Raw genomic sequence first — 72,089 nt, 5'->3', positions numbered from 1 at the left:
CAATGCACCTAACCAGCACGTCTTTCAAACTGTAGGAGGAAACTGGAGCACCCGGAGAAAACCCACGCAGACACAGGGAGAACATGCAGACTCCACACAGACAGTGACTCAAGCTGAGAATCGAACCCGGGTTCCTGGCGCTGTGAGGCAGCAGTGCTAACCACTGTGCCGCCCATAAGGCAAAGTATTGCAGATTATGGACAATTAATTGTGTGGACCATTTATTCTACTTATTTGCTATGCTGAATCATGTCTTCCAATGTGTATTGTTCATGCAACATCATGCTAAGCTTTGCTGTGTCATTCTAATAAGGAAAACATGGTCTTTATTTTCCCCCACAGCCATTTCTGCTTGTCTTGTAACTAACAGAAAAAAGCAGTAAATATACATGTAACCACTCAGTGTGGTTACTAACAGTTCTATGTTGACAGAAGCATCCATCCTAACTCTGCTATTAATATACGAATTGCTCCACAGAATTGCCTACTCGTCTCCGTGACAAAGGATGTACTTCGAGTTGTGCTCTTTCTCTGAACTTTTTCTCATCTTAAAATGGGATATATACTTAAAAAGGTAAAAAAAATCAGGGTTCAGTAGAAAAAAGGGAGAGGAAGGAGTGGTTTTAATTGGAGCACTCTTTCAAAGAACCAGCACAGGCAGAGTGGGCTGAATGGACTCACTCTATGCTGTCTGATTCTGGGACTCCATGATTGTGTAAAGGCTAGGTTTGTTGCCAACATCATACGTGCGCATTTGTACTGTTTTGCTCAGTGATGTTATTGCGAGTGAAGGCAGCGGCCAGGAGGAGAGCTTAAAATGTTTATGTAGCAAAGAATGAAACCTCTGCTGTGTTGCTTCTACTGTTCTTTAACCCTCTTCTACCATGTCTCCTAACACTGCTTTCCCATGAGTAAAATGCTGGGAACTAAAGACAAGTGAAGTTGGTGGAGAAATACAAGTGATGATATAAATGAGCATTTATGACAAAGGGCTTGTAGAGGGGATCCAATATGTCTCCTGAAAACAAGTCATGTTTGATAAACATGATTCACTTGATTATATGATACAAGGTAGAATGTTTTCTCAATTAAAAAGACGTGGCACAAAATCATAATGAACCAAAATAAATACTTGTCTTAACAAAATAAGTAATAATGAACACATTAGGAGTTTTATTCTTGCGATGAGTCATGAAATGAATGTAAAAAAGTATCCTGGATTCTAGAAATCTGAAAGAAAATTAGAAAATGCTGGAAGTATTCAGTAGTTTGTGTTTCCGACATCACAGGTTTTCTGCACATGCGCAGTCAGGTATTGGTGGCCATCTTGTGTGGTCGTATTGTGTTGGTAGGAGACAGTGTTAGGTAGCCCTACAAGCAACATGAAAAGCCACTGTACTGTGCTGCAGTGTCCTTGAGGATGTAACAGTATGAAAGAGAATTCTACTTGCACTCCTGTACCGCCGTAATAATGGCATGGTGGCATAGTGGTTCGCACTGCTGCCTCACAGTACCAGAGTCCAAAGTTCAATTCCGGCCTCGGGTCACTGTCTGTGTGGAGTTTTCAAATTCTCCCCGTGTCTGCGTGGGTTTCCTCCGGGTGCTCCGGTTTCCTCCCACAGTCCAAAGATGTGTGGGTTAGGTGGATTGGCCATGCTAAATTGCAGCTTAGTGTCAAGGAGGTTAGCAGGGTAAATACATGGGGTTTATGAGGCTATGGATAAGAATGTTGTCAGTGTAGGTTCAATGGGTCAAATGGCCTCCTTCTGCACTGTAGGGATTCTATGATTCTAAATTATGGCTATGTTAGATAATGGTAATGTTACAGGACTAGTGATCCAGGGCCATGAGGTTGAATCCCACCATGGCAGAGAAATGAGCACCTGGGAAATTAAAATCCAGTAATTGAATAAAAAGCTTGTTTCGGTAATAGTGACCATGAGGCTACCAGAGTGTCATAAACACCTCTGGTTCACCGATGTCCTTTATGGAAGGAAAGTGCTGTGCTTACCCAGTGACACGAGACACAAATTCAGGTGGTTGTTGCCCTCTGGAATGGCCTGACAAACCGTTCAGTTGCATCAAGCTGCTATGAAAATATATAATAACCAGATAGACTACCTAGCATCAACCTGAGCACTGGACACGACAAAGGCACACCCAACCGAGTTAATCCTGCAAATACCTTGTCACAAACATTTAGGTACTTGTGCTAAAGTTAGGTGAGCTATATCACGCATTAATCAGGCGGTGATTAGAATCGTGCGTTTCAACCAGCGTCATAGATTCCCCCATCGATATGCCTAAGTATATCCTTTCTCACAGACAGAATAGACTGACCACCAGTGGCAGCACAGTGGCCCTGGAAGTCATCAATTTTAATTCTGAACCCGTGTGGCATCATGTAAAGCATAGATAAGGAAGCCTCCTGCTGATTACTACCGAGCACCCTCTCTCAGCTGATGAACCAGTACGCTTCCACGTTGAATACCACTTGGTTGAAGTATTGAAGGTAGCAAGAGCACAGCATGCACTCTGGGTGCGGAACTTCAATATCCATCGTCAAGAGTGGTTCTGGAACACCATTACTGATTGAGTTGGCCAAATCCTGAAGGACACATCTGCCAGACCGGGGCCTGTGACAGGTGATGAAGGAAACAAGAAGAAAACCAACCTCCTCTAAAATCCCATCAATCCAACTGTCACAGACGTACCTAACCATGACAGCATTGGAATGAGTAGCCATCATACAGCGCTCATGGAGACAAAGACCTGTGTCAAGTGGATGATCCATCTTGCCCTCCTATAATGGCCCTCACCACTACAGAAACCAGCCTTCAGACCATTCAATTCATTCCATGTAACATAAAGAAATACCTAAATACAGCAAAGGCTATGGGATCCAGCAACATCCAGGCTGCAGTGCTGAAGACATATGTTCCAAAAGTAGTCATACCTCAAGTCAAGCTACTCTGTCGCAGCTTTTTTTGATTCATGCATGGGATATGGGCATCATTGGCTGGCCAGCATTTATTGCCTATCCCTAGCTGCCCTTGAACTGAGTGGCTTGCAAGGCCATTTCAGAGAGTCAACTTCATTGCTGTGGCTCTGGAGTCACATGTAGGCCAGACCAGGTAAGGACGGCGGATTTCCTCCCCTAAAAGACGTGAGTGAACCAGATGAGTTTTTCTGACAATCAACAATCGTCATCAGTAGATTCTAAATTCCAGATTTATTTTATTGAAGTCAAATTTCATCACCTGCTGTGGCTAGGATTTGAACCCAGGTCCCCAGAACATTAGCTGAATTTCTGGATTTCTAGCGATAATACCACTAGACCATTATCACAACATTGACCTCTACCCAATAAAATAGAAAGTGCACTGGTTAAAAAAAAAAGCAGATAAAATTCAACCTGGCCAAAAATCTCCTCCCACATCCCCACCAGTCTACTCTCAATCATCAGCAATGTTTGGAGTGTATTGTTGATAGTGCAGTCAAGCGGTATGAATAATCTGCTTATCGATGCTTGGTTTGGGTTCTCGCCAGTGCAGAAGGAGGCCATTTGGCCCATCAGGTCTGCACCAACCACAATCCCACCCAGGCCCTATTCCTGTGACCCCACATATTCACCCGTCTAATCCCCCTGACGCTAGGGTCAATTTAGCATAACCAATCCACCTAACCTGCGCATCTTCGGACTGTGGGGGGAAACCGGAGCACCCGGAGGAAACCCACACAAACACGGGGAGAACATGCAAACTCCACACAGACAGTGACCCGAGTTTGGAATTGAACCCGGGTCCCTGGCGTTGCGAGGCAGCAGTGCTAACCACTGTGCCACCATGCCACCCTCGGTTTCAGCTTCATTACATCCTTGGTCCACACATGGATAAAATAACTAAATTTCAGAAGTGACATGATGAGGGAGGGGCTGTCCTTGTCACTCAGGCAGCATTTGACTGAATGTCATTAAGGAGCCCAAGCAAAACAAAAATCAATGGGAATCAGAGGAAAACTCTCCAGTGGCTGTGCCATACCGAGCACGAATAAAGATGATTGTGGTCGTTAAAGGCTGTGTATTTCATCCCCAGGGTGTCGCTATAAGTGTTCCTCATGGCAGTGTTCAGGAACTGCAACCTGGCCAGGCTGTGGAAGAACAACATAGAGGGCGTGATGAAGACACAGCACCATCTCTTGATTGCACACTCAGAGTCAGCAGCTCAGATACGGGCATTGCACTTACTTTGGGGGACAGATTAATGGTGAGTGACGAGGCACAAATTAGTTTAGCCAAGGCAAGCGACAAGGACAACAACAGGTGTCAGATTGTCTGGGGGTGATGTTCCAATGGGTGGTGCAGTGGTAATATTGCTGGACCCGTAATCTAGAGGCCCAAGCTAATGCTGTTAGGACACACATTCAAATCCTACCATGGTAGCTGGCGATATTTCAATTCAATAAATAAATCCAGAATTGAAAGCTGGTTTCAATGATGCTGGCCATGAAACTATCAGATTATTGCAAAAAACCCACTTGGTTCACTAATACCCTTTAAGGAAGGAAATGTGCTGTGCTTAACTGGCCTGTCGCAATGTGGACCAGCTCCAATGAGGGAGAATCTAAACAACATCCTCTGTCTTTCAAAGGCGTTATCATCACTGAATCAGTGACTACCCTCACATAATGAAACAATTCATATCTGTATGCAGTAAGTCCTGGGCAACATTGAGACTTGAGCTGATAAGTACCAGGTACAAGAAGGCATGTAACTACCCTTCTTGACATTCAATGACATTTACCATCATCAAATCCCTCACCGTCAACGTCCTGGAAGTGACCAGGGGTTTAACTGAACCAGCATTACAAACACTGTGGCTACAAATGTAAGCACGAGCTCTGAATTCTGCAATGAATACCTCTATTCTTCATTCCCCAAATACTTGCCACCACCTAAAAGGTACATGGAGTATGATGGAATACTTTCTATTTGCCTGAATGACTTCAGCTCCAAACAGTAGTCAGGAAACTCCACACATCCAGAAGCAGCCCATTTATTAGTATACCTATTATCTTAAACACAGTTGCACAGTGGTTAGCACTGCTGCTTCACAGCTCCAGGGACCCGGGTTTGATTCCTGGCTTGGGTCGCTGTCTGTGTGGAGTTTGCACATTCTCCTCGTGTCTGCGTGGGTTTCCTCCGGGTGCTCCAGTTTCCTCCCACAGTCCAAAGATGTGCGGGTTAGGTTGATTGGCCATGCTAAAATTGCTCCTTAGTGTCCTGAGATGTGTAGATTAAAGGGATTAGCGGGTAAAATATATGAGAGTAGGGCCTGGGTGGGATTGTGGTCGGTGCAGACTCGATGGGCCAAATGGCCTCTTTCTGCACTATAGGGTTTCTATGATTCTATGATTCATTCCCTCCACTGGAGTGCTCAGTGGCAGCAATGTGCGCCATCTGCAAGATGCATTGCAGTATCTCACAAGGATCCTTCGACCACACCTTTTAAACCCACATCTTGACCACTGAGAAGGACAAGGGCAGCAGATGTGTGGGGACACCACCACCCACAATGTCCCTTCCAAACCACTCACTACTCTGACTTGGAATTAGTGTTCCCTTGCTGTTGCTGGGTCCAGATCCTGGAACGCACTCCATCATGGTCCTGTGGGTATATCAAGACCATATGGACTGCAATGGGTCACAAAGCTGGCTCACTACCTTCTCATGGATAATTGGAGATGAGCAATAAACTCTGATCTTGTCAGCGATGCTTGTGTCCTGAGAACAAATATTAAAAGGCATTTAGCTGGAAGAGGATGAAACATTATCCAAAAGCTCTGCTGCACCAAGCAAATGAATTCATCAACAGCAAATAATGGACTGCGGCCCAGGAAATATGTCTATCTTCCAGACATTATTATCCAGTCGTATTTGGTTCTGTAGCAGCCTCTGTCCTGTAGCTGATATTTTCATCATTTCTCGGGGGGATCAGTTCTATTTTGTGGAAGCCCACAAAAGCCCCCTGATGACTGTGCAGGAGAGGGTACCAGGGCCTAAAGGGCAGCCAGCCACGTGCCAGAGCTGGAAGTCATCTTGCAGGCCTTTTTTTAAGAAAGCTGCAAAGTTCGAAATCTCCAGCATTCGAACTTCTGTTGCCCCAGCACTAAAAGACATCCCAAAGTCTAGGGCAAAGAACCCCGCACTGTCACACAAGATAATTCCGCAGCATCAACAGGTTCAAACGAAGCATTTAGACTCGAAACATTGGCTCTGTTCTCCTCCCAGAGATACTGTCAGACTTGCTCGAGGTAGCACAGTGGTTAGCACTGCTGCCTCACAGCTCCAGGGACCTGGGTTCGATTCCCCGCTTGGGTTACTGTCAGTGTGGAGTTTGCACATTCTCCCCATGTCTCCGCAGGTTTCCTTCGGGTGCTCTGGTTTCTTCTGGAAGATGTGCAGGTTAGGTTGATTGGCCATGTTAAATTGCTCCTTAGTGTCCTGGGATGTGTATGTTAGAGGGATTAGCAGGATAAATATGTGGAATTTTGGGATTAGAGCCTGGGTGGGATTGTTGTTGGTGCAGACTCGATGGGCTGAATGGCCTCCTTCTGCACTGTAGGATTCTATGATTTCCAGCATTTTCTGTTGTTTCAGATTCCAGCATCTGCAGTATTTTGCCTTCATCTGACATGTCATAGTCCAGTCAGCACATCCCGTCCGGTGCTGGAGGATTGAGGTGGACTCAGAAATTCCGGGTACTGAATTTCCTGCCTTAAATTTCTACACAGGGAGAACATCTCCAAGATCAGGCAATGTGTCCTGTGACTGAATTGCCTGGAGGTCCAAAGGACACACTCTGTGAATCAAGGAAGCCCCATATGAACCATCAGCTTTCACTGGGCGGGTTACTGTAGGCACAAGAGATGCAGGTAAGTTTCACTGAATCCGGGAGGCAGAATTAAATTGTGTCGAATTGCATTTGAATGATATGCTGATAGGCAATTAAAAACCGCTAATGGGCGAGTTCCCATTTTGTGATTCTATAAAGTACCTGGATGAGAGCACGGCACATCATAACATTCAAAGCTATGGCCCAAGGAGAGGTATTGGCCTAATGGAATTATCACTTGACTACTAATCCAGAAACTCAGCTAATGTTCTGAGAACCCAGGTTCGAATCCTGCCCTGGCAGGTATTTGAATTCAATAATTTTTTAAAAATACCTGTAATTAAGAATCTACTGATGACCAATGTCGATTGTCGGAAAAACCCATCTGGTTCACTAATGTCCTTTAGGGAAGGAAATCTGCTGTCCTTACCCGGTCTGGCCTACATGTGACTCCAGAGCCACGGCAATGTGGTTGACTCTCAACTGCCCTCGGGCAACTAGGGATGGGCAATAAATGCTGGTCAGCCAGTGACACCCATGAATTAATTTTTTTTTAAATGCTGGCAGATGGGGTGAGGTGGGTGTTCAGGGTTTCTAATGTGTTAGTGCAGACCTGATGGCCCAAAGGGTCTCTTCTGTACTCAATGATTCTATAACGTTAACCACCCGTCACTGATTTAATTGCCTACAGCTCTCCCACAACTTGGAATCTGATGCACGGCTTCCCATGTAATTTTCTGTTCCCACCTGTCATTTTACCAACTCGAAGGGGTTCCACAGCCCAGTGAAACCAACTTTGATTACTTTAAATCGGGCATAGGGCACGCATTCCAGAACATTCGTGGGGGGAAGGAAACACAGTCCGCTACAAATATGTAACTGATTTTTTTTCCCCTTTTATAAATAAAAGGGGTCGCCAGTTCAAATTGGCTTAAGTCAACGTGCACTCACAGACTGCAGCACAAGATACTGCAGCATTGAATGAGTTTCCTGCACAAATTAAATTAGAGAACGCGGGAAGATGGAGTAAAAATATTATTCCACAGGCTGAACAAAGGAATGTAATTAAATAAATTCCTGCTAAACGTGGGGGTGGGAGTTTACTGTAGCTTGTCAAGGGTGGATATGCAAATAGATCAGATTTAAAATCTCTGACATATACAAACGCAAAGTCACCCAGACTCATCTCCTCAAGACTCAATTCTCCATTCTTAAATAGTATTTTGTATTTAATTATTATTGGTCATGCGACAGATTTGTTGGAAAACAGAACAAACTCTCTTAAGTAAAGGTAAAATATTGCAGATGCTAGAATCTGAAACAAAAACAGAAAATGCTGGAAAATCTGGCCAAGTCTGACAGCTTCTGTGGAGAGAGAATAGAGCCAACGTTTTGAATCAGGATGACCCTTCATCAGAGCTGAAGAAAATCTCTCTTAATCGATTTTCCAGATAAAACTCTAACTACGGCAGGAACAAGGAGAGCAGAACAATTGGTCCAGATGGTTTTGGTGAATTTATCTATGTCAGTAAGGGCAGGGGTCTAAACCTTTCATTTGTTGTGACAGAGAGTGACCTTGGACCTGATTTTAACTCTGTGTAAGTGGATTAATTTTGAATGCGTTAAAATTTCACCTTTTGATTCTCCTGGAAGTTTTGTTGTTTGTGTTAGAAATCCCAACAGTCCAAGGCTTGTATGTCTGGGAGGGAGAGGCGGGTCGGGGGTTATATAACATTTCTGTATGTATCTGCTGTCAGTGAAGACAGAGACAAGTATACTGATGCTGCGCCCCTTTATTTTTGAAAGTATGATTTTTCTACTTTAAACTGACTGAAAATTTTGCAATTTGAAATAAGACAGAACAAACTACTTAAAAATACAAGGCTACCTTCCAAGGTGAGGGTGAAAAACAAACAAATCACCCTCGGGGGAATGTGAAGAGAGGGTGACATTTTCTATAATTTAGAGACCCATCAAAACTCGTCACTGTCAAAGGAAGAGAAATTACAATGTTATGTGTTGGATATTGAAACAATGGCTGCCACACACAGACTCACCCAAAAGCACATGGAAATACACAATAGGTGAAGTATAAAAGGCCAGATTGCAGCCACTGCAGAGAGGTGTCAAGAAAGACTTCAACAGAGGAAACCGTCTGAAAGCTACTATCTCTATCTCCCTTTTGCAACAGGTGTATCACCCTGTATATTAGGGCAGCACGGTGGCACAGTGGTCAGCACTGCTGCCTTGCAACACCAGGGACCCAGGTTCAATTCCGGCCTCGGGTCACTGTCTGTGTGGAGTTTGCACCTTCTCCCCTTGTCTGCGTGGGTTTCCTCCGGATGATCTGGTTTCCTCCCAGATGTGCAGGTTAGGTAGATTGGCCATGATAAATTGACCCTAGTGTCAGGGGGATTAGCAGGGTAAATATGTGGGGTTAGGGGGATAAAGCTTGGGTGGGATTGTGGTTGGTACAGATTCGATGGGCCGGATGGTCTCCTTCTGTACTGTAGGGATTCTATGGATTCTATGATTCTACCCAAACTTTACTAAAAACCTACCAGCAAATCAGGATCCCATAATAGTTGCAACATCTTCTGCATCTGACCATATCCATGAAACCAACTCATCCAAATTGGCCACAATGTTTAAAAATCTATGCCTCTAAGACAACCCAAGGACACATAACCATATATTCTTTTAACTTTTTTATTGAACTCTAATGTCTGTCTTATCAATTACATTGTTAATTTTAAAGGGGGAAGGAGGGGTGGAGGAGGGGGGGCGGAGGAGGGAAAGGGGAGATGGGGGGGAAGGGGGAAAGGGATAGAGGACAGGGAGAGGGGAGATAGGAGGGGGAAGGGGGAAAGGGATAGGGGAGAGGGAGGGGGAGGAGGGGAAAAGGGAAGGGAGAAAGGGGAGAGGGGGAGGTTGTGGGGAAAGGAAGCAGAGGAGAGGAGGGAGGGGAATGAGGGAAGGGAGGAGGAGAGAGGAGGGATGGGGCAGGGGAGGGGTAAATGGGGAGGGGGAAGAGGGGAATGGGGGAGGGGGAAGTGGGGAGGGAGAGAGGACAGAGAGAAGGGGAGCAGGCAAGGGGGAATGAGTGGGGGGGAATGGGGGAAAGGGTAGGGGGTGAAGGGGAGGCGGGCGGACTGTGAACTAAGTCACTAAGCTCCCCCTCCATCAAAGAAAGCCTCTGTGCCTTAGTTTTAACTTCATCAACCTGCATGGATTCAGTTAACATCCAACTTCCCTTATTTCTGATACCTGTGTGTGAGATGGATTTTTATTATTTTTTCCCTCGAATTTCATGGTTAACTAATTTGCTCTTTCTTTGACTCAATAAAGCCGTGTTTGATTGGTTCCTTATTACTTACCGTTTACTTAGATAAATATGTTTGGATCTGGAAAAGGCAAATCCTCATGAGGAAGAAACCTAAGCCTTTGTTGTAGCCAATGAAGAAGGTTGAATAGAGGGGAGCAAGTTCATTTCTTCTCATCTGGGTGTAACTCAAGGCACCAACGACAATGAAAGGAAAGAAACACCTTGATGAACAGAGAGCGATGAGGAGGAGGAGATATGCACAGTGAGTTGTTACGAGCTGAGAGGCATTGACTGAAGGGATGGTGGGAGCAGATTCAAAATTAACTTTCAAAAGAGAATTGGATATGGGAACAGACAAATCTGAAAATTGGGTAACCTATGCATAGAGCCATCACAGACAGGATGAGCTGAATGGTCTCATTCTATGTTGTCTGATTCTATGATACAATCAAGTATTGTGTCATAGTGGTTAGCACTGCTTCCTCACAGTGCCAGGGGCCCGGATTCGATTCCCGGCTTAGGTGACTGTGCGGAGTCTGCACGTTCTCCCAGTGTCTGTATGGGTTTCCTCCGGGTGCTCCAGTTTCCTCCCACAGTCCGAAAGACATCCTGGCTAGGTGCATTGGCCATACTAAATTCTCCCTCAGTGTACCCGAACAGGTGTCGGAGTGTGGCAACTCAGGGAATTTCACAGTAACTTCATTGCAGTGTTAATGTAAGCCTACTTGGGCACTAATAAATAAACTTATTTTTTATCCTTTATCCAAAACCTCAGGGTCAATTGTCTTTCAGCATTCACGCAATTTCCCACATATAAACCTAAGCCTACTTACATGACAATGGCTGAAGCCGAGGCTAGCTATAGCCTAAAGTAAACAAAATGGTTGGAAATGTAAGATGTATCATTGATTAATGAATACGGGGTACCTGCAATAAGTTCCCACTCTTGACAGCATCTTTGATTTTGCATGTAGAGAAGGTTCACAATATAAACAGTGAAACAACTAGATTTCCCCTGCAAAATGTCATATGTGGTCAACTAGGTTCATGTTGGTTCAGGTTAGAGACTTCCCAGTGCTAAAGGTTGGGTGCAGTCAGCAGGGTTTGTGTCAGCTTAGGTCACGTCAGCTCATGTCACAGACTTCCTGTGCTAAATGACGTTTTTTGAAATATGTGCAGTTTTTGGATGTGTTTGGTCCTCAAATTTCATAGAATCATAGAAACCCTACAGTGCAGAAGGAGGCCATTCGGCCCATCGAGTCTGCACCGACCACAATCCCACCCAGGCCCTATTCCCACATATTTTACCCACTAATCCCTCTAACCTACACATCTCAGGACTCTAAGGGGCAATTTTTAACCTGGCCAATCAACCTAACCCGCACATCTTTGGACTGTGGGAGGAAACCGGAGCACCTGGAGGAAACCCAAGCAGACACAAGGAGAAGGTGCAAACTCCACACAGACAGTGACCCGAGCCGGGAATCGAACCCAGGACCTTGGAGCTGTGAAGCAGCAGTGCTAACCACTGTGCTACCGTGCCGTCCTTATTTTTTTCACCCAGAAAGTGATGAGCCTATGGAATTCTCTACTACAGAAAGCAGTTGAGGCCAAAACATTGTGGCCGGAATCTTATCACCATTCACACTGCTGGGATTTTCCCATTCCGCTGCAGTGAATAGAGATTGGGCTGGCTGCCAAATTCACTAACCTCGCTGCAGCGGGAGTGTGACATGAATGGCATTATAAGATCAAGAATGAGTCAGATATAGTTCTTGGGGCCAAAGGGATCAAAGGATGTGGGGACGTGGGGACGGGGAGGTGGGGGGGGGGGGGGGGGGGGGGGAATGAGAACTGATTTTGATGATCAGCCATGATCATACTGAATGGTAGAGCAGGCTCGAAGGGCCAACTGTTCTACTTATACTCCAATTTCCATGTTTCTAAGTTTCTAAACAGTGACAGAGTGTTTCTAGTGGTCAGTATGATGATAATGCAACTTTTTAAATTTATTCATGGGACATGGGCATCACTGGCTGGCCAGCATTTATTGCCCATTCCTAGTTGCCTGAAGGCAGTTGAGAGTCAACCACATTGCTGTGGCTCTGGAGTCACATTAGGCCAGACCAGGTAAGGTCGGCAGATTTCCTTCCCTAAAGTATATTAGTGAACCAGATGGGTTTTTCTGACAATCGGCAATGGTTTCACGGTCATCAGTAAATTCGTAATCCCAGATATTTTTTATTGAATTCAAATTTCATCACCTGCCGTGGCGGGATTCAAATCCGGGTCCTCAGAGCATTAGTTGAGTTTCTGGATTAGTAGTCTAGCAATAATGCCACTAGGCCATCGCCTCCCCATATTGTGCAACTCACCACTTCTGTGTGCGCACTGGTTAAACAAAATTAAATGTAAAGAAGCTGCACAGTGACAAAGTGGTTCGCACTGCTGCCTAACAGCGTGAGGGACCCGGGTTCAATTCCAGCCTGGGGTGACTGTGCGGAGTTTGCACGTTCTCCCTATGTCTGCGTGAGTTTCCTCCGGGTGCTCCAGTTTCCTCCCACAGTCCAAAGATGAGTGGGTTAAGTAGATTGGCCATGCTTAATGGCCCCTTCGTGTCAGGGGGAGTAGCAGGATAAATACGTGTGGTAACAGAAATCGGGTGGGAGTGTTGTTGGTGCAGGCTCGATGGGCCGAATGGCCTCCTTCTGCACTGGAGGGACTCTAAGATTCGAAGCTGGTCCGCAGTGTACCTCCTAATATAAACGAAGGAAAATGGTCTCAATTGCTGACCCAGGTCAAGGGAAAGTCGCCGTGAATCTCTGTGACTCAAATGCTGTAAAAAAAACAAACAACCTCAAGTGCAAAGGGTGCCAAAATGATTGACATATTCCGAGCGGACTCTTTCCGGAAAGATGTATGGTTTATATGTTTGGTCTATTCTAAACCACATAAGTATTAAAGTAGTTAGTACCATATACTTTCCTCCTCAAAACCACTCAAAATCTATCAGCACTCAGTCAATTAAAATGTTACATCAGCTAACCACAGCCTGTAGAGAAAACATTCTAGAGGCGTCTAGGAACACTCGCAGGACATTCGCTGTTCACTGTGTAACAAACCTTGCCAGCTACAAGTACACAACTGAGCACGACCAGTTTATGTTCAGTTAAAAGAAAAATTGTGGTCGGAAAAACAAAATTTGCGACACCAAATATTCCCAATCTAATCCCAGGGAAAAGCCAAGTTGGCTTCAACCTTTTTATTTATTTTTTTGTTCATTCACGGAATGTGAGTATTGTTCACGTCGCCCATCTCTAATTATCCTTGAGAAGGTGGTGATGAGCTTCCTTCTTGAACCACTGCAGTCCCTGTGGTGTAGGTGCACCCACATTGCTGTTAGGGAGGGAGTTCCAGATTTCTGACCCAGCGACAGTTAAGGAACAGCGACATAATTCCAAGTCAGGATGGTGAGTGACTTAGAGGGGAAAATGCAGGTGGTTGTGTTTCCATGTGTCTTCCATGATTGTCTTCCATGTCTCCTTCTAGATGGTAGCAGTCATAGGTTTGGAAGAAACTGCCAAAGGAGCCTTGGTCAGTTCCTGCAATGCGCCTTGTACTGCTACTGCTCCTGTAGGAGGTCTTGTGGTAGCGCTAAAACTGTCTGGACCAGAAGCCCCGGATTCAAGTCCAATGCCAGGAATTGTTGGCCACGGAAGGAATGCTTGTCATACAGTTCAACAGGCTGTCAATCAGCTTGGGAATCTTTCCACCACTTTCCCACTGTTCCCCAAAAGAGAAAAAGCATCATGGGTGTGAAGATACACTTGAATAAAGAACTGCCATTGTTCATCAGCGATGGAGAGAGTGAATGATGGTGAAATGTGTGCCAATGAAGCAGGCTGCTTTGGACCGGATGGTGTCGAGTTTCTTGAGTGTTGTTGAAGCTGTACTCATCCAGACAAGTGGAGAGTATTCCATCACACTTCTGACTTGTGTCCTGCAAATAGTGGATTTTAGGGACTTTAGTGAGGCTTTAGGGAATCAGGAGGTGAGTTACTTGCCGCCAGCGTCCTAACTCTTGGATCCAGTCTTGTAGCCACAGTGTTTATATGCTGAGCCCACTTCAGCTCTTGGTCACTGTTAACCCCCAAGTTGTTGATAGTGGAGGACATCCACTATCAATGGTGATGCCATTGAATGCCAAGGGGCGATGGTTAGATTTTCTCTTGTTTGAGCTGGTCATTACCTGGCACAATTACAGAAGTATTTTCTTTTGTCTGAATGGAACATCACGCTCCAATATAAATAACTGTGTTTGACGCACTTTGGGACATATGTAAGAAACCTATGGCTCTATATGAATGCAAGTCTTTCTTTTTGGGTTAGTTTTAATCTGCCCCACACTTTTAGCTTGTAACTGGATTGAAGCAACAGCTGTACAAATGGACAGGAAGACATTGAACTCAAGAATAGAATGTGTGTTAAGGTGGACGCTGAAAGATAAAAAGCTACTCGGTTAACAGGCAAAGGTAAGATTTCAGCCACACCACCATCGTGGCAGTCTGGGTGAGAGAGGCAATGCAAAGTATAGCCAGGCTGGGCAGATTGAGTAATGAAAACATTTCATTTTTTAAAATGTACATTATCTGCTAATGGAATAGAGTATAAAAGCAGGGAAATATGTTGCAGCTGTATGGGACATTGATCAGACCGCATTTGGAGTACAGCGCACAGTTTTGGTCTCCTTACATGAAAAAGGATGTAAATGCATTAGAGACAGTTCAGAGAAAGTTCACTAGATTGATTCCAGGGATGAAGGACTTGTCTTATGAAGAGAAATTAGCAATTTAGGCCGATACTCGCTGGAGTTTTGAAGAAGGGACGGCACGGTAGCATAGTGGTCAACACTGCTGCTTCACAGCTCCAGGGACCTGGGTTCGATTCCTGGCTCGGGTCACTGTCTGTGTGGAGTTTACACATTCTCCTCGTGTCTGCGTGGGTTTCCACTGGGTGCTCCGGTTTCCTCCCACAGTCCAAAGATGTGCGGGTTAGGTTGATTGGCCATGTTAAAATTGCCCCTTAGTGTCCTGCGATGCGTAGGTTAGAGGGATTAGCGGGTAAAATATGTAGGGATATGGGGGTAGGGCCTGGGTGGGATTGTGTTCGGTGCAGACTCGATGGGCTGAATGGCCTCTTTCTGCACTGTAGGGTTTCTATGATTCTATGAATGAGAGGAGATCTAATTGAGGTATATAAGATGCCAAAGGAGATTGACAGGGAAGACGTAGAGCAGTTCTTTCCCCTTATTGGACATTCTACAAGAGGCCATAGTTTTAGGCTAAGGAGTGGCAAGTTTAAAACACAGTTGAGGAGAAATTACTTCACTCAATGGGTCATAATCTGTGGAATTCTCTACCCCAGAGTGCAGTGGACACCAGAACACTAAACAAATTTAAGGAGGAGATAGATAGGTTTTAATTAGTAGTGGGATGAAGGGTTATGGGAAGTGGACAGGAAAGTGGACATGAGACCGAGATGGAAACAACCATCATCATATTGAATGGCAGAGCAGCTCGAGGTGTTGAATTGGCTACTCCTGTCCCTAGTTCTTATGTTCTTATGATATTAGTATTAACAGCAACAAATCCCATTATATAAATATCGGACTGTGTTCTGCCAGGCTCCTTGAAATCATCTCATAGAGGTCTACAAAATAATGAGGGGCATAGATCAGCTAGATAGTCAATATCTTTTCCCAATGGTAGAGGAGTCTAAAACTAGAGGGCATAGGTTTAAGGTGAGAGGGGAGAGATACAAAAGTGTTCAGAGGGGCAATTTTTTCACACAGAGGGTGGTGTCTGGAACAGCTGCCAGAGGTAGTAGTAGAGGCAGGTACAATTTTGTCTTTTAAAAAGCATTTAGACAGTTCCATGGGTACGATGGATATAGAAGGATATGGGCCAAATGCAGGCAATTGGGGTTAGCTTCGGGGTTTAAAGAAAAAAGGGTGGCATGGACAAGTTGGGTCGGAGGGCCTGTTTCCATGCTGTAAACCTCTATGATTCTATGACTCTATCTGTTTTCTGTCACTCTCCATAAATGGCTTGCAACCATCCTGAAAATTGTTCAAATGGGGATGAAGTGGTAGATGCAAACAGCACGTTTAGAATGGGCTTCCCACCGAGTATCATTCGTTCCATCATTGAGCCAGAAAAGTTTAGTTGAATGACATGAACACCCCCAGATATGAATTCATATTGTTTTAAAATTCCTTGGCAGTTCCATGAAAATTTATTCTGATATGTCAGGCCAGCGATCAGAGCTCTTAATCTCAGGAACATAACCATCTTATGGCAATTGTATTGCATTTATGGCCTGCTGGTTAGGAAGGAGAGAGGAAAACACTTTCCGTTGTGATGTGATGGAAAGCAATCAAAGCAGAGACTGATCAGAAACATTTACGGTAAAACAAAATTTGAATAGTTTGTCCCTAGGCTACAATTTGTTTCGAAGCAATTTGGTATAACTCGATACTGAAAGCTTTTCTTCAATATTAATTTAACAGAGGTATGATAGAAGTTAAATTCTCCACCCATTTCCTTTATTATCCTTGCACAATGACTTTCTGCCAGGTTCCTGGGGCTTTGTTATGATAAATAATAGATCATTTTGAGAGTACTGGTGCCTAATATTCTACACAGCAGCCTTCGAATATCATGAGGGGCTTAAACAGAGGCAGAGCCACAAGAAGTATTACATTTTCACTCTTAAATCAATTATGTTTAGGTCTAAATACCTTATTTAAAGAGTTAAAAAAAATAGTTGCCACACGTGTCAGTGGTTGGAACACAATCAATGAGAATTTGAACAGGACGGGGACAGTAAGTTGTCACGAACACATTGCCTATCCAAAGTCGTGATTCTTACTTAAGAGACTAACTTCAGGTAAGTACATTTGCCATATTGATTTCAAAGTATTTAGAACGACGACAACAAATGTGTTTACAAGCAGTGCTTTTCAGCATTAAAGAGAATCAGAGAGCCACAGTCCTGCTTACACCTAGAATTGCAAGGGTTCTGGGTGCTTCAGTTATAGAACATAGAACATTACAGTGCAGTACAGGCCCTTCGGCCCTCGATGTTGCGCCGACCAGTGAAACCAATCTAAAGCCCATCTAACCTACACAATTCCAATATCATCTATATGTTTATCCAATGACCATTTAAATGCCCTTAATGTTGGCGAGTCCACTACTGCTGCAGGCAGGGCATTCCACACCCTTACCACTCTCTGAGTGAAGAACCTACCTCTGACATCTGTCCTATATCTATCACCCCTCAATTTAAAGCTATGTCCCCTCGTGCTAGCTATCACTATCCGAGGAAAAAGGCTCTCACTATCCACCCTATCTAATCCTCTGATCATCTTGTATGCCTCTATTAAGTCACCTCTTAACCTTCTTCTCTCTAACGAAAACTACCGCAAGTCCCTCAGCCTTTCCTCATAAGACCTTCCCACCATACCAGGCAACATCCTAGTAAATCTCCTCTGCACTCTTTCCAATGCATCCACATCCTTCCTATAATGCGGTGACCAGAACTGTACGCAATACTCCAAGTGCGTACCAGAGTTTTGTACAGCTGCAACATGACCTCCTGGCTCCGAAACTCAATTCCTCTACCAATAAAAGCTAACACTCCATACGCCTTCTTAACAACCCTATCATCCTGGGTACCAACTTTCAGGGATCTATGCACATGGACACCGAGATCTCTCTGTTCATCCACACTACCAAGTATCTTACCATTAGCCCAGTACTCTGTAATCCTGTTACTCCTCACACTTTTCCGCATTGAACTCCATTTGTCACCTCTCAGCCCAGCACTGCAGCTTATCTATGTCCCTCCGTAACCTGCAACAACCTTCCACACTGTCCACAACTCCACCGACTTTAGTGTCATCCGCAAATTTACTAACCCATCCTTCTATGCCCTCATCCAGGTCATTTATAAAAATGACAAACAACAGATCCTTGCGGTACACCACTATTAACTGATCTCCAGGATGAACATTTCCCATCAACCATCACCCTCTGTCCTCTTACAGCTAGCCAATTCCTGATCCAAACCGCTAAATCACCCTCAATCCCATGCCTCCGTATCTTCTGCAATAGCTTACCGTGGGGAACCTTATCAATCGCTTTACTGAAGTTAGTTAGCTTTCATTGTCCTGTTGTTGAACAAAAGGTACACAAGTAGGCCCCACATGAAATAATTGGCTGATTGATAAAAAGATTCATAATAAAGAATTTTTTTATTCGTTCATGGGACGTGGTCGCCATTGTCTGGGCCAACATTTATTGTCCATCTCGAGGGTATTTAAGAGTCAACCACATTGCTGTGGATCTGAAGTCACATGTAGGACAGAGCAGCTAAGGACAGCATATTTCCTTCCCTAAAAAACATTAAGGAACCAGATGTTTTTTAAACGACAATAGTTTCATGGCCATCATTAGACTATTAATTCCAGATTTTTATTGATTCAAATTTCATTATCTGCCATAGAACATAGAACATAGAACTTTGCAGTGCAGTACAGGCCCTTCGGCCCTCGATGTTGCGCCGACCAGTGGAACCAATCTAAAGCCCCTCTAATCTACACTATTCCAATATCATCCATATGTTTATCCAATATCCATGGTGGGATTTGAACCTGGGTTCCAAGAATATTACCCTGAGTCTCTAGATTACTATTCCAGCGACAATGCCACTACACCACTGCCTCCCCCGAATTATCATTTCCAAACTCACCCTGACAAAAAAATTTCCTTAATGCATCAAGTCCTTGACAATATTTTTCATGTTCCAATTTGCTGGCTGATATCTTTCCTTCAACTAATATCACTAAAACCAACAATCTGGTTGTTATCACACTGTTGTGTGTGAGATCGTGCTGTGTGTAACTTAGCTGCTGCATTTTCCACATTAAAACTGTGATTACACCACAAAAGTACTTGATCAACTGTAAAAAAATACTAGTTGGAGGTCATGAAAGATGCTCTATAAACACAAGCCTTAAGTTTCTTTCTTTTGTAAAACTGATCTGTTTGATGAACGTTTTTGTTGATGCCAGCTGTCAGTTGTCTTTATACCACAGGACCACATAGTTGGGAAGAACTCGTAGAGTTATACATGCTGAGGGTAATTTGCAGGAGGCTTTGGAGAGGAAAATGTTACATGTTGACCAGGTTTTATTAGCCAAGACAAAAGTAATGAGATGCCACACTTCTGGGTTAAAGTTAAACATAAACTAGCATTGCTACCTCAAAGCGCCAGGGACCCGGCTTCAATTCTGGACTCGGGTGGAGTTTGCATGTTCTCCCCGTGTCTGCATGGGTTTCCTCCGGGTGCTCCTGTTTCCTCCCACAGTCCAAAGAAGCACAGGTTAGGTTGTTCGGCTGTGCTAAATTGCCTCTGAGTGTCAGAGGGATTAGCAGGGTAAATATGTAGGGTTACAGGGATAGAGCCTGGGTGGGATTGTTGTCGGTAGAGGCTCAATGGGCTTTATGGCCTCCTTCTGCACTGCAGGGATTCTATGTATTCTCTGTACAATGCAGGCTTATGAAGGAGAAGTTGCTTGTTCCAGATACAAGATGGAAGTTTCCCAACAGCCCGCCAATCCCTCTGTTTACATCACTACCATTCACATAACGTTATATCAGCACAGATACAACCACTTTAAAGACATAACAGAAAACAAATTTGAACATCGCACTATCCAAGTTACTAAAAGGTGATTTATTGAATTGACATTACATTCAATTAACAGGGCAAATAATTATGATCAAAATATCAGAAAGTTACATCTTGGGGGCGATTCTCCCAGCCCGCTACACTGCTCTAGCAGCACAGCGCAGTGGGAGACATCAGCGGATGCTGTTTCGCAGGCTTCCCGCTGGGCATCCGGGCCTCCATGCGTCTCTTGCTCCAAGATTTGTAGCGTCATCAGATCTTCACTGGAAATAGGTGCGGAGCTGATTTAAATATTTAAATTTGAATTTGCATCCAATTAGTGGGCCTGGGACTGAAGACTCTGGGCCCGCTAGCACCCCCGCCCCCCCTTTCCCCCCAACCAGGAGAGGTTCCCTCCAGCGGGGGTTACAACAGCGCCCCATTAATGGGGAACAGGTGGCCCAACCCCACTGCAGGGAAGAGATGCTATTAAGCTCCCCCCCCACCCCCTCCCTCAGGACATCAGAGGTAAGGGGGATGCCCCCTGGGCAGTGCCAACCTGGCAGTGCTAACCTGGCCCCCTGGCACTGCCCAAGGGGAAAACTAGCAATGCCTAAAGGGCACCATGGCACTGCCCAAAGGGCACCTTGGCACTGCCCACCAGACATCAGGTAGTGTCCAGGGATCAGAGCCGGGGGCGGGGGGGGGGGGGGGGGGGCCTACTGGGGGAGGGCCTATAGGGAGCCAAAAATGGGGGTGAGGGCTCCCGCTGTCATTCTGCACTTGGGATCACAGGCAGAGGGAGGGAGGACAGCAACTGGGGCTGGCCATCCGAGTGGGGAGGGTCAAGGCTGCCGGTGGTAGATTGGGGCTGCCGGCGGTCGGCATTGGGACTGCCGGAGGGCTAGGAAGGGGGTTGGGACTCTCCAGGGGTGACGGAAATCAGGATATCGGGGCTGGTTGGTGGGGAGGGGGGATCAGGAGATTGTAGGTGGCTGGTGGCGGGGGGGAGCGGGGGGGAGGGTATTGGGGCTTGCCTGCAAAGGTCCGGGAGGCCAGCAATAGGGGGTGGGGGGATTGGAGGTGCAGCGGGGTTGGCCAGCGGTTGGGCTGGCCAGCGATCAGAAGGCCGGCAATGTGGGGTCACTGCGCAAGCACCAATCTCTGTTACGACAGATCGGTGCATGCGCAGTGGCCCACTCAGCGCTATGCTGCCGGCCTCTCGGGCGGGAATAGGCCCCGCCCACAGATTTTCAGACGGAATCCGGCTAGGGCACTCAAGGTTCATTCTGAAAATCACACTGAAAAAAAACAGCAGGAGTTACCCCTGTTTTCACGCGAATTGGTGACTTCGAAGTTTGGGGGGAGAATCCCGGCCCTTGTGTTTTAGGAAAAGTCCTTTCCATGCTCCTGACAATACACGTAACAATAATCATGTAGAACATAGTTTGCCATCGGTTTGTAGGCCTGCTCAGTTGCATAATGCATCTGCCCAGTAAGATGGTAATGATATCTTGGTTATAATACTGTCCTAGTACCAGCACCTGTTATTGTGCGGTAAGAGTTTGTAAAACGGAACACAATGTGATCCTTGTCCTGTTGATGAAACCACAGTGGATATCTGTAAAGAAATAAATACCCATAATAAAATCTCCCCTGGCAACGAAGGTTTATTTATGTGGTACGGCACATGGAAACATTTATGTTCCCTTCAGACGGAGGAATGTACTCAGTCTGTTTTAAATTTGTGATCCTTTTTGCACATGTAAAATTATATTCAAGATGGTATATATTCTGATAGATACAGATTATTGAAAACAGTGTTTTAAAAGCAGGGTTTAGATGTTTTACTGAAGGAAGATGTTTCAATCAACTTTCATCAGTGTTAAAGAATATTTGATACCAGTTACTAACTGTGACATTATGATGCCAATTTCAGCATTATCCCATGTAGCGTAACAGGAAGGTGGAAGAAATTGAAACTCTCTGAATAATTTGTTACGGAATACTTTTTTCCCCAAATTTTGTCAAGGAAACATTTTCCTTTTTCCATTCTCTAATCCCTCACTGGATGCTAATTTTAAGTATTATACCCTTCTGTTATTGATTAGCATGTGTAGTGTTGCAAGCAGTCAGGTGACAACAGAGATGAGGGTTTAAGAGACACAAAGTAAGCAGTCAAAAGATCAAGTCAAATCAATAAATAATTTATGGATTCACACTCGTGAAGACATGCAGCCAAACTCATGGTCGTATCAATGGAAAAGGTTCAAGTTATCAAGGCAGGTTCTCATACAATCTATAGTCAGGTTCCAAAGAGGGTTTGTTGTCTGGCCCCTAATTGTAATCCACAAAACACCCAGCAAGTCATCCATGCAGAACTCTACCACCCTCCTTGCTTTCACTCTAAGGTTTTCCTTCCTTTACTATTACTCGGTGATCTACTTATATAGCCTATCACAGTGCTTGCAGCTGAACGTTTTCTCTAAGATTGATATGGAAGCACTTCCGGGTTGAACATAAGAACATAAGAACATAAGAAATAGGAGCAGGAGTAGGCCATCTAGCCCCTCGAGCCTGCCCCGCCATTCAATAAGATCATGGCTGATCTGAAGTGGATCAGTTCCACTTACCCGCCTGATCCCCGTGACCCCTAATTCCCTTACCGATCAGGAATCCATCTATCCGTGATTTAAATATATTCAACGAGGTAGCCTCCACCACTTCAATGGGCAGAGAATTCCAGAGATTCACCACCCTCTGAGAGAAGAAGTTCCTCCTCAACTCTGTCCTAAACCGACCCCCCTTTATTTTGAGGCTGTGCCCTCGAGTTCTAGTTTCCTTTCTAAGTGGAAAGAATCTCTCCACCTCTACCCTATCCAGCCCCTTCATTATAAGAACATAAGAACATAAGAAATAGGAGCAGGAGTAGGCCATCTAGCCCCTCGAGCCTGCCCCGCCATTCAATAAGATCATGGCTGATCTGATGTGGATCAGTTCCACTTACCCGCCTGATCCCTATAACCCCTAATTCCCTTACCGATCAGGAATCCATCTATCCGTGATTTAAACATATTCAACGAGGTAGCCTCCACCACTTCAGTGGGAAGAGAATTCCAGAGATTCACCACCCTCTGAGAGAAGAAGTTCCTCCTCAACTCTGTCCTAAACTGACCCCCTTTTATTTTGAGGCTGTGCCCTCTAGTTCTAGTTTCCTTTCTAAGTGGAAAGAATCTCTCCATCTCTACCCTATCCAGCCCCTTCATTGTCTTATAGGTCTCTATAAGATGTAGAAAGGATGTTTCCTTTTGTAGGGCACTCTAGAACGAGAGGTCTTAGTTTTAGGATAAGGGGCAGAAGATTTAAAACAGAGATCAGGAAAAATTATTTCTCAAAGGTTCGTACATCTGTGGAATTCACTATCGCAGACTGTGGTGGATGCTGGGACATTGAGTAAATTTAAGGAAGAGATAGACAGATTTTTTTTTAGTAATGGGCTGAAGGGTTATGAGGAATGGGCAGGAAAGTGGAGTTGAGGCCGAAAACGAGATCAGCCATGATTATATTGAATGGAGGAACAGGCTCCGGGGCTGAATTCTGCTCCTAGTCCTTATGTTTTTATGTTCTCTTATCACTGCCTTCAAATAGTAAACGGAAAATCATTGGGAAATTATCTCTTCTTTTCCCAAAGAATTCCACAGATTCACCGCTCTCTGGCTGAAGAAACTCCTCCTCATCTCTGTTTTCTAAGGATCGTTCCTTTAGCCTGAGGTTGTGCCCTATGGTTCTAGTTTTTTCCTACTCGTGGAAACATCCTCTCCACGTCCACTCTATCCAGGCCTCGCAGTATCCTGTAAGTTTCAATAAGATCCCCCCCCCCCCTCCATCCTTCTAAACTCCAACGAGTACAGACCCAGAGTCCTCAACCATTCCTCATATGACAAGCCCTTCACTCCAGGGATTTTGCACCCAAGGCTCATCATGTCCGCACCAGCTTCTAAATGAACATCATGACTTTTCCCCATACCCCTGTACATTGTTTCTATTCAGGTAATCATCTAATGCCCTCTTGAATGCCTCGATTGAACCTGCCTCCACCACATTTCCAGGCACTGCATTCCTGACCCGCACTACTCGCTGCGTGAAAAAGTTTCTCCTCGCATCACATTTTCTTCTTTTGCAAATCACCTAAAATCTGTGCCCTCTCTTTTTGATCCTTTTATCAGAGGGGAGCAGTTTCTCCCTATCTACTCGGTCCAGCCCCTCATGATGTCGAACATCTCTATCAAACCTCCTCTCAGCCTGACAAAGGGTCATCTTGAGTCGAAACATTGGCTCTATTCTCTCTCCACAAATGCTCTCAGACCTACTGAGATTTTCCAGCTTTTTCTATTTTTGCTCTTCTCAGCCGCCTTCCCTACATTGAAAGCAATCCCAACCCCTCCAACCTATCCTCATAACTCAAGTTTCTCATCCCTGGAATTATTCTTTTAAACCTCTTTCTGCACTCTCTCCAATGTGTCCACTGTGCCACCGTGGAGCGGCACGGTGACACAGTGGTTAGCACTGCTGCCTCACAGCGCCAGGGACCCAGGTTCAATTCTGGCCTCGGGTCACCGTCTGTGTGGAGTGTGCACGTTCTCCCCGTGTCTGTGTGGGTTTCCTCCGGGTGCCCCAGTTTCCTCCCGCAGTCCAAAGATGTGCGGGTTAGGTTGATTGGCCACGCTAAATTGACCTTAGTATTAGGGCCTGGGTGAGATTGTGGTCAGTGCAGACTCGATGGACCGAATGGCCTCCTTCTGCACTATTGGGATCCTATTATTAATGCCACCATGTAATAGATATTTGGAAAGTGCATGAGGACCTTGTATGTCTCCTTTTGGAAAATGCCTCATTGCTTTCCTTTCAAACTAAGATTCTAGTTAGGGTCTCAAACTGTACCGTGCATCCCCTAACTGTGTCTCACGCTCACCCTGGTGTATGGTGCAAGGAATGGCAACAACACATTTCACCAATAGCAGTAATGGACATATCATCTTCAAATACATTTCTTCAGGTTTGCTTCTGGGGTGACAGGCGCTGTTAGTCTCATTTAATGAAAAGCAAGCAATTTTTTTAAAAATGGGCTTGCAAGAACGGAAAAGGACAATATTGAGTGCTTTCAGTGCTACAGCAAAATGCAGGTTCATGGAATTTTCTGTTGACTGAAAGTGTGCACATTAAGAAGGATGAAAACATGAAATTCCCTGCCTCCTCTTCTTGTTTGGTTCGGTTTCAATCAGATAAGCCTTTTAGAAATAAAAACGCCATAAATAAAAGGAAAATGGCAGGCTTTGCACTTTTCAAGCCATTTGGAAACTCACTTTTGCTGCCAAAAACCAGCGGACTTGTTTGCTGAGTTTCTCCATCTTATAGTCTGAATAATTGTCACAGATAATGGTGCGAACACAGTGAATGCAAAGCTAAAAGGAGGTTATGATAAGATGAATTACTTTGCAGCCACACTAAATCTTGTGTGCAATACTCAGGACAAAAAGATTCAGAAGCCAACACCCATATACATCTCCATCATTGTGGAAATTCTCATTCCTGAAGGAACAGCATTAAAAATAAATCACTGCCTTGGAGAAAAATGGCAGATACAGAATGGTAAACACTTTTCTCAAGATGGTTCCAAGGTCTTGTATTATCAGAATGTTTTTTATTGCAAAGGAGCAAGTCAGCATCAGTTAGAATCATCATTCTTCTTGCATTCAACAGCTAAGATTTTTTAAAACTGTTTTAATGCACCATAGAATCATACAACCCCTACAGTGCAAAAGGAGGGCATTTGGCCCATCGAGTTTGCACCAAACACAATCCCACCCTGGACCTATCCCTGTAACTCCACATGTTTACCCTGCTAATTCCCCTGACACTATGGCCACGCTAAATTGTGCCCATCAGTCTATCCCGCACATCCCGGAGTGTGGGAGGAGACCAGGGCACCTGCAGGAAATCCACACAGACACGGGGAGAACGTGCAATCTCCATATAGTCACCCGAGGCAGGGATTGAACCCGGGTCCCTGGCGCTGTGAGGCAGCAGTGCTAACCATTGTGCCAACCACTGTGTGCCACCGTGTCACCCATATATTCCTGATGAGAATGGATCATTTTTTTCCCACTTGAAACAAGAATAGCAATTACCTGGTCCCGAATCGGGTGTAATGTTGATCAGGAGCAAGGTAACACACCAGCCAAGAATGTGTCCAATTACCAGAATGATATTTCCACCTCCCCCATTGCTACCTTCAGAGAAACTGCTGATGTACGTGACATAAGAAAATACGAGCAGGAGGAGGCAATTCAGCCCTTTGAGCCTGCTCCACTATTCAGTGAGATCTTGGCTGACCTTTTGCTTCAACAGCATTTTCCTGCATTATCCTTGTGTTCCTTGACTTTTTTAATATGTAGAAATTTATCGAGCTCAGTCTTGCATGCACTTTAATGGTTGAGCCTCCTCAGCCTCTGGATCAGAGAGTTCCAAAGATTCCCCATCCTCCGAGTGAAGAAATTCCTCCTCATCTCAGTCCCAAATGGCTTACCCTTTATTCTGAGAATGCGTTCCCAGGTTCTAACCACCAGCCAGGGGAAACGTCCTTCCTGAATCTTCCCTGTTGAGCCCTGTAAGAATTGTGTATATTTGTGTATGTTTGAATGCGATCACCTTCAATTCTTCTAAGCTCCTGAGAATAAAGGCCAGCCTATTTCATCTTTTCTGAGGTCAACTCTTCCAGGTATTAACTTAGTGAACCTTTGTTGCACTCCTACCATGGGAAGTTTAATTTTCCTCAGGTGAGGTGACCAAAACTGAACACAATACCCCAGGTGTGGTCTCACCAAGGCTCTATACAATTGCAGAAAGACATTTCGATTCCTGTACTCAAATCCTCTTGTAATAAAGGTCAATATATAATTTGCCTTCTTAATTGAAGAAATTCTCTGTATTTCTGTCTTTCCTGCCAAAGTGGATCATCTCACATTTCTCCACGTGGTATTCCATTTGCCAAATGTTTGCCCACTTGCTGAGCCTCTCCAAACCCCCCTGAAACATTTTATCATCCTCTTCACAACTCAGACTTCCACCCAGTCTCTTGGTTACTGTGGGCTTTCATATACCAGCAACGTGCTTGAAGTCGACCTGAACACAATTCACATTATTTCACTGTGCCACCAAGTGCGAGGCAATTTCTATTCCATTAAAGTCTTAGCTGAATTTGAACCAGACTTCCAGAATTATTATATCAACTGTAACCAACTTTACATGCACTGGGTTCATTTACTTCCGACAACCTTGCCAGCACCTATTATTTTGAGGCGAATGACTCTAGTTTGCATCTGTACACAATCCAATATCGAATTTCAATGTACCAAACTCTTCCACATTGGCTCCTATTGTAAAGAATTCCTGATCCAAATACCAAATTTTGATCCAAACAAAGAAACTGCTTCCAGATTATCATTTACTTTCAATGTTTGACCTGTTAAGTTTGATCAATCTTTTATCTCGCATCAATGACAGACATTGAATCATAGAATCCCTACAGTGCAGAAGGAGGCTACTCGGTCCATCAAGTCTGCACCCACAACAATCCCACCCAGGCCCCATCCCCGTAACCCCGCGTATTTACCCTGCTAGTCCCCCTGATATTAAGGGGCAATTTAGCATCGCCAATCACCCTAACCCGCACATCTTTGGATTGTGGGAGGAAACCAGAGCACCCGGAGGAAACCCACACAGACATAGGATGAACGTGCAAACTCCACACAGTGACTCAAGGCCGGAATTAAACCCAGGTCCCTGGGGCTGAGAGTTAGCAGTGGTAACCACTGTGCCACCGTGCCACCACACTTTTATATAAATGTGATTTAGTTTAGTATTTAATGTGGATTTTTTTTTACATTAAGTTACTGAATAGCTGATTAAAGATCTATAATACAAAAGTAAATAAATTGTTAGTCTACTGTTTCTAGAAAATATTGATCTAGGCTTAACCTTGATTCAAGCATAGCATTTCCTGGCAAAAAATGTACCTTTTAACATTACATTAAGATTGCATACAATTGTTAAGAGGATATTCTCAGTAAAGCAGTACTCCTCAATTTTTTGTTCATAAAATGCCACTCCCTTGTTTTACAAGGAGGGAAACATCTCTTTCCTAATTGGAGCTGTCATTACCTTCACCTTGTTTATGGAGTCTGATGTTTCAGGCTTTAAGTCTTGGCTGCCATCACCACCATTCTCCTCCTTTCAAACAGCTAATTAGTTGTGGAGGAGTGAGTGGAAGCCAAGTCGGGTAAGAAAGTTCATGTCTCTGCACACTGAGAATAGAGCAATAGAGTTTTAGAAACCATTTATTACGCAATAATAACTTGGAAAGTAAATTTCCAAATTAAAAATATGCTTAGCTGTATTTTTTGCTCTGGACCAAAAAGTAATATTTATCTGAAACATTTTAACTGCGAGTTCTTAAGACCTTGAAAGTCCAGAGTACAATTGTACCTGCCATAGCGTTCCCATAGGTCCTCATCAACTTCAAGCTGAACTTCCGCTATCCATATCCTCGCCGTCAGAAAGGTCACCTACTTGCAGCTTTACAACATTGCTTGCCTCACCCCCCCATCTCAGCCCATCTGTAGCCAAATCTTCCATCGTGCCTTTGTCACTGCCTGACTTGTTTTGAATCTTCTGCTCATTCAAAACTTCGCAAACTATATCCTATCCTACATCGTGTCACATTCATCTCTTATCCCTGTCCTTGTTTAACCTACTTTGGCTCATGGACCTCCGCACTATCGATTTAAAATTCTCATTGAATGGTTTATTTTCTTCATGGCCCACCCCTATTTACATCCATAACCTCCTTGAGCCCTAACCCAGCCTCTGATCTCCTTTAATTTGTCTCTCGCCTTTGTGCAATTCCCCTCTCCATCCCATTGCTGATTGCTGTGACTTTTTCCATCTCATTCCATTCTTAAGCCCCCCACTAAATCTCTTTGCCTCTCCAATTCTCCCCCATCCACCTCCCTGCCTTTGACCACTCCCCTTAAAATACACTTCTTAGACCAAGGGGGGGGGGGGCGATCTTTCCAAAAATATTCTGAATGCTGAACAAGCGTAAAAATGGGAGAGAATCACACCCATTTTTTGGGTGAGCTCTTAGTCGCTATCCTATAGAAATCATAGAAACCCTACAGTGCAGAAGGAGGCCATTCGGCCCATCGAGTCTGCACCGACCACAATCCCACCCAGGCCCTACCCCCACATATTTTACCCGCTAATCCCTCTAACCTACGCATCTCAGGATTCTAAGGGCCAATTTTTAACTTGGCCAATCAACCTAACCCGCACATCTTTGGACTTGGTTTGCCACTTGGAGAAAGAAATGAGACAAAGTGTGATTCTCACCAGTAGGGGGAGTGAATGGAGCCTATTTACGTCGGGAAGCCAGCTGATGACTGCGAGAGGGCATCATTCCACATGCACATGATGTATCCCAGTGCACTACATACATTAATGTATAGTGCATTGGAAGTTTGTCGCTCCCCCAGACATTGCCACCTGTGGTTTTTCGGCTCTCCCATAATCTTACCAGCTCGCCGTGCCGAGTCCGTGACAAGCTAGTAAGATCGTTTTATCATCTCCCTCATGCTAAAGGAGATGGGCTGGATCTGATGATAGAGACTGGGATAAAGGCCAGAGGGAATATAGATCTGAAGCATTGGGCAGGATGCAAATCAAAAAATTAGAGGAACATGGAACAAATGTAATGCTATAACCCTGACTTTAATCTTCATACAGCCTAGGCAAACCAAATTGGCAAAATTTGCTTGGAGGGTGAGTTCATGGAATGAATTAGAGATAGTTCACTGGAACAATATGTTGAAGAATCAACTGAGGAATGGTATTTTAGATCTGTAGATTTAATAAGACAGCATGCAGTAGCAATCTTATATTTGAAAAAAAGAACTGAAAAAGTGGTCATATTAAAAAAAGAACATTTAGTTTCAGAATTATGTGGTTAAGTCAGAAATTTGGGTCTTAAATTTAAATAGTGCACATTATGGAGACATGTAGGATGAGTTGGTTCAGGTAGGCTGGGTAATTAGATTAAAAGATGTGATGATATGGATAAGCAATGATGAACGTTTAAAGAACAAGCTCACTTTTCAACAAAATAGATATTCCCTTGAGGAATGAAAACTCCACTAGATCAGTGACACAACGATGGCAAACTAGATATGTTAATAGGTGGTATTAGATTAAAGAAAAGGTTTACAATATTGCCGAGAAGATTGGAAAACCTGGGGGTGGAAGTTTTTTTTTTAATCAGTAAAAGATCAGCAAAAAATAGGTTAAAAGGTAAGAAATAGAATGTGAGAGTAAATTAACAAGAAATATATAAATGGATTCTCGGAGCATTTGCAAGTTTGTAAGTAGAAAGCGATGAACAAGAATAAATGTGGATGCCTTAGAGGCAGAGACAGGGGAAATTACAGTGGGAAATAGAGAAATGGTGGACGTGTTAAAAACATTTTATCTGTTTTTACAGTAGAATCCACAAAGGCCTGAATTTTCATTCCTGGGATGGGAGCACTGAATCGGCACAATCCTGGCCCCACAAACCCAATCTGGGAGAAAATGCCCAGGAAAGTCGGATTTTCAGGCTGTGGGTAGGGAAGGGTGAAGATGGGAGTCATGGCAGGTGACAAGGAAAACTGTGTGGAGGCTGCCTGGTGCAATTGTAGGCGTGGAAGAATGCCTGCCTTGTTGCACTGGCACCGTGTTGAAATTTTAAAAAGAAAAATGAAACAGAATGCGCCCTCACCCCCTGCCTTGCACCCTTCAGCACCTCCCCCACCCCCCCCACCCCCATCACATTCCTGTACCCCGTATGTGCCAACCCACACCAGCTCATGCTGGCAAATTAGATAAAAGTTAACAGGTAGTATTAGATTAAAGAAGGGGTTTACAATATTGCCAAGTAAATTAGAAAAACTGAGAATCGGCAAAAGATAAGAAATAGATAAGAAATTGGAGTAAATTAGCAGAGTGTCAAAGGGAACAAAGAAAATTACAGCACAGGAACAGGCCCTTCGGCCCTCCAAGCCTGCACAGACCATGCTGCCCGCCTGAACTAAAACCCCCTACATAAGGTCTGGAGAGAAAACCAATGGGTTTCTCTGGAAAAAAACATTTGGTTTTCTTGCCGGAACCAACATTGCCATGTTTTGGTAAGATTTCACCAACTCCTATTATTTGAAGCTGTCAATCAAAAAGTGAAATGGTTATGAAACCAATCATGCAGCCCTAATCCAGTAATGCTAACTCTCAAGCTGTGTCAACAGACAGAGTGAAACAGCAAGCACTGAATTTTTTAAAACTAGACTTTTTTCAACATTTTAAAGGGCAGGATTTTGATATGCCTTGACAACTCCTTTTCACAACTCTGTTGACAGATCCTTTTGTTAAATCTGTTAACAGAGCTCTGCTAGATGCACCTTTTGAGAGTTCTGTTAGCAGATTTTTTGACAGCTCCTTTTGACAGTGCCAACAGTTCAGATGAGCTTGAGAGTTCTAATTTAAGCATTTTTACACACATTCGTGTTTACTTTTAACAATCCTACAAGGTACCTTCTTGCCTCTCCCAATGGTCAGCTGGTCTACCCCGAAGGTGGTCTCGGACCATATCCAGAAGAGTGCCTTACATCTCCAAAGAACTCAGAACTGGGGGAAGCAATGATCCAATGGTATTATTGCCAGACGATTAAGCCAGAAACTCAACTAATGTTCTGGGGACCCGGGTTCGAATACCGTCATGGTAGCTGGTAGAATTTGAATACAATAAAAAATATCTGGAATTAAGACTCTACTTCTGATCATGAAGCCTTTGGTGATTGTCGGAAAGATCCATCTGGTTTGCTAATATCCTTTAGGGAAGGAAATCTGTTGTCCTTACCCGGTCTGGCCTACATGTGACTCCAAAGCCACAGCAATGTGGCTGACTCTCAACTGCCCTCAGGCCACTAGGGATGGGCAATAAATGCTGACCAGTCAGTGATGTCCATGTCCTATAAATGAATAAAGGCAGGTTGTAGTTTGCACAGGCATGGTTCATAGAAGCAGATGCACACATGTAGCTGCAGCTGACTTCAAACATTCCGATATTTTGTTTGTGTGATACCCAAAACATGAATCATGGGCTTTAGACCTTTGAACAAAAGGTCAAAAGCTGCCAGTTACTTGGAGAGGTAGGGTAGACTGTTGAATAGGCCCACATACCTTTGTAAGAGGGAGGTCGTGCCTTACAAATTTGGTGGAGTTTTTTGAGGAAGTGACAAAAACGGTTGATGAAGGAAGGGCCGTGGATGTTGTCTATATGGATTTCAGTAAAGCATTTGACAAAGTCCCACATGGCAGGTTGGTTAAGAAGGTTAAGGCTCATGGGATACAAGGAGAAGTGGCTAGATGGGTGGAGAACTGGCTTGGCCATAGGAGACAGAGGGTAGTGGTCGAAGGGTCTTTTTCCGGCTGGAGGTCTGTGACCAGTGGTGTTCCGCAGGGCTCTCCTTCCGCAAGCACTTGACTGCTATTTGTGATATATATAAATGATTTGGAAGAAGGTGTAACTGGTGTAATCAGCAAGTTTGCGGATGACACGAAGATGGCTGGACTTGCGGATAGCGAAGAGCATTATTGGGCAATACAGCAGGATATAGATAGGCTGGAAAATTGGGCGGAGAGGTGGCAGATGGAGTTTAATCCGGATAAATGCGAAGTGATGCATTTTGGAAGAAATAATGTAGGGAGGAGTTATACAATAAATGGCAGAGTCATCAGGAGTATAGAAACACAGAGGGACCTAGGTGTGCAAGTCCACAAATCCTTGAAGGTGGCAACACAGGTGGAGAAGGTGGTAAAGAAGGCATATGGTATGCTTGCCTTTATAGGACGGGGTATAGAGTATAAAAGCTGGAGTCTGATGATGCAGCTGTATAGAACGCTGGTTAGGCCACATTTGGAGTACTGCGTCCAGTTCTGGTCGCCGCACTACCAGAAGGACGTGGAGGCGTTAGAGAGAGTGCAGAGAAGGTTTACCAGGATGTTGCCTGGTATGGAGGGTCTTAGCTATGAGGAGAGATTGGGTAAACTGGGGTTGTTCTCCTTGGAAAGACAGAGAATGAGGGGAGATCTAATAGAGGTGTACAAGATTATGAAGGGTATAGATAGGGTGAACAGTGGGAAGCTTTTTCCCAGGTCGGAGGTGACGATCACGAGGGGTCACGGGCTCAAGGTGAGAGGGGCGAAGTATAACTCAGATATCAGAGGGACGTTTTTTACACAGAGGGTGGTGGGGGCCTGGAATGCGCTGCCAAGTAGGGTGGTGGAGGCAGGCACGCTGACATCATTTAAGACTTACCTGGAAAGTCACATGAGCAGCCTGGGAATGGAGGGATACAAACGATTGGTCTAGTTGGACCAAGGAGCGGCACAGGCTTGGAGGGCCGAAGGGCCTGTTTCCTGTGCTGTACTGTTCTTTGTTCTTTGTTCTTTTATACCCATTGGGGGAGGTAATGTGCCCTTTTGAATAGGTGAAGTGCACTTTGTGAGAAGTTAATTACCCTTTGGGATTGTTGCAAGTATTAACAAATGTGTGTAAAAAGTGGATAAACTCAGTGGGACTATCAAAACATTAAATCCCAAGCTCTTAACTTTGTTTAAAATGCATGCACTTGAAAGAAAATCTGAGCTTGCTATTTCACTAGCTGTCTGTGTTCCTGACTGATACCACAGTGATCAATATCACTGGGGGGGCCTGTAAGATCACAGTTTGATTGACACCTCCAAGTTATGGATTCTTTAATGTGGGGCTATGAATACAAATGCTTGTTTTCACAGGGATTAAATACTTGAAGCAAATGTTTGTTTTTGTAAGAGTTAAGTACTTGAAGGCATTTAAATGTATTGAATGGTTTTTTATCATTTTTTTAAAAATAGTGAAGTCATCAGTAGACACTCGGGACTTTATTTTGTTTAATCTCAGGATGGCTCTTGAGATCTGCCGTGGTAGATATTTGGTGAGTTGTCATGGAGGGTACAAGGTCAAAGGGTGCGGAACATTGGTTGGCATTAGTTGACACTAAATGGGCATAGGGACTATATAGGGGCGGAGGGTCGAGTAGGGAAAATAGGTTCTCATGAACTGGCCTCCAAATTGTCATAGGAATTTTAAAGGGCCAGGAGGATGGGTAGAGGAGCATAGGTTGCTGAGGAGACCAGCAAGAACCATGGAGAAGGGGTGGTGGGGGCTCTGAGATGGCAAGATTTGGCATGGTGGGGCATGGGGAATATGCGAGGGGCGTGGGGGCTTGAGGGTAATGTTTGGTTTTTTTTGCAGCTGGGATGAAGTCCAAGAGCGTCAAGGCTTTTGAACAGTCCACTTCCTGGCAGGCCCTATGGCTGTCTCTGCATTCTTTACCAGAGTTGGTAGGTTCAACTTCACGCCCCTAGCCAAGCTGTTCCAGTACAACTATAACACTGACATCTACCCGGCAATGTGGAAAATTGTCCAGGTAAATCCCACACACACAAAACAGGATAAATCTAATCCAGCCTATTGCTCTACTCTTAACCCTTTCCAAAACTTCAGGAATGATTATCAACAGCGCTATCTAGTGGCATTGTCTTAGCAATAATGTGCTCACTGATACCCAGTTTGGGTTCCACCAGGGCCAGTCAGCTCCTAACCTCATCACAGCCTTGGTTCAAGCATCGACAAAACAGCTAAACTCCAGCGGTGAGAGCGTCTGACGTTATCATCAAGGCAGCATTTGACTGAGTGGAACCCTAGCAAATTTGGAGTCAATGGGAATCTGAGGAAACACTCTGCTGGTTGGAGTCATACCTGGCACAAAGGAAGATGATTGGGGTGATTGGAGGTCAATCATCTCAGTTGCAGGACATCGCTGCAAGAGTTCCTCGGTAGAATCCTGAACCCAACCACCTTTAGCTGCTTCATCAATGACCTTCCTTCCATCGTAAGGTCAGTAGAGAGGATGTTTGTTGATGATTACATAATGTACAACACTGCTCGCAACTCCTCAGATATTGAAGCAGTTCATGTCCAAATGCAGCAAGACCTGGCTTGGGCTGACAAGTGGCAAGTAATATTTTTGCCACACAAGGGCCAGGCAAATACCAGCTCCAACAAGAGAAAATTTAATGCCCCTGGACTTTCATTACCATCACTGAATCCCCCAGTATCAACATTCTGGGGGTTAGTATTGACCAGAAATTGAACAGGATTAGCCATTTAAATACTGTGGCTACAAAAGCAGGCCAGAAGCTAGAAATCCTGTGGTGAGTAACTCGCCACCTGACTCCCCGAGGCCTTTCCAACGTCTACAAGACACAAGTTAGGAGTGCAATGGAACATTCTCCATTTGCCTGGATGAATGCACCTCCAACAACACTCAAGTAGCTTGACACTACCTAGGACAATCGGGGTACTTAATTGGTACTCCATCCACAAACACTCACTCCTTCCACCACTGGCGAACAGTGGCAACAGTGTATACTATCTACAAGGTGCGCTGCAGGAACTCACCAAGACTCCTCGGAAAGCACTTTCCAAACCCATGGCTGCTACCATCTAGAAGGACAAGGGCAGCAGACCATACACCACCCTGACTTGGAAATATATCTCTGTTCCTTCACTGTCATTGGGTAAAAATTCTAGAGCTCCCTCCCTAACAGCACTGTGGTTGTACCTTCATGATGTGGAGATGCCGGCGTTGGACTGGGGTGAACACAGTAAGAAGTCTCACAACACCAGGTTAAAGTCCAACAGGTTTATTTGGTAGCAAATACCATAAGCTTTCGGAGCGCTGCTCCTTCGTCAGATGGAGTGGAAATTTCCACACCATCTGACGAAGGAGCAACGCTCCGAAAGCTTATGGTATTTGCTACCAAATAAACCTGTTGGACTTTAACCTGGTGTTGTGAGACTTCTTGCTGTGTTGTACCTTCATCACAGATACTGCAGCGGTTCAAGAAGGCAGCTCACCACCACCACCTCATAATTTGAGGTGGGCAATAAATGCTCACTGAGCCAGCCATGCCCACAGCCCATGAATGAATCTGAGAAACTGTTACCCCACGCTGGATCAAGGGATCATAGTTTCAGGATTGGTGAATCAATAAAGATGTTGAATCATTTTTGACATGGTGGTATCTGGTCCATTTAATGAGGCATTTCAGTGTTATCGTCTTCAGTCATGGCAGCCGGTTAGCTCAGTCGGCTAGGTGGCTGGTTCATGATGCAGAGTGATGTCAGCAGCGCAGGTTCAATTCCCTTAGCGGCTGAGTTATTAATGAAGGCCCTGCCTTCTCAACCTTGCCTCCCAACTGAGGTGTGGTGACCCTCAGGTTAAATCACCACCAGTCAGCTATCCCCCCTCAAAGGAGAAAGCAGCTTACGGTCATAGAGGTTTACAGCATGGAAACAGGCCCTTCGGCCCAACTTGTCCATGCCGCCCTTTTTTTAAAAAACCCCTAAGCTAATCCCAATTGCCCGCATTTGGCCCATAATTCTCTATACCCATCGTACCCATGTAACTATCTAAATGCTTTTTAAAAGATAAAATTGTACCTGCCTCTACTACTACCTCTGGCAGCTTGTTCCAGACACTCACCACCCTCTGTGTGAAAAAATTGCCCCTCTGGACCCTTTTGTATCTCTCACCTCTCACCTTAAACCTATGCCCTCTAGTTTTAGACTCCTCTACCTTTGGGAAAAGATATTGACTATCTACCTTGTCTATTCCCCTCATTATTTTATAGACCTCTATAAGGTCACCCCACAACCTCTTACGCTCCAGAGGAAAAATGTCCCAGTCTATTCAGCCTCTCCTGATAACCCAATTCATCAAGTCCCGGTAGCATCCTAGTAAATCTTTTCTACACTCTTTCTAGTTTAATAATATCCTTTCTATAATAGGGTGACTCGAATTGCATACACTATTCCAAGTGTGGCCTTACCAATGTCTTGTACAACTTTAACTCGTCATCTGGAAGTATGGCGACTTTACTTTTTTTTAAAGATCTATATGGCAATGGCTTAGTGATATTATCGCTAGACTATTAATCCCGAAACTCAGCTAATGTTCTGGGGACCCGAGTTCGAATCCCACCACGGCAACTGGTGGAATTTGAATTCAATAAAAAATATCTGGATTTAAGAATCTATTGATGACCATGAAACCATTGTCGATTGTCGGAAGAACCCATCTGGTTCACTAATGTCCTTTAGGGAAGGAAATTTGCCATCCTTACCTGGTCTGGCCGACATATGATTCCAGAGCCACAGCAATGTGGTTGATTCTCAACTGCACTCTGAACAAGGGCAACTCGGGATGGGCAATAAATGCTGGCCAGCCAGCGATGCCCATGTCCCACGAATGAGTAAAACAAAAGATTTGGCCAGTGTCGCTAATTCTCTGGGAAAACACAGTGAGGCGAAACTGAAAAAAATAACTTGTGCAGACCCAACATTTGTAAGAAGTCTTTGTTGGCCTCCAAGGAACTGGGTTTATTCAAAACATGTCCAGGTCAGGAATAGAATGTTGTCAAGAGTCCGTTTTACAACCTTCAATGTAACAGTCTACAAATCCGTCTGGTGCCAAATCCAGTAACTGCTGCACAATGTTGTGATTGTAAACATTAACTTAAAGCATTCGGTTCACACACAACTGATGATAGAAGTTGCATTGTTCATTTTGTTATCATTATGCCCCTTCCTCATTATCGTGTTCCAACTTTCTCACAATGTATCCTGCAATTCCTGATTCACTGTCCGGTAGAAGATCATTATGTCAGGCTGTAGATTGAAATCATTCAAACACCAGGTGGTGACTTTGAGTGCCAAAAAGAATACATCAGACCATCAATTTCTTTTCAAAGGATATTTAAGATTTCGCTCCGCGCTTTTAAGCAGGGACAGTACTGTTTATTAATGTTCTCTGGTGTTTAATCAACTTACAATTCTTCTTCAAACTTGCTTCCATTGCCTTTCTATGATTACTGTTTGGTTATACCCAATGATGATGAGATAAAATTACTCTGTCTCCCATGAGAGTAGGACACAAATTTACTATTATGTGGGATGTCTATCTGTTTCTGAAATCTTGCGAATGTTTTCCCTTTAGAGTTTCTTGCTTATCTTACTGGGGAATCAACGGCATCTGATAGCTGGCAAAAACTTAAGTCTTCATCAAAATTAACTGCAGATATTTGTTGAAATATTAGCTGTCTATTTGAACTTTTTCTCCTCGACTCCATGGCCCTGGCCCTGACCAGAACATGCTTACTAAAGAACAATTTAATGCATGCAATTTCATGGGCTGAGTCATGGGGTGAGGTGGCCAGGGGGGGATATTTAACCCACCTAAACCTGTTGACTGAATTATAAATCGCCCGAAACAAGCCAGTGGGATCCTTGTTTAAATATGTACACTGGGTCTTGATGATCTCATTGGAACCGGAAAGTCAAATCAACCCTTAGCCTGCAAGGGGAAACCCCTTATGAGTTCCCTGCCAAGCCAAACACACCGTGAATAGGAAATGGGCCAGAATTGTTTGTTGACTCCATGTAAGCTGCAAGGGCAGGATTGCCTTCGGCCTCCTCTAACTCAGGTTTCCCTCCCATGCTCCAGCGTGCTTTGTTCTCCAGAGTACCCTATCCTGGTCTCTATACCATTCCATGAGCTCACAGCAACTTGAGTTATGCTGGGGGCCTTTCACTTGGTTCTCTTGAGGTGGCTTACTGCTTCCTAAAATCCTGCTCCCATACGCTGGCCTTCTCTTCACTCCCAACAGGTTAAGGTGGAAGCTTGTCCAATGGATGGCAAGCAAACTAAGCTTTTTGCTCTGTCCTTCTGGTTGGTCTTTGACGATTGTCCTGCAGTCTCCAGGAATTAATCATTAATCTCTCATGGGATCATTGGAACATAGGAGCAAGAGTAGGCCATTCAGTCCCTCAAGCCTGCTCCGCCATTCAACCAAATTATGGCTAATCCTCTACCTCGATGCCATTTTCCATGCTATTGTCATATCCCTTCATATAATTAGTGTTATGTATGTTGGTATGTAGCCCCTTTAAGGGAATAGATCATGTGATCTCGGGTGTGGGGTGAGCTGTTGGGATCCACCCAGAGTGGGCAGTCAACGTTTGGAGTGTGGAGCGAGTAGACATAATAAAGAGCTGTGTTCCCTGATGCCTGACTATGTGGTAGTTATTGAGCAGAAGCCTCAGTACAACAGGATATAACAATTAGTTTCTGGAAATATATGGCACAGTGGTTAGCACTGCTATCTCACAGCGCCAGGGACCTGGGTTCGATTCCCGGCTTGGGTCACTGTCTGTGTGGAGTTTGCACGTTCTCCCCGTGTCTGCGTGGGTTTCCTCCGGGTGCTCCAGTTTCCTCCTGCAGTCCGAAAGACCTGCTGGTTAGGTCCATTGACCCAAACAGGCGCAGGAGTGTAGCGGCTAGAGGAATTTCACAGTAACTTCATTGCAGTGTTAATGTAAGCCTTACTAATTAATAAACTTTAACTTTGAACAAACACGATGACTGAGCCTTCACATCTCTCCATGATTTTAAAAAAATTGCAAGGGTTCAACATCCCCTGAGTGAAGAAGTTCCTCCTCATCTCAGTCCTAAATAGCTTGCCCCTTATTCGGAGAGTGTGTTACCTGATCCTAGAACCTCCAGGTAGGGGAACACCCCTTCTACTTCTACCTTATCTCGCCCCTTAAGAACTTTGTAAGTTTCTCATTCTTCTAAACTCTAGCGATACTCCTGCACCCAATCTTGGAGAAAAGTCATCTGGACATTTTTTGTTAAATTCAACTTAATTGATATATTAAAAAGAGAGAAGGGGAAGGAGGATTACTTGACTGAAGTTGAGCATCATTCATTCAGGTAAATATGTATCTGTTCACTTCTCTATTTTAAGAAGGTAATGTGCCACAGGGAGGGTGTGTTGGTAATGCAATGGCAGAGGCAGGGGAGTGGGAGACTGGAGGTCATGTGAAGAAATCTCCTGGAAAATGTGCAACCAGAGTTAGGAACAATATCCTGTCCTCGCAAAAACTTCTAAATTAACCTTATGGGATCAGTGCTGTCCCTATCCAGTTCATCACTGGGGAGACCTGACAGGAAACTCTGTCATTTCCCAAGCAGGCCTACTTACAAAAGACCATTAGGCCACAAGAATTAGGAACAGGAGTAGGCTGTTCAGCCCCTCAAGCCTGCTCCATCATTCAATAGGATCATGACTGATCTGACATTCCTCATGTCCACTTTCCTGCCCTTTCCCTGTAACCCTTGATTCCCTTACTAATCAAAAATGTATCTCAGCCTTAAATGTACACAAGGACTCTGCCCCCACAGCTCTCTGTGGCAACGAGTTCCAAACACACACAACCTCTGAGTGAAGAAATACCTCCTCATCTCAGTCTTAAATTGGTGCCCCTTTATTCTGAGACTCTGTCCTGTGGTCCTAGACTCTCCTGTGAGGGGAAACATCCTCTCAGCATTTACCCTGTCAAGTCCCTTAAGAAACCAATATAAAAGTCATAAAGGCCACCTTTGGGAAACTGTCCTTTGTTGCTTGCAGTGATAATCCTAGAAGGTCAATTCTTGATGGCTCCAGCACTGGTAATTATCTTGGGAAATTTTAACTGCTCATCCAGCTGGTTTCCAACTGTCAAAATCGCTCCCCTACCCATTTGTGCTAGCAGGTGTCCATCAGGGCATTCCAGATAGAATTGTGGATGATTAGGCTTCTCCACTGACAGGAGATGATGCTCTATCCATTTTGAACTGTGGAGATTCGGACTATTTTATTAAACCAACTTGTCAAAGCTGTCTGGTTCTGGATTGAGGAAAAGTACTCCTGAAATAGCTCCTCCGAGGCTGGAGTCTCTTCACCAGATTCCTTTTATTTACAAACTCAATTCCACTCCGAAAAGTACCTCAGGTACAAAGTCAGAATCCAGAGAGTCAGCAGCCCTGACGCGCCTCCATATATATACATGATGCGCGTTATCATACACGAGGCTTGATGCTCAGGAAATAAAGGCTTTTATTTGCTGTAACGAAGCAGCTAACAATTATATACACGATCCCAGACTGAGGCGTCCCAGCCAGAGCAGGGACCTTTATACCTCTCCCAGGAGGCGGAGCCCGACTGGGATGTACCACAACACTACAATACAATGGTGTAACAACCCCACCCTAACCCCAACAGCAACAAGTAGCACAACCCATCCCTAACCCAACAGCAACATATGTACATACTTGTCGTACTGGCCAGACCCTGGCTCAGTCCTATCCAGTGGGAACCAACGATGGTTCACCACAATACATACAGGTGACATTCCCTAATTGGGCAGGCAATCATTACCTCAATCAGGGAACTCATACTCCAAGAAGCCAACCTCATTGCCCTCATTGAGGTCATTCCTACTCCATTCACTTGCCATAAACTCCGTGGACTTTCTCCTGTATTTAAACACAGGAAATTGACATTTAGTAAATAATGGTTGCTGTATTTGGTGGGAGACGGGGCAAGGAGGAAGCTAATCTTTTTTTTATTGTGGGCATCGATGGTTGGGCCTGCATTTATTGGCATCCCTAACTGACCATGATTGGAATGACTTGCTCAGCCATTTCACAGGGCATTTAAAAGTCAACCACGTCAATGTTTAAAGTTTATTTATTAGTGTGTCGCACGTAGGCTTACATTAACACTTCAATAAAGTTACTGTGACAATCCCACATTAATGTCCTTTAAGGAAGGAGATCTGCCATACCTATCTGGTCTGACCTACATGTGATTCCAGATCCACAGCAGTGTGGCACAGTGGTTAGCACTGCTGCCTCACAGCGCCAGGGACCTGGGTTCGATTCCCGGCTTGGGTCACTGTCTGTGTGGAGTTTGCACATTCTCCCCATGTCTGCGTGGGTTTCCTCCATGTGCTCTGGCTTCCTCCCACGGTCCAAAGATGTGCAGGTTGGGTGCATTGGCCATGTAAAATTTTCCCTCCGTGTACCTGAACAGGCGCTGGAGTATAGCGATTTTCACAGTAACTTCATTACAGTGTGAATGTAACCCTACTTGTGACTAATAAATAAACTCAACTGAAAGATATACTTTAAAGCTATTTGGTGAAAGACCTGAAACTCTTGAAGTGAATTGAAATATTAAATTACAATTTGAAGATTAGGAGGTATACTTGCACATTTCTAAGATACTTACTTTCCTCCCCAGTCAGAACTTAGAGTCTCTGTCCTTGAATGTGAGGGTGGCACTGTGACACATTGATTAGCACTGCTGCCTCACAGTGCCAGGGACCGGGTTCAATTCCTGGCTTGGGTCATTGTTTATGTGGAGTTTGCACATTCTCCCTGTGTCTGCGTGGGTTTCCTCCAGATGCTCCGGTTTCCTCCTACAGTCCAAAGATGTGATGGTTCGGTGGATTGGCCATGCAAAATTGTCCCTTAGTGTCAGGGGGGATGAGCTCGGGTAAATGCATGGGGTTATGGGGATAGGGCCTGGGTGGGATTGTGGTTGGTGAAGACTCGATGGGCCAAATGGCCTCCTTCTGCACTGTAGGATTCTATGAATCTAAATATTGCATTTTCTAGAGTAAGTCTAAAATTTGCTATGGAACTACTTTTAGCAGTGTAATAATTAAATTTTTCATCGCTCACCCTCTGACAACCCTAATAAAGTAAGAAGTTTAACAAAACCAGGTTAAAGTCCAACAGGTTTATTTGGTAGCAAAAGCCACACAAGCTTTCAGAGCTCCAAGCCCCTTCTTCAGGTGAGTGGGAATTCTGTTCACAAACGGGGCATGTAAAGACACAGACTCAATTTACATGAATAATGGTTGGAATCCGAATACTTACAGCTAATCAAGTCTTTAAGATACAAACAACATGAGTGGAGAGAGCATCAAGACAGGCTAAAAAGATATGTATTGTCTCCAGGAAAGGATGTCCCAAGGCATGGTACATTGGGGAAACTATGCAGACGCTGCGACAACGGATGAATGAACACCGCTCGACAATCACCAGGCAAGACTGTTCTCTTCCTGTTGGGGAGCACTTCAGCGGTCACGGGCATTCGGCCTCTGATATTCGGGTAAGCGTTCTCCAAGGCGGCCTTCACGACACACGACGGCACAGAGTCGCTGAGCAGAAACTGATAGCCAAGTTCCGCACACACGAGGACGGCCTCAACCGGGATATTGAGTTCATGTCACACTATTTGTAACCCCCACAGCTTGCCTGGACCTGCAGAGTTTCACTGGCTGTCTTGTCTGGAGACAATACACATCTTTTTAGCCTGTCTTGATGCTCTCTCCACTCACGTTGTCTGTATCTTAAAGACTTGATTAGCTGTAAGTATTCGCATTCCAACCATTATTCATGTAAATTGAGTCTGTGTCTTTATATGCCCTGTTTGTGAACAGAATTCCCACTCACCTGAAGAAGGGGCTTGGAGCTCCGAAAGCTTGTGTGGCTTTTGCTACCAAATAAACCTGTTGGACTTTAACCTGGTGTTGTTAAACTTCTTACTGTGTTTGCCCCAGTCCAACGCCGGCATCTCCACATCAACCCTAATAAACTCATTTTATTAGCTAGCAACTACAATTAAGCTGAATCTAAGAGCCTATTCTTGAGAAGCACCACTTTAATAAGCAGGATCTATGATCAAGAAACTTTTATTCCTGTTCTCATCCTGTTTGCCTGCAAGAATTTTCCTGACAAAATTGCACAAAACAGATGTTCAATGTTGTGTTTTGCATGGAGAAAACTCAATGGGAGAAATTTTACAGGCCCTCCTGTTTTGGGATTTTCCAGTCCCGTCCAAGCCAATCGACTTTTGAATTGTTCGCCACATTTTCTGGCACTTTGATGGAGCTGTAAAATTCCACACATTATGTGCTTTCACAGCAGGCAGCTATTATTGAACAAACTTTACTTGCATCTCCCCAACAGAGAGGGCAGCAGGAGGGGGCAATATAACATAATACTCAGATCTTTTAATATAATCAACTTAAAAAAACAACTGTGTATTAAAGTGTAAAATGGTGCATGTGTGTAAGGTTTCAGAATACAATATAACTAAACCTACATCAACAAAAACTGAAAATTTAACAGGCTGTGTTGCGTACTTGTTTTTACAGAAATCACAACTAAATTGATAGACAATAAATAATGAAAAGAACACCTTTATATATAATGGACCCATCCAGTTACGTCTTCTTTCTGATTGGGTATCTCTCTCCATCTCCATTAGTTTGACTCTGCTCTCTCAATGTTGTGTATTTGGAGACATGACACCCGGGAGCACTTTAGTGAAAATGAACGGAACATTATTTGTGATGTGTTTTCACTCTAATGTCTGTCGATTCTCCATTTCCCGCTCTACATCGCATTACATCGGCCGCATGCATGCTCAAATGGAGTCAAACCTCACAAGAATACATCCTTGTATACTACAGCAAGGTTTTACAATGAGCCAATAAACAAATACATGACACTCAACATCTCTGACTTTTTCAACTCTGAACTTTGAGTTTGACGACAAACTCAATTTAATGGCTGGCACCCTCGCATTCATAGAAACCCTACAGTGCAGAAGGAGGCCATTCGGCCCATCGAGTCTGCACCGACCACAATCCCACCCAGGCCCTACCCCCACATATTTACCCGCTAATCCCTCTAACTACGCATCTCAGGGACAATTTTTAACCTGGCCAACCAACCTAACCCGCACATCTTTGGACTGTGGGAGGAAACCGGAGCACCCGGAGGAAACCCACGCAGACACGAGGAGAATGTGCAAACTCCACACAGACAGTGACCCGAGCCGGGAATCGAACCCGGGACCCTGGAGCTATGAAGCAGCAGTGCTAACCACTGTGCTACCGTGCCGCATTGATTGATTTACCTTAATCAAAGATCCCGGGCAGAATTTTCCCATCCCGCCCACCACGTGAGTTGTAGTGGGCGGGACAGGATCATGCAAAAGTCTGTTGACTCCGGGTGGGATTTTCCGGTCTTGGGGCAAGCGCCATTGTAGCAATGGTGACATTGATGCCAGGAAAGTGGCAACAGAGAAATCACTATATTTACAGAACAATTCAACTCTGTAACGCATACAACTTTACCATTCCAATTTCTCAGGCACCGACCCACTATTGTATAATTGTGTTCTACATTGTGAATTTACAGCCTATCCATAGCTTCCACCTGATGTCGCACCACATTTGTACAAAATTAATATGCAAATAGTATTTTTTTAAATTCTAATTCAAGGAACTACAAAAGGTCGTGAATGTAGCCCAATCCATCACGCAAACCAGCCTCCCATCCATTGATTCTGTCTACACTTCCCGCTGCCTTGGCAAAGCAGCCAGCATAATTAAAAACTCCACGCACCTCAGACATTCTCTCTTCCACCTTCTTCCTTCGGAAAAAAGATACAAAAGTCTGAGGTCACGTGCCAACCGACTCAAGAACAGCTTCTTCCCTGCTGCTGTCAGACTTTTGAATGGACTTACCTTGCATTAAGCTGATCTTTCTCTACATCCTAGCTATAACTGTAACACTACATTCTGCACTCTCTCGTTTCCTTCTCTATGAACGGTATGTTTTGTCTGTATAGCGCACAAGAAACAATACTTTTCACTATATGTTAATACATGTGACAATAAATCAAATCAAATTGTTGCTTCAGGAGTGAGGGAAAAATGCAACTAATAGATAAGGAACTCCAACAGCAGAAAAAGTATATATTTGTAAAAATCTGAGAGAAGTCTAGATGCACTTAATTCAAAGGATTTAGTAGGATGCTACTGGGACTTGATGGTTTGAGTTATAAGGAGAGGCTGGATAGACTGAGACTTTTTTCCCTGGAGTGTAGGAGGCTTAGGATTGATCTTATAGAGGTCTATAAAATAATGAGGGGTATAGATTAGCTTGATAGTCAATATCTTTTCCCAAAGGTAAGGGAGTCTAAAACTAGAAGGCATAGGTTTAAAGTGAGAGGGGAGAGATACAAAAGGGTCCAGAGGGGCAATTCTTTCACACAGAGGGTGGTGAGTGTCTGGAACAAGCTGCCAGAGGTAATAGTAGAGGTGGGTACAATTTTATCTTTCAAAAAGCATTTAGACAATTACATGGGTAAGATGGGTATGGAGGGATATGGGCCAAACGTGGGCAATTGGGACTCGCTTAGTGGTTTAAAAAAAAAGGGCGGCATGCACAAGTTGGGCTGAAGGGCCTGTTTCCATGCTGTAACCTCTATGACTCTATGGTTTTCCTTGAAGACCTTTTAAGGGAAAAGCTCTTTGTGCTGTTTCTCTGGGATTTCAATGGATGTTTTTTACAGTTTTTCTGGGATTTCCATGGATTTTTTGCTGAAATTGCAATGAATGATACAGAAATACCCCCCCCCCCCCCCGCTGCCCCCCCCCCCCCCCCCCCCCCCCCCCCACCCAGCCACAGAAATTTTATTTCCACAATGTGACCCACTTCTACTAGATTTCAAGCAGGATGGTGCAAAGTAGGGTGAACCTAGGATGGAGCAGAGATTTGTGAAACTTCTTTAAACAATCACTCAGTGACAAATACGGATTTCATTCTCACACTTGGCTCTGTAATAGAATGGGCGATAGTGAGTCAATATTATATCTCGCATCACTACCGGTTTTTAGTTCCTTATCTTTATTTTAATGAGGCCCAAGATTCTCAAGCCCTTGGAACATTAACACAGCAGATAATCATCAGAATTGTATCCACTGTATGGCATAATGAAAATTGAGACTGTTATTTATATACTAGTTTAACTTCAAAAGAGAATTTTGAGAAGTGGAAGGTATTTAATTTTAAGGTAATAAACCTTTAAAAGTGACACCCCACCTCACGCCATAACCTCCCACAACCTCCATTCTTTTACCCCTAACCTTTATCCACCGGTCTCCATCCCTTCCATCCCCTTGCCACCCCACCCCCCCCCCTCCCCCACCAAACTCCTCAGTCATCCCCAACCCAGTCAGTAACACAGTGGTTAGCACTGCTGCCTTACAGTGCCAGGGACCCGGGTTCAATTCCCGGCTTGGGTCACTGTCTGTGCGGAGTCTGCATGTTCTTCCCGTGCCTGCGTGGGTTTCCTTTGGGTGCTCCGGTTTCCTCCCGCAGTCGGAAAGACGTGCTGGTTAGGTTGATTGTCCATGCTAAATTCTCCCTCAGTGTACCCGAACAGGCGCCAGAGTGTGATGACCAGGGGATTTTCACAGTAACTTCATTGCAGTGTTAATGCAAGCCTACTTGTGACACTAATAAAAAAGAAAATATCCACCAGTCATCATCCCCAACCCTCAATCACACCTTCCCCATCAAACACCCCACCACCTGACTCCCCACTGACCTCCCCCCACAACACAACCTGACTAGCGCCCACCACCTTAATCCCCCTTGAACTCTCCGACTCCCCCTAACCCAACTTGACTTGCCCCCACCATCCAACTCACCCGTACCTGGCCTGACTAGCCCCAGACCTAACAACACCTCCTGACCGGACTGTTCCACCCCCCGACAAACCTACCCACGCACCCACCTTCTATCCTGTCCCCCGACCCACCTATCCTGTCACCCTACCTGTTATCATAACCTCTTACCCACTTACCTTCCCCCCCCTTAGACACTTGCCTTCTCTCTGTTGCTTTGCGTAGAAGCTTTGAGACATTTAAACTCTTTATTTGCAGAATATGGCGACTAGTGCTGTAAAAAAGGGGAATGATTCCTGCATGGAATCTCTCTCCTGCTCCCTCCGAGGATTCCTGCACTGAGTCAGTTCCACAGGATCCTCCACCTGAAGGCTGCCCTGAAACATTGGAGGTAGATCAGCCTGTATCTTTTTGTCTCTGGTGGGTGTGGTGGTGTGAACAGAAGATTCGCGCCTTATGAATACCATATATGATCGCTAATGCCACTTTCTCAACTTGTGAGTAATTATTCTCCAATTCCTCTAAAGTACACGAAGCAATTTCTATAGGCTTCTCCTTCCTCAGGCAATCCTTTACAAGCTGTACCTTTGTTTTGCCATTCATGCATTCTGATCACGTAATGGACACTTTCAACACCTTCTCAGCCTTCTGCTTGCTCATTAACATTCCCTTTGTCCAATTCTACCACCCCTCCCTACCCTCATAGCATAAATCTCTGCTAACTCTCTTTCCTCTCAGCTCTGACAAAGGGTCATCCAGACTCGAAACGTTGGCTCTATTCTCTCTCCACAGATGCAGTCAGACCTGCTGAGATTTTCCAGCATTTTTCAGTTTTTGTGCTGGTTAGGTGCATTGGCCATGCTAAATTCTCCCTCCCTCTGTCCCTCCGAACAGGCGCCAGAGTGTGGCGACTAGGAGATTTTCACAGTAACTTCATTGCAGTGTAAATGTAAGCCTACTTTTGGCACAAATAAATAAACTTAAACTTAGTAGCCATGGGTTTGGAAGGAGCTGTCGAAGGAACATTGGTGATGAACTTACTTTATTTACACCTCCCCACCAGAGAGGGCAATATATCAAAATGCTCCAATCATGCTGCATGAAAGAGTGGCTCCAACGTGCCAATGGGCCTTACCCTACTCAACAATATTTAGGACACCTATTTGAAAGATTGGTGATGTTTTGTTATCAGAAGAGAAAGAAAGCTTTTGCTGCTGCTGTAAAACAAGTTGGAAGTTCTGTGAAATCTGCAGGCGTGCAAAGCATGCGTCTGGTTAAAAGTTCCTGGGGGGAATCACTTTGATCATCTCTGTGTAGAACTTAGACACAACAAACCGCTCCCCAAAGAATGCAAAGTGAATTGGGATTTAAAATAGAAATGCCAGTATCACTGTGTTAAACCTTGTGGTGTTAACTTAAGGAAGTTTATTCACTTGTGCTTTGTAGATGGTGGACAGGCTTTTGGGATCAGGGCTTTGCTGCATTAAGAAAGGAATTCTGCATTGTCAGAGGCGAGGGCTGACTTTCAAGTGAGCCATTAAACAAAATTCTCATCTTCCCTCTCAAATGCAATAGGCCACTTGACACTCTTTGAAAAAGAGCTGGGGTATTTTCCTAGCGTCCCGGCCAACATTCATCCTTCAACCAGCGAATAAAACAGCTAAAGTTTATTAAACAGTGTCACAAGTAGACTTGCATTAACGCTGCAATGAAGTTATGTGACAATCCCCTCGTCGCCACACTCCAGCACCTGCTCGGATACACCGAGGGGGTATTTAGCATGGCCAATGCACCTAAATATCTTTCAGACTGTGGGAGGACACAGGGGCATCCAAAGGAAATCCACGCAGACAAGGAGAGAATGTGCGGACTCCGCACAGACAGTGACCCAAGCCGGGGTTTGAACCTGTGTCCCTGGCGCTGTGAGGCAGCAGTGCTAACCACCGTGCCACCCTATTCATGGCTGTTTATAAAACATTGCTCTTCATAGTTATGAACGACTTTGGAACATTCTGTGGTCAAGAGAAGTTATTTTGGCCTCTCCGAGGAGCAACCTCGTTTGTTGTTTTGACATGTTTCCTTTACAAACCTGGAAGCTATTTTGATGCAGGTTGAGATCCATGTCCTTAATTGGACAGTGCCATATGTACTTGTCTTTGATTTTGACTTTTCTTTCCCAACAGAAGTATATACATAACACATTGCGCAGACCTACTCTCACTGTCAAGCCTTATGTTTGGTTCCATCTGGATGATGCACTGATATCCTGCGCCCCTTTTCACTGCTCTGTTAATTACCTAAAATGCTTCTAAATGCTTTCATGTGTGTTTTCAATGTCTGAAATCTAATAAAACCCTATATTTATGTAACCATAATATAGCACAGAAGCAGGTCAGGCAGGTCATCGTACTAGTGCCAACTCTTTGAAAGAGTCAATTAGACCTTCTCCCCTGCACTTTCCCCATAGACATGCAAAACTTTCCCTTTATGTATTTATCCAATTCCCTCTTGATAGTTTTTGAATTTGCTTCCACTGCCCTTTTAGGCAGTGCATTTCGCACCATAACAACTCGCTGTGTAAAAGAATGTTTCATCATCTCAGCTCTTGTTTCTTTTGTCAATTACTAAAATATATGTTCTCCACTTGACCGTCTCCCCCACTCCCCTTTCTGGTGCTGGAAACACTATAAAATTCTATAAAAACCCTTCATGATTTTGAACAAGTTTATTAAAACTTACCCTTTACTTTACTAAGGAAAATAACCTAAGCTTCTATAGTCTCTGTATATAACTGAAGTCATGATGTGGAGATGCCGGCGTTGGACTGGGGTAAACACAGTAAGAAGTTTAACAACACCAGGTTAAAGTCCAACAGGTTTATTTGGTAGCAAAAGCCACACAAGCTTTCGGAGCTCCAAGCCCCTTCTTCAGGTGAGTGGGAATTCTGTTCACAAACAGAGCATATAAAGACACAAACTCAATTTACCTGAATAATGGTTGGAATGCGAATACTTACAACTAATCAAGTCTTTAAGAAACAAAACAACGTGAGCCAAGTTCCGCACACACGAGGACGGCCTCAACCGGGATATTGGGTTCATGTCACACTATTTGTAACCCCCACAGAGTTTCACTGGCAGTCTTGTCTGGAGACAATACACATCTTTTTAGCCTGTCTCGATGCTCTCTCCACTCACATTGTTTTGTTTCTTAAAGACTTGATTAGTTGTAAGTATTCGCATTCCAACCATTATTCATGTAAATTGAGTTTGTGTCTTTATATGCTCTGTTTGTGAACAGAATTCCCACTCACCTGAAGAAGGGGCTTGGAGCTCCGAAAGCTTGTGTGGCTTTTGCTACCAAATAAACCTGTTGGACTTTAACCTGGTGTTGTTAAACTTCTTACTATAACTGAAGTCCCATATCTCTGATACCCTTCTGGTAAATCTCGTCTCCACCCTTCCTAAGGCCCAAACATCTTTTTTGGTGTTCAGAATTGGAGACAATGCTCCAACTGTGGTCTAACCAATGAAGGTTTCGAATCACACCCACATTTTTGTGATCTATGCCCCCCTTCATAAAGTCATTACGTTTTCAAACGTCTTCTCGACTTGTCCTGCTGCCTGTAAAATTTGTGCGCGTACATCCCCCAAGGCCCATCTATTCCTGCACCTCTTTTCATAATTAATTATGGATTTTGTAAGGAATCATAGAATCCTTACAGTGCAGGAGGAGGCCATTCAGCCCATCGAACCTGCACCGACCACAATCCCATCCAGGCCCTATCGCGGTAACCCCTCGTATTTACTCTTCTAGTCCCCCTGACACTATGGGGCAATTTAACATGGCCAATCAATCGAACCTGCACATCTTTGGACTGTGGGAGGAAACTGGAGTATCCAGAAGAAACCCACGCCCACAAGGACAGCACGTGAAAACTCCACACAGGCAGTCACCCAAGGCCAGAATTGAACCCGAGTTCCCGGCACAGAGAAAACCACTGTGCTGCCCTATGTTCAAAGTTCAAATTGTACCATTGAGTTTATATTGTCCTTTCTCGTTCTTCCTGCCAAAAACCTTCACTTCATACTCTATCTCTACTAAATCTGAGCTCTCACATGTTTGCCCATTTCAACAGTCAGCTTAGACTGAAGTCTGTTACTGTCTTCCTACGGTTTTCCGGATCACATCATCTGCAACTTTCAAAATTACATCTTGTAAACTCAAATTCAGCTCATTAATACATTTCAAAAAGCGCAGTGTTCCCGATACTGAATCCTTTCCATTATTTAGAATTCAATCAAGTTAGTCAAACACAACTCATAATAAATTAATAAATCCATGCTGGCTGCCATTTATTCATTTATTATTTTTCCAAACGACAAGTAATTTTGTCTGGGATCATTTTTCCGAAAGGTTCTCGCATCACTAATATTAGACTACATAGAAACTAGAAGCAGGTGTAGGCCATTCAGCCCTTCAAGCCTGCTCCACCATTCATCTTGATCATGGCTGATCATCGAACTCAATATCCTGATTTCCCCCCCTCTCTCCCCCTCCCCCCATATCCCATGATCCCTTTAGCCCCTAGAACTATTTCTAATTTCTTGAAATCAGACAACGTTTTGGCCTCAACTCCTTTCTGTGGTCGTGAATTCCACACATTCACCACCCACTGGGTGAAGAAATTTCTCCTCACCTCAGTTCTAAAAACTATGATCCCCTAGTTCTGGACTCCCCCACCATTGGGAACATTCTTTCTGAATCTCTTCTGTCTAGCCCTGTTAGAATTTTATAAGTTTCTATTAGATCTCTCTCGCTCTTCTAAACTCCAGCGAATATAATCAACATTATAATTGCCCAGTTTATCCCTCCCACCTCTTTTGAACAGCTGTGTAGCATTTCCAATTCCCCAGTCTTCTGGCACCATTCTGATATCAAAGAATGATTTTCTTTTTTATTAGAAGAAGAAGAATGATCTGGTGGATCCATATCTGAGTCAATGGCCTTGCAGGAAATCTGGTTGGTGAAAGTGGTTGGAGAGAGCATAGCCGAATCTGGTAATTATTACAAATGACAAAAGTGGGAAAAATAGAGACACGGGGCTGGATTTCACCACCTTCTAGAGACAGGATCGGGACCGGGAAGAGTAAAAACTGCTTCTTTTCCCCCACTAGAATTCTGTATTTCCTGTGCCTTCCCAACTCTACGCCATTTTTATGTGACCATTTCGCAAGTGGGGAACAGCTTAGGTCACAACACTGCTTGCACATCTGCTGACATCTGGGAATCCATTGACAGCCCCAGAGGAAATTTGTCTTTCCTAACCTACAGGATTTTCATCAGGTCAGGTGGGTCTTGTAAGCATTGCTGAAATGATCCTTGTTTGACAGTTCTGGAACCTTGGGGGAAGTCTGTTGAAAAGTCAGGAACATTCTGACAAATAAGCGTTAAATGGCCTGAAAGCTTCAAATGTCATTACTAGATGCTGTCTTATAAATTAATTGTGTTTCTACTGCACTAATTGATTATAGTCATCTGTCCTACAAAGGTAAGTTGGCCATTATATCGATCAGCATTATGTAAGTGCTGAGATTCATTGGGATACTTTTTCCATTTGGAAAAGAGCTGCTATGCATTTAAAACTTGAGCACTATAGTGTCATGATCTGGAGTGATTTAAAAGCCTTCAGACCTTTTAAAAAAAGAATGGATTTGCAGCTTTCCCTGAGAGAACAAAAACAGATACCTGCTACTGAACTCATTTGATTGACAGGACATTGTGTTACTGATAAAAAAGGTTATCTGTTCTTGCAGTTTTGATAGGTTTTATTGCCTGTGAGGTGGAATGATTTGTTTTGGCAACTGAAGTCATTGTGAATGTCTGGTTCAGTTTCAAAAGCTACACAGCCCCTTTTCTCAGTGGAGGGCTGTGTTCACAGTTTGACAGTTTTAAGAGGTTATTAAAGGATTATTTTGTCTTTGTCATGCTGACTGAATGGTTGTCATTTTTGTTTTTGTAACACATTGGTCACTTGGGGAGGTTTAAGTTTTTCCCATTTGATCAGGATTTAAAAGTGAATGTGATTTTGTTATACTAACAGTTTTATTAGATTGTTAGAGGTGGACTTTCTAATATCCGTTTCAAAGGATTCCCATTGTTATTACATGGCTCATAAGGACTGTATATCACGGAAACTGGGTGAGTGGCTATAGGAGATACATTGGGGGCATGAAGTAGGCATGGGGAATATGTAGGGCATGGGGTGTGAGTGAGGGTGAAGGGGTGAAGAATGAGGGCTCGGGGACAAAAAAACTAAGCTGGAGAGTAGGGCCAATGCTCCTGACAACCAAGGTGGGCCTTGAAATCAGCCTGCCACTGCACCCACACCTCTCCAATGCTGCCTTGGGAGTTGGAAAACCCAAATTCTGCACATCCAGTGTCTCCAGGAGATGGAACTATGACAGGTATGGGTACAGCTGGTGGGCTTTGGTTTAGGAAAGCAGGAAATGTCCCAACTCCCATTTCCCGAGACCAAGGTGAAAATTGGGCCTTGGGAATCTGATAGGTAAACAGTGAATGTGATGGATATAAAACGCAAGGTGCTGAGCATCCAAAAAGAGAAGGAACAGGGTAAAATAAAGATGTATTTATATAGTGCCTTGCATACCCACAAGACAGGTCAAAACACTTCACAGTCAACGAAGCACAGTCACTGCTGTGATGAAAAAACACAGTAGATAATTTGTGCCCAGCAAGTTTCCAGGAACAGAAATGTGATAGTGACAACATAATCATTTTTAGTGGTATTGGTTCAGGGATATTGGACAGGACAATGGACAGTTCTCCCTCGATCTTGAATGCGGCTGTGGGATATTTTACTTCCATATGGAAGGCCGGATGGGGGGGCCTTGATTTAACGTATTCTCTGAAAGGCAGTGCTTCCAATAGCGCAGCACTCCCTCAGCTCTGCACTGACGTACTGGCCTGAATTTGTGCTCAAGGTTGTGGAAGGGAACTTGAACTCGTACTTTTCTGATGCCAAGGTGAGAATTCTCCCACTGAGACATGGCCAACACAAGATGGATGAATGCAGTGACCCAATACTCTCAGCAAAGAGCATAATGTCTGAGAATTCTTCACTTTGCACCCTGAGGGCTGACCCAAGTTCCTCGGTGCACTTAAAATTTCAGGTAGAGATTCTTCACTACAGCTGGAAAAAAAAGGTCAAAAGATCTGTTACATTTTGGGTTTTCATCCAGGAAGTTTTGATTTATCGAACCACTCATATAGGCGACTCCTCATTTGTTATGACCTGGTATGTAACCATCACCTGTACAATATATAGGGGCTTCACAGTTGTACAGTGGCTAGCACTGCTGCCTCACAGCACCAGGGACCGGGGTTCGATTCCTGGCTTGGGTCACTGTCTGTGCAGATTTGCACATTCTCCCCATGTCTGCGTGGGTTTCCTCTGGGTGCTCCGGTTTCCCCCCACAGTCCAAAGACGTACAGGTTAGATGGGTTGGCCATGCTAAATTGTCCCTTAGTGTCTAGTGATGTGGAGGTTAGGGGAATTAGCAGGATAAATATGTGGGGTTGTAGGGATAAGGCCTGAGTAAGATGCTCTGTCAGAGAGTTGGTGCAGAACACGATGGGCCGAATGGCTTCTTTGAGCACTGTAGGGATTGTATGATTCTATGAAACCTGGCATGGGCAATCTCTCCTGGGGGAGGTATTTTTCTGAATAGGATATTGTACTATGGACTGGCTGCAAGCACACAGCTCATTAAAGCAGCCTTGTAAATAATGTTCTTTTGTTCAACTGAAGAAACCTCTGGGAGTTTATCTTTATCTCTATCCTTGTCGCCAGTGGATCTACTACTCAGAAAAACACCACCTCCTGGAGAGACTCTCTGCATTAGGTCTTGATTGGTTATTCAGGCTACATGACCCTTACTCGGTAAGATTCCTCTTAAAGTGACAAACGCCACACTCTTCCCTTACTTACTAGGACCAAATTGTCCATTGGATTTGTGTACCAAAACAAATTGGGTCATTTTTTTTTCCATTAGTGAATCTGGCTTTTAACCCCATAGGTACAAGAACAGGAAGAAAGGAACCATCACTGCCTTGAAACACAAACAAAAAGATGGGTTAAAAGAATGAACTTCAGCATGCTGCATACATATCAGAATCACAATTGGAGCCCTCTCTCGAACCCATGCTCCCATTGGATGCAAGACTATGCAGGGAGCCAAGAAAAGGTAGAGAGCCGGCATTAGAATGGGGGAAAAAAACAAAGAAAACTTAGGTGATTCTCTTGTCTAGGATTGACCAAACCAAAAAGAGAACAGCACATATTAAATTAACACGCATAATTTGTCACATTGCCAGACCATGTTCCATTTGTGCAGGCTGGTGGAATTCATCATCTTCCCAGGATTTACACCAAACCAGAAACATTTAGAACAATTTATGTGCTGTATTTTGCAGGGTATTTCCAGATCAATTCAAATAGTTCAACACGGCTTTCAGATGCCAAGCAGTCTCTCGTGAGTTCAGGATCTGATGTAGCTGTTTTTCTCCAGAGTAAGGACTTCAGTCACTCTCATAAGCAGATCTCATTGTCTCTTAGTTTCTGGAACAGACTGAAAATACTGAATGCTATCATAGCATAAGGGTGTAGCAATGTTTCCCTCTGATATGCAAACAGCACATGTACAGGAGAGAGATTTCCAAATAGAGGACAAAAAGGTTCGTCACTCATCTTCAGATGAGGAGAACACAGAGGAGGAGGAGGAGGAAGTTTTGAGTTTAAAGTTTATTTATTAGTGTCACAAGTAGGCTTACATCAACACTGCAATGAAGTTACTGTGAAAATCCCCTTGTCGCCACACACTCGGAAGGAATTGAGTCCTCTGAGGAATGATCCTCTGGGAATATCCTGAGACACTTGTGCATTCAAATGATAAGACAACGGGATGTGATTTAGCCACGCATCTTGACAATGACAATCTTCTGTTGGTTCAGTCATTGATTGAAATTAAGTCAGTACGTATGTGTTTCTCAGGATAGGGGATTGTTCGTTTAGGGCTGAGGTGAGGAGAAATTTCTTTCCTCACAGGGATGTGAATGTTCTTTTATTGAGTATATTCAAGGCTGAGATAAACTGATATCTGTTGTCTCAGGGAACCAAGGATAGAAAATTGGGGTTGATGCAGAATATCAGCCATAGCCAGACTGAATGTGCAGCAGGCTTGAGAGACGATATGGTTTATTCCTGCTTCTATTTCTTATGTTCTTATCCTCTCCCACCCAACAGCACACAACAGTAATCTCAGTGCTGTGCCATTGAATCTGGTTCTGCCCTGGCACTATGCACACTATTCATCCTGAACACCCCCAATTGCCATTGGTGGACTGTTGTAGTGTGTGGTATCATGACAGGATAACCTTGAATAACAACTGTGATTTATTGAAGGAAAGGTAAAGCTATATACAAACAACCTCAATGCAAGTACAAGTCTAATATTACCGACTTAAGCGTCCATCCTCGGCATGATGGCACAGTGGTTAGCACTGCTGCCTCACAGTGCCAGGGCCACAAGTTCAATCCCGGCCTCGGGTAACTGTCTGTGTGGAGTTTGCGCGTTCTCCCCGTGTCTGCATGGATTTCCTCCTGATCCTCCGATTTCCTCCCACACTCCAAAGATGGGCAGGTTAGGTGGATTGGTCATGCTAAATTGCCCCTTAATATCCCAAGATGTGTAGGTTAGATGGACTAGGGGTTAAGGGGAATGGGCGGGCGGGCGAGTGGGTTGTAAGTGTGGGCCTGGTTAAGATTCTGAGTCGGTGCAGACTTGATGGGCTGAATGGCCTCCTCCTACCCTGTAGGGATTCTAACCTATGCTTCTATGACTCCCGGGCTCACACTAAAGGTTCCCTCCTTCCAGAGCCAGCACCCTAACACCCAATAGGTGACGATTCACACGCTTCCACCTGATAGGCCCCAGGAAGGTCCTGTGGCCCACAAATGCCTGCCCCTTAAAGGGACCATGCTACCCCATTCGACCCCCCCACTCCACTTATGTTCTTTAACTATAATACAAACAAAAACTCTCGTACAGATATATACAGTCAAAATAAAATTAGCAAATAGATCATTCAGAAAATTTCACAAAGTTGGTCGCTCTGGGGTCTTACGGAAGCTTGTGGAGTGGCACAACTCCACACCCGAGTTCTCTGATCTAGAGGTAACTTAGTCTTCAATAGGGGTAGGTGGGTTAAGAGATTCTGACATTGAACTAGGGCTGGCTCCCTCTTCCTCCGCTCCCACTGACAGTTGAGATCCTTCCTGATGAACACGACGTATTGCTGGTGCAGACTTAGCTGCTGACACACTGGACTCTATTACTGAGTCCCGACAACTGGTGTCAGGGCTGCAGCTCCCCGCCTTCTGATGTCATCGACATGCTTCCTCACTTCGCATCTCTACAGGTCGATAATATAAGATACTGTGTCAGTTCTTCGAATTACCTTTCCAGGAACCCAAGCTACTTCCCCCCCCCCCGACCCCCAGTTTCCAAAAAAACCCCATCTCATTCAGGTCAAATGACATGTCTCCCCTAACAGAATCATTTAAAGTTTAAAGATTAGTGTCACAAGTAAGCTTACATTAACCCTGCAATGAAGTTACTGTGAAAATCCCCTAGTCACCACACTCCAGCGCCTGTTCAGGTACACCGAGGGAGAATTTAGCATGGCTAATCCACCTAACCAGCATGTCTTTCGGACTGTGGAGGAAACCGGAGCACTCGGAGGAAACTCACGCAGACACGGGGAGAATGTGCAAACTCCACACAGACAGTGACCCAAGCCGGGAATCGAACAAATCTGTGTCCCTGGCGCTGTGAAGCAGCAGTGCTAAACATTGTGCCACCATAGTCATTCTGCAAAGCTTGCTTCCCCATCAAATTTGCAAAAATGAGGTCAAGGCGGGTTCTCAGATACCACTCCATCAGTAATTCGGCCAGTGTATCGCCTATAATAGCATGAGGATGGGGGATGTTGGTATGATAGGAGAGTAGAAATTGGCCACTTGGAGGGGCAGTGGTCTGTTGGACTGTTTTCTTATTGATGCTTTGAAAGCCTGCACTGTCCTTTCTGCCAAACCATTGGAAGCAGGGTGGTATAGGGCCGTGCGTATATGTTGGATGCTGTTCATCCTGACAAAGTGCTTCAAGTCCTCTGCTGCATTTGACATTGCTCGCAAGAGTTGACCACACCCTCTATCCCCTTGCCAATTTCTGGCCACCAAATGTAGCTCCTGGCCAACATCGTAATCATGCTTTGCCCAGCATGTGCACTGTGCACCTCCTAGAGGAGTGGTTGTTGCAGCAAGTGTGGTACTATCATCTGACTCCCCACAAAAGTACCCCGACTTCACAGTTGATTTCACCCCTACACTGCAAATAGGGCCGGACATTTGTTGAAACGCTGTCCTGTCAAAACCATTCTCTTCACTTTCAAAAGGATTGGGTCCCTCTGAGTGCGGGTCTTGACGTGGGCCAACAAAATGGGCAGAGTGTCCAGAAAATTCAAAACAAGGACTATCTCCTGTGGAATGGGTGGCGAAGATACCATCTAAGGAAGCGGGAGCTGAGTCAAAATATCGGCACTGGAGATTTGTCCCCCTGGCCTGTGCGGAAATGTGTAGCCGTACGCAGCTCACAGTAAGGCCCATCTTTGTATTTGGGCAGAAACGATCTTTGGGACTGGTTTGTCTTCGCAGAGTAAGTCGTGGCTTATCCAAAATGATGGTGAAACGGTGGCCGTGTACATACTGCTGAAACTTTGTGACAGCTAATATAACTGTGAGAGTCTTCATCAATCTGCAAACACCTCAAGTTGGCATCAGAAAAAGGCCTGGAATCAAAAGTGAACAGGCCGTTCCATGCCAACCTCCATCTTATGGGAAAGTACAGCCCCTATGCCATAAGGTGATGTATCGCACATCACTATGATCTGCTTGCCTGGATCAAAATGAACAAGTAAGGTAGCTGACTGCAGGGCCTGTTTTACTTGGTCAAAGGCTTTGCTCTGGGCATCTCCCCATTACTAACATTGATTCGCCCTCTCTTACCAGGACCAGCACCCGAATATCCAGTAGGTGACGGTTCACACGCTTCCTCCTGATAGGCCCCAAGAGGGTGCTGTGACCCATGAACAACCGGCCCTTAAAGGAGCCAGGCTACCACATGGAATGTCTCTTTAAAAACACCCCTGAAATCATATCATTTAGGAGTGCATCATGTTTGCTGCCTAACTTGGAGAGGCAAAGCCAGAAGTCGAAATTAGTTGGTAAACCTCAGTTGAGATGGGAACCTGGTCAAGTAACTTTTGGGTTTACCGCACACATTTCCACCCTCTGGTACAGAAGCTGCCTACGGATCAAGATTAGGATCAACTTTCCGTGTGCAGCGATATTGCGCTGAACTCGGGATATTATTCCCTGAATTATAGCTTGTTCACAAAATCGCAAAATTACCACAGCAGAGGTCACTAAAATAGGAATGCAGCCATGTCAAACAGAACATCACCTTTCTGTGCTTGTTCTTTATTGTGCAAACACCAATAAAAGCATATGATCTGCCGCTGAGTTGCATGCACGACTGTGCTTCAGATGTAGCCAAAAACAAAAGCCATTAAACCATCTCCAACAGCAGGCTGACATAAGCTGATTGAGAATATAAAAACTGCTTTATTAAGTTCCACAATCTGGTTTGTGGCAATAACAGGAGGTTAAACAAAATATGCTCACGTAATCAGTCTCAATATATTGTATTTGTTTATTAAAAATCAAGAATTATATTTTCCTCTGAAAACTAACATTCGCAAAAATGGGATGAGGGAAGCGGGATGGAATGTTGAGCTGAGAGAAGCCTTGTCCATATTTAGTAACGATCTGCAGATTTCCACACCTCCAAGGATGAAATGACAATAATAAGTGAGAAAAGGAGTTTTTCTTGCTAATTGCAAATCCATACAACATTCTGCAGTCTTCCAGTTAATCCAAACAGTGACTGATTTAGCACTTCGTTGATTTGGAATAGATGAATGCAGAGCTCATGCTAGATCCATCACAGCAGAATCAGCCATCCGAGCGCGTACCAACCGACTCGAGAACAGCTTCCTCCCTGCTGCCATCAGACCTTTGAAAGGACCCACCTTATATTAAGTTGATCTTTCTCCTTGTAACACCAAATTCTGTGCCCTCTCCTTTCTGGAGTGGCATGGTGGCACAGTGGTTAGCACTGCTGCCTCACAAAGCCAGGGATATGGGTTTGATTCCCGGCTTGGGTCACTGCATGTTTGGAGGCTGCATGTTCTCCCCGTGTCTGCATGGGTTTCCTCTGGGTGCTCCAGTTTCCTCCCACAATCCAAAAGACGTACTGGTTAGGTGCATTGGCCATGCTAAATTCTCCCTCAGTGTACCCAAACAGGCGCCGGAGTGTGGTGAGGAGGGGATTTTCACAGTAACTTCATTGCAGTGTTAATGTAAGCCTACTTTTGACACTAATAAATAAACTTTAAACCTTCTCCCCTATGTACTTTATGAATGGTATGCTTTGTCTGTATAGCGCGCAGGAAACAATGCTTCTCACTGTATCCTAATACATGTGACAATAATAAATCAAATCAAAGCAGCGAATATGTGGCACTGGTTGACAAGGACTTATAGGGACAAATGATCACCTGCAGTGCACACTTCCTGTGGTGCCAGATGATGAGACTGCCCTCAGCCTCAATGTCACAAGTGTCATGACCAACTGACCATTCATATTGGTCTGATAATAACTAACTGCTTTTTGTTTAAATCCAAGCCTTCTGGAATCTTCCATCAAAGTATAGTGAAAAATACAATGCAATTCACCCATCAGGGGGCAGAATTTTCCCAAGAGTCATAACGGTGAGAATGTTGGAGCAATCCACATTGGACTGTCAGGCATGCTTCGCACTGCAGTCGTCCCACACTCAGTCACTTTTTGGGAGAGTGGTGAGTTGTGCGCTGGTACTGGGGGCGATGGCTAAACATGCCAGTGAGCCCACCTTCAGTGCGCTCGGGGGCAGTTTTGAAAGGATGTCTTGGTGTCTCAGTGCACTGGGAGACCTCCCTCCCCCCCATGAACATCAGGATCTCCCCCACCTTATCAGTGGGTGTGTTCCCCCACCACTCCCCAACATGGGTCTCCAGCATCGGGTCACTGGTACCCACCTGATGGGTCCCGCTGCCTAATCCCCGACATGCCCATCCATCATGATCTCTGACATGCCCACCCCATCATGATTTCCGACATGCTCCCCCCCTTGCATAACCCCCCTGCTTAGCCCCCACTTTGGCCCCACCCCCTTGGTAGTGCCCCTAGCACAGTGGCAGCGCCCAACTGGCACTGCCGGAGTGCTTGTTGATACTACCGGGGTGCTTGGCACCCACTGCCAGGGTGCCTGGTTGCCACTGCTGGGGTGCCTGGAGGGCACTGTCAGTTTGCTCGGTGGACACTGCCAGGTGGACACTGCTCGATGGGCACTGCCTTGCCATGCCCCAGACTACCCAGGGGCTTCAATGGCCTCCGAGATCTCCAGTATGGCCATTGCGCCTGGTATCTGCTAGTGGAGAACAGTAATGATTTTCGCCGTTCTTGCACTGCGCCTGACAGCCATATGATCCCAGGAGCTTGGTGTCAAATGGGCTATGCGTATTTTAATACAACTGTAAATATGCTAATCGGCCTGGTGCCCTTTCTGGGCATGATCCAGTTTGCACCATTAGAAAGGGGCTGGGGTAACTGCAACTATGTGGCGCCAGGTGTGAAGCTCATTTTCAGGCCCGCGTGCCATTTTCCGAGATCGGCACGATTTGCGGCAGGTACAGCGAGGTCAGAAAATCATCCCCCTAGTGTTCAGTTAACAATATCTATAATTAGCATGGAATTTCCAAGTCTGTTTGATTGTTTGCCTTTTGGACAACTAATGCTCTCTTACAGTGTGATGCTTCTTAGTCTCTGCAACCCACACTGATGTGTTTATATTATTATCAGGGATCTCCTTTATGAGAGCCATTATCGATTTGCTCATTCCAAGAGTGATGCCAGATCTCTATTCTGCAAGGGGACGTATTGTCACAGAGCTGCTGCGAACAGGGATGCCAATGGGATGTTCCTGTTTGAACACAGTGCAGTCAGTATCTGTAACAGCACGGAATCCATACTGTGTGGATACCTTTAATAGCTTTCCATGAGAATGGAAAGCGCTGTTTGCTGGACTCAGTGATAGAGTGCAATGCTGACGGACGTTGCTCCCTCCCATCACTTGTGGAAGATAGTGGCACAAGTCTGAGAATTGTACTGTTTGCCCAGATTTCTGCATGGAGGCGAGTGATTTCTCAGTACAGTGCACTGTGCTAACCTCCAGTGGAAAGTTGACCCGCTGAGCTCTATATTATTGTGTGACTCAAGGTTGACCTATAGCACTGTGACAAAACCAACTGATCCTTCATCAATTCCTTTCCCAATGGTGTGCAATGACCTTTGTTACACCCACCAAATCATAAGTGATTTTTTTTTGTTGCATTCTGTACATGTCTGTATTGATGTGAGAAAGTGTGATGATGTTTGGTGTTCTATTGGATTCTATTCTTCAGATTCCATTGGAGGGGCAACTGGATCCCCCTTGATTTATTTTTCCTTTTGAAAGCTGGGGAAGTAGTTATGGTCCAGTGTCGAGGTCCACTCAACAGCTTCAGCTGACACAGTGTAAGTGGATGTGGCGCCATCAGGACTGGCACCCTTGGGACAGATGGTCAGTATGGTAGGTGATGGTCTGACTTGGTGACCACAGTTGCGTCATGTTCCAGCTGTGGAGCAAGTGGCTACATCTTCCGTGGCCCGCCCTCAAGCAGGGGTTGAAAGTTGTCCTGGTTTTCTTGGAAGGTTGAAAGTTGGACTTCACCATTCAGGGTCCGTAACCAGGTCGGTGATCTTTGCAGTCAGCCAGGAGGTCCACCTGGAGGTGGGGCTGTCATCAGTTGTAGGTGTTGGAATGGTGTTCCATTAACCACTATGGGCTTTCAGTGGGCGTGGTTTTATTTTTGTCCAGTGTCAATGGGAATGCTTTGGTAACTGTCAGTCAATAGTATTCTTTGAGGAGGGCATTTTCCCTGCAGACATCAGGAGGTTCAATGTGTACTATCACTGGACGCCATTCAAGCTGTTCTAGTCTCAATGTTTGTTCTCCTTGTTTTATGGAAGAGAGCCGATAGCATCTTATGAGTAAATAAGAAGATTTAACTATTTGGGTATAATATTGTTATTAAATGCAATTTTCTCTACTCATATCATAGAATCCCTACAGTGCAGAGGGAGCCCATTAAGCTCATCAAGTCTGCACTGACCCTCTGACAGACTGTCCCACCCAGGCCCTACCCCCGTAACCCAATGTGTTTACCTCCTAATTCCCTTAACCCATACAACTTGGAACACTAAGGGGCAATTTAGCATGGCCAATCCACTTAACTTAAACATCTTTGGACTGTGGGAGGAAACTGGAGCACCCAGAGGAAACCCACGCAGACACAGGGAGAACGTGCAAACTTCATACAGACAATCACCCAAGGCCGGAATTGAACCTGGGTCCTTGGTGCTGTGAAGCAGTAGTGCTAACCACTGTGCCACCGTGCTGCCCTAAAATCACCCTGGATACATTGATTGAATATACATACACATCTCAAAATATCTAAATAATATGGATATCTAATGCCTTTAGGGAAGGAAATCTGCTGTCCTTAACTGGTCTGGCCTACATGTGACTCCAGATCCACAGCAATGTGGTTGACTCTTAAATGCCCTCAAGGATGGACAATAAACGCTGACCCAGCCAGCAGCACCCACATCCCATGAACGAATATACAAAATCTAATCTCTCATTCTATATTCTGCTTCAACTTCCATAGATTCTGGGTCTGAATTACTTCATTTGTTTCCCAGAATCTTGCTGAAATTCTACTGAAAGTGAGGTGGAACGATTCAGCAAGAAACTGGGATCCAAATTAGCCAAGTCCTAGCCTAGCTGGGAATTCCCGTTTAAGGGATGAAGTCTCACTTATTAACAGGCAGAAAATCAAACATAGAATGCCTGTAATTTCCCATCATACACCTTCTGTGAGCAGCACTCCCTGTTTTAAGTGGAGCCAAAGAGAATGAGTTCAAGGGTGGAGAAGCAAACATGGAGTTTGAGGCCCAGTTTTGAGGACCACAACCATGTGGAGACACAGGCCCTAAAATAAGGTTGAGACTAGCTCTTGGATACCTGACATGTTGGCTTGAGACTTCTCACGCTATGCTTTATGGGAGGCAATGACTCATTTAAACTGAACAAAGCTAAAAACAGAGGAACTTTAGAAAATGGTATGGGGTGGCACAGTGGTTATCACTGCTGCCTCACAGCGCCGGGGATCCGGGTTTGAATCCTGTCTTGGGTCGCTGTCCGTGCAGAGTCTGCACATTCTCCTCGTGTGTGCATGTGTTTCCTCCGGGTGCTCCGGTTTCCTCCTACAGTCTGAAAGAAGTGCTGGTTAGGTGCATTGGCCATGCTAGATTCTCCCTCAGTGTACCCGAACAGGCACCGGAGTGTGGCAACTAGGGGATTTTCACAGTAACTTCATTGCGTGTTAACGTAAGCCTACTTGTGACTTATAAATAAACTTTAAAATCACATTATATTTTTGGGCGGGGGGCGGGTGGGGGAATGGGGATAGGGAGGGTGGAATTTAATCCAAATTAATCAGAAGTCACAAAGAGAAGCAGCAAGGTGGCCTTGCTCTTTGTGCTGAGTTAGTATAATCTAAAACACACACTTGGGTAATAAATAAAAATTGAAAAGGTTGAAAATGAGTTCTGATGAAAGGTTAATCTGTCTTTCTGTTTCAGACATTGACTGACCGGCTCTTTACTTCCAACATTTTTTGTGCTTATTTCATTTCCCAGCATTACAGAGTTTCCTGTTCATACCTATGGAACCAGTTTCCTCACTCATAGCAGGATATTAGCTTACATATGTCCACTATTTTATTCACGTGTATCGTTTGACATGGGTTAAGATTTCTATTAAAATAGAGGCCAGGGAAAGGTTATACAAATATGTTAATTTGTTCACCATTACCAAAACAGTACTGTCTGCCCTGAGAGTTAAAGCTGTGCAATAAATCGCCATCCATTCCTTTGACTATAGATGCCGTTTCCAACACAGAATTGAAGAGATTCTTCAACTAATTTAGTGATTGATTACAGAGCAATAGGCAGCGATGTGGGAGTGGGTTAAAGTTTGCCTGCTCCTTCAATCAGGGCTTGGTGTAAGATACAAGGGACCCGAAGAGGAATAATTAATACTTTGGCAACATGTCATTCCACATGTAGTGCTGTAAAAATAAGCAAAGTTATATTAATGCTCTTTCATGGCCTCACTGAGGTTACCCCAGCACAAGCTAGGCCCAACTACCTTCAGTTGCCTCATCAATGACCTTCCCTTCAGTATAAGGTAGGAAGTGGGGATTTTTGCTGATTGTGTAATGTTTAGTACCATTCGCAGCTCCTCAGATAATTAAGCAATTCTTTGGGGAGGCGGTGGCATAGTGGTATTGTCACTGGATTCACAATCCAGAGACCCCGCGCAAGATTTGAGGACCTGTCTTCAAATCCCACCATGGCAGATGGTGATATTTGAATTCAATAAAAATTTGAACTTAAAAGTCTAATGATGACAATGAAACCATAGTCAATTGTCAGAAAAATCCATTCGCTTCACTAATGTCCTTTATGGAAAAACATCCGCCGTCCTTACCTGGTCTGGCTCACATATGACTCCAGATCCACAACTCTCAAATGCCCTCTGAAATGGAGGGCAGTTAGGGATGGGCAATAAATGCTGGCCCAGCCAGTGACGCCCACATTCCATAAATGAATTTTTTTTTAAAAATGTCTGCATGTAGTAAGACCTGGACAACATTTAGGCTGAGAACCACAAGGAACATTCAAACAACATAATTGCCAGGAAATGACTGTCTCCCAAAAGAAGAAATCTAGCCACCTTTTTCTGGCATTCAATAGCATTACCATGATCAAAGCCTTCACAATAAATTGGGAGTTAGCATTGACAAAGAGTTTAACTGGACCAGACATATAAATACTGTAACTAATAAAAGTAGGACAGAGTCCTGGAATTCTGCAGCAGGTTCTTCATCTGCCTCCCCAAATTATCTCCACCATCTAAAGAGACAAGTCAGGAGGGAAATGGAATATTCTCCGTATGCCTGGATGAGTTCAACTCCAACAATTCTCCACACGATCTGGGACAAAGCAGCCTGCTCAATTGGTATACCCATCATTTTAAACATCCATTCCCTCCACCACCAGTGCACAGTGGCTGCAGTGCATCCCATCTATAAGATCCACTATAACAAATCGCCGTTGCTTCTTCCACAGCGCCATCCAAACTTACAAGCTCTGCCACCTAGAAAAACAAGGTAGTCACATGCCCATCCTGTCTTGGAAATATATCACAGTTCAGTCTGATAAGTTAAAATCCTGGCAGTATCAATGAGAGGGAGTATGGACGCTACACAGAGTGCTGCAGTTCGCAAGGGAGATTAGACATGGTCAATAAATGCTGGCCTTTCCAGTGAAACCAGATCCCATGAATGACTGAAAATAAAGAACTCTTTCACTATGTAACCTCCTCCAGTGCTACAACCCTCTGAGATCTCTGCACTCCACCAATTTTGGCATCTCGAGCATCCCTGATTGTAATGTATCCACCTATCATAGACATGTCTTTAACTAGCTTAGCCCTAAACTCTGGAATTCCTTCCATAAGCCTGTCCACCTGTTTGTCTCCCTAATATACTCCTTAAACATACTCCCTAGAACCCATAGAATCAAAGAATCCCTACAGTGCAGAAGGAGGCCATTTGGCCCATCAAGTCTGCACCAACCGCAATCCCACCCAGGCCCTATTCCCATAACCCCACGTATTTATTCTGCTAATCCCCCTGACACTAGGGTCAACTTAGCATGGCCAATCAACCTAACCCGCACAATTTTGGGCTGTGGGAGGAAACCGGAGCACCCGGAGGAAACCCACGCAGACACGAGGAGAACGTGCAAACTTCACACAGACAGTGACCCGAGGCTGGAATTGAACCCGGGTCCCTGATGCTGTGAGGCAGCAGTGCTAACCACTGTGCCACCGTGCCGCCCCTTTTAAAACGAACCCCTTTGGCCAAATTTTCTGTTCGCCTGCCATAATATCTCATTACGTGCCTCGGTGTCAAATTTAGTTTGATATTGTTCCTGTGAAGTGCTTTGGGACATTTAACTATTTGAAAGGTGCTATATGAGCACCATTTCATAGGGCATTTGAGGGTTGTGGATCTGGAGTCACACGTGGGCCAGACCAGGTAAGGACGGCGGATTTCTTTCCATAAAGGACATTAGTGAAGCAAATGGATTTTTCCGACAATCGACAATAAAAGCTAGTTGCTTTTATTGTTGTCATCTTTGTATTTTATTTTATCTGTTGAGCATTTCCAAAGCTTAAAGCCTTTGGCCATTGCTTTTCTGTGATAGAACATAGAACATAGAACATAGAAAGCCACAGCACAAACAGGCCCTTCGGCCCACAAGTTGCGCCGATCACATCCCCACCTCTAGGCCTATCTATAGCCCTCAATCCCATTAAATCCCATGTACTCATCCAGAAGTCTCTTAAAAGACCCCAACGAGTTTGCCTCCACCACCACCGACGTCAGCCGATTCCACTCACCCACCACCCTCTGAGTGAAAAACTTCCCCCTGACATCCCCCCTGTACCTACCCCCCAGCACCTTAAACCTGTGTCCTCTCGTAGCAACCATTTCAGCCCTTGGAAATAGCCTCTGAGAGTCCACCCTATCCAGACCCCTCAACATCTTGTAAACCTCTATCAGGTCACCTCTCATCCTTCGTCTCTCCAGGGAGAAGAGACCAAGCTCCCTCAACCTATCCTCATAAGGCATGCCCCCCAATCCAGGCAACATCCTTGTAAATCTCCTCTGCACCCTTTCAATGGCTTCAACATCTGCATTGAAATCTGCATAGAAATCTGCATTCCTACCTCCACTATTACCTATTGGGGCCTCTCTCCACACTTAGTATTATTCAGTCCCATAAAAGAATTTTTCCAATCTTCCAGGTGCCACTCCCGATGCAGGTTTAAGCTTTAAATAACCGGCTTGCTGATTCTCTGCACAGATGCCGAGTGACCTGCTGAGTGTTTCCAGCATTTCCTGTTTTTGTTTTATTACAGATTTCCAGCATCTGCAGTTTTATTTTGCCTTAGTCCTTTTTTTTAATGGGAACTGCTTTTGAAATTGGTTAGCGTTGGACATCGCATGCTTTTTCGTAAAGATGAAAATCCAGTTTCCAATTGGATCGCTTGCTGATTTATCTTGGAAAAATGATAAATAAATGATCCTGTTGTCAATTTGACCACTTTGCGCTGAGAAATACGATTTGAACCTTTCAAATCTGGCCTGGAACAGCAACCTGCGTTTATTGTTTTCAGATTTGGGAACGGTTAATGCCAAAGTTTTGAAGCTTTTCCAACATGTTGAATAACACAGTGAATAACAAGAACTAGGTTCACAAAGCATAATCAGTGCCGGGTGGAATAGATGTGGGGACTTCGCTGGGAATTCCAACACTGAAGGAGATATCATAGAATCACAGAATCCCTACAGTGCAGAGGAGGCCATTTGGCCCATCGTGTCTGCACCGACCCTCTGACAGAGTATTTTACCCAGGCCCTCTACCCCACCCTAACCCCATAACCCCATACTATTATCATGGCTAATCCAACTAATTTACACATCTTGGGACACTAAGGGGCAATTTAGCATGACCAATCCACCTAACCTGCACATATTTGGACTCTGGGAGGAAACTGACACACACAGACACTGGGAGAATGTACAAACTCCTCACAGACAGTCACCCAGGGCCAGAATTGAACCCAGGTCCCAGAACCCATGAACTTGATCGAGTTTTTAGAGGAAGTGACGAAGATGATTGATGAGGGTAGGGCAGTGGATGTTGTCTACATGGACTTCAGTCACGCTTTTAACAAGGTCCCTCATGGCAGACTGGTGCAGAAGGTGAAGTTGCATGGGATCAAAGGTGAGCTGGCAAGGTGGACATAAAACTGGCTCGGTCAAAGAAGACAGAGGATAGCAGTGGAAGGGTGTGTTTCTGAATGGAGGGCTGTGACAAGTGGCGTTCTTCAGGGATCACTGCTGGGACCTTTGCTGTTTGTAATATATATAAATGATTTGGAGGAAAATGTAACTGGTTTGATTAGTATGTTTGTGGACGACACAAAGTTTGGTGGATTTGCGGATAGCGATGAGGAACATCAGAGGATACAGCAGGATATAGATCGGTTGGAGACTTGGGCGGAGAGCTGGCAGAAGGAGTTTAATCCAGACAAATGTGAGGTAATGCATTTTGGAAGGTCTAATACAGATAGGAAATATACAATAAATGGCAGAACCCTTAAGAGTATTGATAACAAAAGGATCTGGGTGTACAGGTACACAGGTCACTGAAAGTGGCAATGCAGGTGGAGAAGGTAGTCAAGAAGGCATACGGCATGCTTGCCTTCACCGGCCGGGGCATTGAGTTTAAAAATTGGCAAGTCATGTTGCAGCTTTATAGAACCTTAGTTATGCCGCACTTGGAATATAGTGTTCAATTTTGGTCGCCACACTACCAGAAGGATGTGGAGGCTTTGGAAAGGGTACAGAAAAGATTTACCAGGATGATGCATAGTATAGAAGGCATTAGCTATGAGGAGAGGTTGGAGAAACTTGGTTTGTCCTCGCTGGAATGACGGAGGATAAGGGGCGACCCGATAGAAGTCTACAAGATTATGAGGGGCACGGACAGAGTGGATAGTCAGAAGCTTTTTCCCAGGGTGGAAGAGTCAATTACTAGGGGGCACAGGTTTAAGGTGCAAGGGGCAAGGATTAAAGGAGATGTACGAGGCAGATTTTTTACACAGAGAGTGGTGGGTGTCTGGAACTCGTTGCCGGGGGAGGTAGTGGAAGCGGATACGGTAGTGACTTTTAAGGGCGTCTTGACAAATACATGATTAAGATGTGAATAGAGGGATATGGTCTCCAGAAGGGTAGGCAGTTTTAGTTAAGTCGGGCAGCATGGTCGGTGCAGGCGTGGAGGGCCAAAGGGCCTGTTCCTGTGCTGTAATGTTCTCTGTTCTTTGTCCCTGGCACTGTGAGGCTAACCACTGTGCCACCATGCCATGAGTTAAGTGGATTTTACAGCTTTACTGTTTTGCAGCAATTAATCAACAGATTATATCCATTGTCCCAAAGCACTTCATTTGATAAAAGGTTATCAATAGTTAAACCTCCACAAAATTTCCTGACAGCCGACCTTCACACTTAGTTTTGACAACATCTCGACCCAGATTTTGTTTTAAAAATAAATAAGGCTAACAGCACTCATCATCATTAAAACGTAAATCAGATGGCAACTTGCAGTGATGGCATACAAGTTAAACGCTGAAATTAGAAATAAAAGCATATTACTGCGGACGCTGGCATCTGAAACAGAAACAGAAAATGCTGGAAAATCTCAGCAGGTCTGACAGCATCAGCGGAGAGAGAATAGAGCCAACGTTTCGAGCCAGGATGACCCTTTGTCAGAGCTGAAGACAAGGAAAATTGGATAAGGTTTTGTTTTGTTTCAGATTCTGTGGGAACTCAGGTTCAAATCCTGCTACAGCTGAATTTAAATTCAATTGGTAAAACCTGAAACTGAAAACTAGTCTCAGTAAGGGTGACCATAACACTGTCATCAAACGCTCACGTGATTCACTAATACCCATTTTAGAAAAGGAAATCTGCCGTCCTTACCTGGTTTGGCCTACGTGTGATTCTCGATCCACAGCATTGTGGTTGACTCTTAACTGCCATCTAAAATGGCCAAGCAAGCCATTCCCCCTCAAAGGCAATTCGGAATGGGCAATAAATGATGGTCTTGCCAGAGATGCCTACATTACATAAAAGAATGGAAAGGAGAGACCTGGGGCAACCTCAATACTTACCTGGTAGGGGTGAAACCATGATCAGGCAGGGGATGAGGCTAGCCCATTGCACTGGGGATGCGCTGACGCCTGCGATTATGGTTTGCCTAAGCTAGAGTAGGATAAAGGATCAGGGAGCAATAAGGTTAAACTGAGGCTTTATCTGATGTAATTTTTCAAAACCATCTCGGCCTTTTGGCTGAGATGAAGCGTTAGATCGAGCCCGGGAGAGGGTGCAATGCCTCATCCTGCCAGCTTGGATCTTGTTTGATCGAGCCCAAGATGGGATGTAAAGTCTTGCCTTGTCATCTTG

This window comes from Mustelus asterias, unplaced genomic scaffold, assembly GCF_964213995.1.
Source record: "Mustelus asterias unplaced genomic scaffold, sMusAst1.hap1.1 HAP1_SCAFFOLD_181, whole genome shotgun sequence".
Classification (NCBI taxonomy): Eukaryota; Metazoa; Chordata; class Chondrichthyes; order Carcharhiniformes; family Triakidae; genus Mustelus; species Mustelus asterias.
This window is presented reverse-complemented; position numbering follows the sequence as displayed.